Genomic DNA, 72,089 nt, shown 5'->3' on the forward strand with positions numbered 1-72,089 from the left:
CGCTGGAGAGGAGTGAAGTCCCATGGGTAACCGGTTAAACTGGAACAGCCCCCCTGGAGTCCGAAATGCTGTCTTAGGTTTCGACTCTTCGTCGAGCGGCAACTGCCAAAACCCCGATAACAAATCAAGAGTCGAAAAATATCGCGCACCAGACAATGCATCGAGGGACTCATCCATCCTGGGGAGCGGATACGCGTCAGCCACAGAGATCTTATTCAGGCGACGGAAATCAACGCAGAATCGCAGGGACCCGTCCTGCTTCTTAACCAGCACAATAGGCGCTCCCCACGGGCTAGAGGAGGGCGAAATAATATCGGCTTCTAGCATATCGTTAACAGCCGACTGAACATGTTCCTTCTCCGCGGGACTCAGTCGGAAGGGATTTAGCCTGACCGGCGCCGCATCGCCCGTTTCAATGTGATGGTGCAACAAATCCGTGCACCCAATGTCATACTTATGTTTACTGAATACATCAGAGAATTCAATGAGCAACTCGCGCAGCGCACCCAACTGCGCCGCCGACAAATCGTCCGAGGCGGCACATAACGAATGGACCCACTCAAGGTCTTCCCTTGGCTCAACGTTCCGCGCGGGGCTCGAGCCCACCTGCGCAACCAACCCATCATCCCCAGGGACCTGCGCCGCGTGAGCCAGCACGGTGCCCTGCGGAATGACAGCTGGTCGCGACCCCGCGTTCAAAACCATCACAAACGGATCCCTGTCAGCCCGCACCAAAGTGTGAGCCACCGATAAATCAAGACCCCCGACAGCCTTGTTAGAAGGACCCAAAAGCATACTCTGTCCCGAAGCCTCCCTCACCCATGGTTTCCGCAACCGGAGGGGAATCAACATCTGTGAACCCGGGGGCACTTGCACTGTCTGCGTCGCCACCGCTTGTATCGTAGCGCACGCCGTCCGAATGTCAGTAGGGCCCGTCAAAAATGAAATCCGGCGACCCGATGGCAGTTCAATGCATCGTTGATCGATAAGAATTTTAATGGGCATTTTAGCCAAAAAGTCAGTGCCCAAAAGACACGGAACTGCCAAAGAAGACGAAACGAAAACGGGTCCCGACAATTTGATATCTCCAATGCAAATGGACGCCCTAACCTGACCGATAATGCCCAACGATCCCCCATTAGCGGCGTAAAATGGCACATCCACTGGAAGCAGCGGACGACATTGGACCGGAAGAATATTATAAATGAGGTCCGATATAATAGTTGCCGATGCCCCCGTGTCCACTAACACCCTAATCTCAACCCCATCAATAGATCCCGTAACAACGGACGAACCCGCCGAAGCAGCCACAATTCTATGCCCCAATTCCGCCCATTCAATGTCTCCCTGGTCCCGGCCGAACCCCCCTCGCCGAACCGAATCCCCGAACCTTAACCGGCCCTCCTCCGCCGCAACGCGGCGTCCCATGTGTGCCGAATAAACAGGCCGAGCGTGTGAGGTGCCGCGACTTGCCGGGGATTGTAGAGATGACTTGGGCTCTCGGTCGTCGTCCAGCCGAGCTCCCATGGCGCGCTGCCGCGGAGCGCGGCACCCGGACGCCACGTGGCCCCGGAGGCCGCAGTTATAGCACGTGACGAGGGTCGGAGTAGATCTTGGTTGCTCCGACTTTCGGCCCGATCGCAGAGGCGACCGGGCCCCCGGCCTCCAGTCCCCTGGTCGTCCCGTGGCGAACGCCTCCTCTCGTGGGCTGACGACTTGGGGTTCGGCGACCACCAAACCCGGGGCTGCGACGACAGCAGCGTTGCAACCAACGCCTTGCTTCCGTTGTAGGGCCTCGTGCGCTTGAATACTCGTGGCGACTCTCAAAGAAGAAATATCAATCTCGTCAGCTGTGTTGATAGGGACCCCCAGGTCCTGCGCCAACTTGAGCAGCTGCTCCAAAACCATCGCGTCTTGGCCCTCCTCGTCCATCCGAGGGAACGCAGCATCAGCAAGAGCCAGCAACGCCGTGCGATAGGCCAGCGCGGTCTCCGTGGCCGCTTTCCGTCTTGCGTAGAACTGATGGCGGCGCGTAGAGGGAGGCCCGTAGACCCTGGCCAACAACCCCAGCGCATCCTTCAGCGTGGAGCGGTCCGACTTCCGTGCAGCCCTGAAGGCCGCGAGCGCATCGTCGTCCAGCATGGCGGGCAATGCCCGCAGCGCCGTAGCATCGGACCACGCTGACATCTCTTGATGGGCCAAAAACCTTCGCTGAAATTGGCCCCAGTCTCCGCCTTCCGCCTTGAAGGCTGACAACGTGGGCAGGCGCTGCTGAAAAATGAAGTCATCCGCCTCGTGGTTCCTCTCCGCCTGTCCGTCGGTGTCTAAGATGGCGGCTCCAGCAGCAGACGTAAGATGGCGGACCCCCTCGCGCGCTGATGACGTCGATGCGCGCGCTTGGGAACCCACCACCACGTGGCGCTCGCCGTTCCCGCCAAAAGTAGGCCCAGGCGCAATGGCGGGAATCCCCCATTCGTTTTGGCGGGAATCTGCGGGGCGACCTTGTAAAATGTCCCCCACCGTCCCCGCTCTTCCCGACGAGCTGATCTCCGCCAAGATGGACGCGGCGGCGAGCAGCAGTTCCGCCAGTCGGGAGTGCGCCTCACGAAGCCCGGCGTCTGTCCCCGGTCGCTCGGCCGGCGCCGTCGACGGACCCTGCAGCGTGGGCAAGTCCTCTTCCTCACCCCCCGCCACCAGCGGCCCCGAGTCGTCCAGGTCTTCCTCGCGGTCAATCCCGTGGGTCCTACGGGTCTTCCTCGTCTCCATACTTGGAAGCCCGTTTCACTTCTGACGCCAGATGAAGTATTGGAAAATGACGGCAGGAAACTCCTTGACGGGAACACACTTCTTTTATTAAATCTTGACTTGTAACAATACAACGCGTGGCCTCTCTTCTTCACAATGCGCTTCTCTTGACTCTGGATTCTGTGCTGCCGGCTCTCTGTGCCTCGTGTAGACTCCGCGCCTCGGCTACACTCCTCTCTCGCCTCGTGTAGACTCTGCGCCTCTGCTACACTCTCCACTCGCCTCGTGTAGACTTTGCATCTCTCTCTCTGGCTACACCGTATGCATACTCGGCTCGTGTAGACCTTCCTCTCTCGCTGGCTACACCGTATGCATACTCGGCTCGTGCAGACCGTTCTCTCTCGCTGGCTACACACTATACATTACTCAGCTCGTGTAGACCGTTCTCTCTCGCTGTCTACACACTATACATTACTCAGCTCGTGTAGACCGTTCTCTCTCGCTGGCTACACACTATACATTACTCAGCTCGTGTAGACCGTTCTCTCTCGCTGGCTACACACTTATACCTTACTCTCCTCTACTCTCCATTACTCTCCTCTCCGGGCTCTATCTCTGCACCTTCGTCTTCATTCTTAGATGGTTCCACTTCCCCCCTGCTCCTCTGTGCATCACCTTATATACCCCTTCTTCCCGGGAGACGGAGCGGATGCGGACCTCAACGTCGGCACCGCTCCTCAGTTACCCAATCCCCACGCGCTATCCCTACGATCCGGTTCCGCTCAGCGCGTGTTTCCACTCCCCGACCAATCACACCGCGCTGCTACCCGATCACTCCCTCTGGGCGCGTCACCGGCACACAGCCAATCAGCAGCACTACCCCCACCCGCGCACTGACGCCTGCTCCTCCCCGTCAGCGCGCGTCACCACACACACCCGTACATACGCGCTGGCACACGACATATACACCCAGCGCGTATCACCTCTACACAATTACAGACGTCAACACCCGGTCGCAGCGCTACAAACATGAACCTGGTCAGACAAGTACAGGAGCCGTCGAGCGGTACCAAGGCAAGTGACCTGAGGTCGATTCCCGGCCACGGTTAACATCAGTGACGAGCGACATGCCAACTAATCCATGCCACCACACACACTTCCCCTCCCCCCATCACTGATCTACGCTGACCAGCAATGGTCAAGTATGGTCTGGCATGGTCAAGTATGATCAAGCATGGTTAAACATGGTCACGTAGATGAAGCAAACCCCCTGTCTAACAGGGAGCTTATGTCTCCATCTCGCAATGCATTGGCTAAATGTTATAAAGCATCATTACACAATGACGAACTTTAACATTTCACTGAGTGTGCAGTATCACAATATTCAAGTTAATACATAATCACACGAACCAGTGGAAGTGGCACCAGAGACTATAATTGGCACCGTGTATTTTATTAATGTGGAGGTGGCTAAATTGCTTTAAATGTAACACCGACAACATAGAATTGTAATGTTACATATTCAGGAAAGCCTCAATGAGTCTTAAGTTCAAATGTATGTCCATACATTTCAATTAAAGTAAAATGCTGAAATGAAATTGATTTCGAATGTAAATTCATGATAGAGCATGGTGGTTATAGCATTGGGGGCTTTCTTGAGGGGCTTTCCAGACCCCATCGATGGCCAGAGCCCATGCCCCACACTGGGCAATCCTGTTCGTAAAAGAGCCCCCGAGTTATCCTGGGACCCAAAGCTATTTCAACAAACATCCCCCATTCACACTGAACACAATTTTGTGGCAAGTGTTATTTATTTATTAATTAAATGCTTTTACACTTGACTTTTATACAGCAAGAGCACCAGATACACAATAATAATCACAACCAAATATATGCACGTCAATGTTATTGTGACTGGACGTCATCCCACGTAGTCACAGAGCCACGTGACAGCCTCCTCCGGCAGGTGCAGGACAACAAGTCCGCCCGGCACGCCCTGACGGACTTCACGGCGGGAGACGATGTGCGCCATGGTCTCCTGGTCCCCGCATTTACAACGTGGGCTGTCACGTGCGGCACACACCCCCTGTAGCAAGTGCTATTAGCGAGCACCCTATAAAGGCTGGCATGGCACATGAAGGGGATGGGTCGCTAGCACTAATTAATTGCAGACGCTAATGAGGACAGGAAGCCGCGCTCTATCTCGCATCCTCGCATCGTGGCTATGAACCCAGCCACCCTGGTTCGATTCCCATCCATGGCTAACATCACTGGCGAGTAATATTTGAACCAGCGGTCCTGCATGGCCCCTGCTGCTCCCTCCACGCACGAACATCTACCTTTCAATTAACATAAATGGCAGGCACCTTGCAAGCACTATGGTTCTCTTCATATGTGGTGATTGTTAAATTTGATTGTTAATTCATTTGTTTTAAAAGTATAATTTGTACTTCTAAAATAAAAGAAAAAGTTGTTCAAGAATGGAAATGTTTGGGGCTGAAAAGTATATTAGCTTTGAACATGAGAGTCAATGGGAAAACAATGCTTGTTTAATGAATTTTCACTTAACGAGCAATTTTCAAAGAACGAATTTCGCTCGTTGATAGATACGCATGTACAGCAAAAATGTGGACTCCACCCATTCCGCCTGTATGGGATACAATGTATTTCCCTAGCATGCGTTGGCTTACTCCTGGTGCTCCCACATCTGAACAGTTACACAATGCCCGATAACACCTTAATATATCGATGACTGCAGAGCTCGGGCAATTGTTGGTCACACCGGCTTACCGCCTGGCTGCCTTTCACACTCGTCCGTGGTTCCTCCTCGGACCTCAGAGTTATTCTTTCTCTTCGCGAGCAAGTGAATACTGCGCGGCGTCACTACAAGTAGAAATTATGCTTCGAATAAATGTTTGTCGCATGGCAGTATAACTTTTCAGTTCTCAGCGCCGATATTTGGCCAAATTACATCAAACGCCGAGCTTAACAAGGCAGATTATTCTGTGCAGGCATTTGGTTTATCAGGCCGAGATCATCGCCAACCAGGTTATACTCCAGAATCCAGTTTAATCACAGATTTCTGACACTCAGAATCGTACCCAGGATCCCAGCGATACCAGTTGTCCTGAGTACATCAATCACGATATTCTGTAACGGTCTACGTAAATATGATCCACATTTGCCAGGAGTGGCATCAACATTCACGCAGCTGTCGCTACAAAAAATAACAGATCCAAAGATCCCCCGTATATGCAGTAGCAAACTGTTAGGGCAAGTGATGTTCGCGAGCACCTATGAAGGCCGGCACGGCACACGAGGGGGTTGGCTGGCCAACAACACGCCCAGCCGCCTTTGTCTCCCTAGTAGTGATATTTACACACCACTCCAGGTACTTATTTGAGGCTAAATCGACCTAGGGGAGGCCCATGACAGGTTTAGATAATTGTCACTGGTGTTGGCCGTGAGCAGGAATCCAAGTCTGGCCACCAGGTTCCTCGCTCAGCCCGCGAACCGCAAAACTATCGCTCCACGCTCACACACACACAAGCATGCCCTACCCGCTTACCACGCTACAGCCCACGCATGTATATGTGAACGCATGGTCACATACCAAGTGGTTTGTCCATAAAAAATAAATCTATTGTCTGTTGTTGCTGCCGCCACCCGAGAGTCCACAATTGCGCCTTTCAAGAAAACTGCCCACAAAGTGCCTCAGTGTCACGCACTCTGCCGCACAGCCCTCCGACGCCACACTCCGCCGCTCGTTTTGCCAATTCACCCCCCATTGCCGATTCCAGCCACTGGCAGCACGAACACGCGCACAGCCACGTAAAACTGAACTCAGGTGGGAAAACACCTTGCGAAGGAGCCACGTTGGGAGGCTGAAATTTAAGCCAGAGCGAGTGGTACATAGACAAAGTTGTAAGCGGTAACAAAGGATGTGTATGTAATGAGTACATGTACAGCCGTGACATTAATGCCGTGAATCAACTGCATAAACCAGGGCCTCCCAATGCCACGCCAGTCATGAGGATTATTAAACCATACTTCAACAGTCTGGTCAGTGTGGATTTGTATAGGCAGGGAGCATAGACGGTGTAGCATAGTACAATACAACAATTGAAGTGTCTGTACTAATCTCGACTGGTCACGACATAGTCCCCGCAGCTGCCAATTGCAACTTGTTTGTACATGGTGGTGGCTCATGCGAGTGCTGACTAGGCTAACATTCCTGCTGAGCTTCTGAGATATGTTGAGATCAGGCACATTCCCGGTCATTTGGTCATGGGCGCTTATATGTAAAACTGGAGGAAATTTGACAGATGCCCTTTTGGCAACATTGGCGACCTGGCGTGGCACTGCCAGGAGCGAAGTGCTCTTCTTCTTCCGTATGGCTGTGGATGACAGAGCAACGCTGACAACAAACACAACGTGAGTTTAACACGTAGGCTCTCGCGACCAATATCATCCATAATACGGGTTTTTGTTGGGGTTAGATCGCGTAAATATGAATGTGTCATTAAACCTGGCACCACCCGACACAGCCAATTAATTAGGTTTATCACGTAAACAGAACATGCCAATTCATCACTTGTACAGCACACCGGTGTATTGGAGAGCACATTCACAAATCCGGCTGTCGCCTTATGTAGCTAGTTGTAATGACTGGCGAAACGTCGTACTCAGATTGTAAATGTTGTGGCTTTGTTTTTCAACACACCGGTGTGCTGTACTAGTGACGAATTGGCATGTTCTGTTTACGTAACAAATCTTACTAGTTGGCTGTGTCGGGTGGTGGCGGGTTTAACGACACATTATATATTTACGCGATCTAACCCAAAAAACTTATATTATGGATTTCTAATTGCATTTTTAGAATATGTATTAGACAAAAGGCGCTATACATTTTCTCAACGTCGTACACAGCGTTGCTGGTTGAATGCTCCGCCGCTCCAAAGACGCAGATCCCCCGTATAGCCTTCAACAGACCGTTGAAGCAAGTGTTGTTAGCGAAACCTATGAAGGATGGCATGGCACAAGAGGGGGTGAGTCGCCAGCGCCAAGCCCAGCTACCATTGTTTCCCCCGGTACTGATGTTTACACATCGTGCCAGATAATCATTTAAGGCCGAATCGACCTGTTGGAGGCTCAGGACCAGTTCAAATAATTATCCCCGACGTTGGCCGCGAACGGGAATCCAACTGGGGTCGCCGGGGGTCAGCTGCGCTACCACTTCCTGCAATGCACTATCGCTTCCACGCACGCGTAACCACATGTGCACATTCAACGTGAACCTTATGGCGGGAGCCCGGGGTCCCGAATAATAGGAAGTCAAAATCGTAAATAATTAATTTGTTTTTGGCGACTCCGTCCCACCGCGCACCTGGCGCGGATCATTCTGTTGTCATGTCATGTCCAAGCGCAGCAGCGAGGACGAATGCGCAGAAGAGCTGAACAAACGAATGCACTCCATGCTCGGGTATGGGCAACATCATAAGTCTTATTCAAAGCTGCTCAAACTGCCTACACGACTTAAATCCTTTATTTGTCATAACGGTATGCATAATACAGTGAAATTGCTCTCTTATCTTCATTATTATTTGTTACCTACCAATGTCTGGAGTCAGGATCAATCGATGACAATCCTATTACCTGCAGATATTTAACAGATGAGATGCGTTGCACCATTAATTCCTCCTATTTGATAATACTTTTCTTGTCCGTATCCATCTGTGCAGATAGTTTTTTTTGCGATTAAGCCATAATCCCCACATACCGCTCGTATCAATGCGGATAAGAGGAGTGGCGAGCCACTGCCCTGTAGAGTAACATTGGTATAAACTCTTGTTACAATATGAATAGCGCATTGAAAACGCGTACTATTTTATGTACGGTTTACAAAGTGTGTTCACAAATCCACACTGAGAAACACGATGATTGATAGAGGGGTTTAAATTATTTTTTCGATAGTGTATTTAAATAGAGGTACTGCGTGTAATCTAGATTTGAAGTTTTCGTGACTGCATGGATCCATACTCTTTGGATCTTTCGGTAAAGTCACGTAGGTATATAATAAATTAAATCACGACTTTTCGGGCACAACACATGCGTTCGTCATCAGGTGGGACAACCACAGCAAGAAACAATTGTTGAAGTGGGCCAAAGGGCTGCTTGTTTCAAGGTGTTTACGCTGTTCATCAGTTAGCCGAGGGAGTGCATTGTGTCTCTCCGTCACCGACAAACGGCAAACCGACGAGGGGGTGGGGGTTGGAATAAAGAAAGCTGTCTCTGGTGTGGACCAATCAGTTTCAAAGGCAATGCATATGTGAACCTTATGGCGGTACCCCGGGGTACCATAGTACCCCGGCTCTCGCATAATGTCCGTGATGCAGTAATTTTAAGTCTGTTGATGGTCGGCGATCCGGCAATCGACTCATCTTGACGAGCTGTGCACGATGCACTATTCAAAGTGGAATTTTTAGATTACGGATTTTTTTATGCTGTTTGGCGTTTCGACATCGTGGAGTAGCACTGATTTCGGATTGATTGGTTACCCCAGTCGCGGAGTGAAGTACACCCCTGGAAAAAATAGTGTCCCAGAAATAAAATATTTAATTGCCTCGGCCATTTTGTATTATTTGGTACCCCGGGGTACCACCGTAAGGATCAGATTACCAGAGCATGTTTTTTTTGTTTGCATGTGCACCACAAAGTATTTGTGGTTAATGCAGATATGATTCCTTGCAAAAGGATTCTGTTTGGTGTTTTAACATCTTAACACCTGTTTCATTCTCAGAAAGGATAAAACCAATTCTTATATTTTGATCATGGCAAGAAAGGTCCCATGACATTTTTTTTCTCTCTGTCGCTGCTGTCCTCGTGCAGCACCACGGATCTTCCTTGCAATATAGCTGGGCAATTGGATACACGGGATCAGACGTGGAACAAATCGAGTAAACATACACAGAAAGGGGGGGGGGGGGCTAAGCGATAGGAGATAATATATTGTCCTGCACATATGAGCTGTTTTTTTTCAGTTTATTATGTTTGTGTCACTGTGTTATCACCCTTTTTAAAATAAACATTATTGAGGTGTCATTCCACGATTGAGGTACTGTACCTTAATTTCAGTATAAACATTTAGTCAACAGAACCAATGATTTTGGTCCAACGTCTGGCCCCACCCAGTGCCGGATTAAGCTAGTGCGGAACCTATAGCATATGTTATAAAGAGGCCCTAAATAAAAACAAAAACACAAATATTAAAAAACAAAATGTTTTTACTTGCGTAGTAAAGTAATTGTATTTTTAATTTGCTATATAGCCAGATAATACAACTCGCTAACTTTAAACACCCAGTCGTTCATTAAACTTGAAGGCAGTATAGTACTAAAGTAATAGAGCAAGTGCAGAATAACTGAACCGGAATTGATAGCTTGAAAGCATTTAGCGCGGGGTCCTTTGAAAGTGCGGGGACCGAAACATATGTAGCTACTTTTGCTACTCACCTCTGCCTGCCGCCTGCAGTTATTCTGGCTCGGGAAGACTCCCCGTTTCCCACACCGGGCACGGCAGTGGCTGCTCGTTCGAGTGCGACCCCATCTGGACGTCCGCATGTTTACGCATCTGAAACATCACTTGATACTTGATACAGCAAATCTGGATGTTACGGTCCTACCTGATGACGGAGACTTTTGTTGCCTCTGAAACGTCGTGATTTTTTTAAATTAATTTAAATTTCAATTTTTTTTTACCTACATGACTTTACCGAAAAAACTAAGAGTATGAATCCTTGCAGTCACGAAAGCTTCAAATCTAGAATTGTGCCGTCGGTTCGTGAAATTTTTTGATGGAAAGGTCTATTCCACAAGGCGTATGATTCTGGCTGTTTTCATGCGGTTTGGTTCCCTCGCGCTCACTAAAGGCTCGTTATTCTGTCGTGCACCCACTTTTCAGAGACAATAAAGGGCCCCACCTCTTTCGCCCGGCTATCGAGTGACACCGCGCTTGGCCCCGCACCTTAGAGTTAACAGTCGTTCATGTCTGCGAAATAGTGTGCGAATTACAATTGCATTGTTATTGTTGCTTGTTATAACATGTTCGGTCACTTCTGTGTTCTCCAATATATTGTTGTTTGCCTACTGGGATTACTTAGCTCTGTGCATCTCTGTTTTATTTTGTATTTTCATAAGTCTCCTTGATTGGGAGCCTTGGTTCAGCCCATATATTATGGCACGTTGGGTCAACGTTGGTCGAACGTTGGTCCTAATGCTTTAACCACATGCCAACGTTGGCACAACGTTGCACGTTTACTGGGAGGCTTTATGCCCATCAGAGGCGTAGCTAGGATATTTTGCGCCCGGGGACGAACTATAAAATTGGCGCCCCCCGCCCCCCCCCCCCCCCCGTTTAATCACATTTTCCTATTACATCGAATAAGGAATAACGATTAAAATGTTAATGAAACATTGTATTTAAAGAAGCAAATTTATAGAAATTATATTACATGGCTCACTCAGTCACTGTCATAGACTGGTTGACATAGTCTACAAAAGATACATTTTTCTTGATTTCACTGTCGCAAACTGGTCCATTAAGTAATAAAAATCAGCTTTTTCCAATGTTCCTCTTTCAACGCTAAGAAGAGCAAGATCGCCGAGACGATCTTGTCCCACTGAAGCACGCAAACACGACAAAATAAGTTTCAATTTGCTGAACGACCGCTCACAGCTTGCAATTGAAACTGCTATTGTTAATAAAATTTGCAGTGAAATTCGCAAATTCGGAAATATGTCGTCTCCATCTCCATAAAACACAATAAAACCAAGAAGATCCAAAGGATTTTCTGGTAGAACTTCATTCCGGTTACTGAGCAGCATTTTGCAATCTCCAATTTCTGTGAAAAGTTCGTGGCCATTGATGTCGGTGTCATAGAAATTTCCGAAATCTGTGCAATTTCGACGAATTGCATCGACATCTGTGTCGGATAGAAGAGTTTTGACGTCCAGCAGAAAACCGTATTGACATCTCCTGTTGAAGTCGATAAAATATGCTCTTTATAACGCGCACAATGTCTTCTTCTGCTGAAAGTCCTGCATCTCTTGCCAGTTCTCCTGGCATCTTCCGACGTCGCCTAATTCTTCTGTCCACATCGATCCCCCATGCAGGCTGTGCATCTTGTTTTGGCGTTTTCTACAGCAACTTGGCTCAAATCATCACGAAGCTTGACAAATTCATGCTCCAAAGATTCAAGATCAGTTGCTGCTTACTTGAAATTCATAGTAGGATCCTGTAAGCGCTTCTGAACACGATCAATTTTTCCAAGAATGACATTCCAGAAATGTAATAAAACTATGAAGTTAAAATGTAATACGCATGCCTGTAACTGTTCTGCATCACTTCTGGTTTCAGGCGTCATAGTTACGTCCTCCGATAATTTGTCTAGCAGCCCTACTAGTTCATCCAGTCCTTCATAGATAGCTTTAACAGCTTCTGATCGTGCACTCCAGCGTGTTTCAGACTCCCGCTTTACTGTGATGGGCACAGCTTTTTTTAAATCCTTTATATTAAGCTCACTTGCTTGCTTGCTTGCGCGCTTACGACCGTGCAAATCTTTCGGTCGTTTTTTAACCCACTTCCCGTGATCCAATCGAGCTGACATTTTCCACACAGACTCGTTGTGCGAGACAGTTAATGTTCGTGAAAAAAAATTCCCAAAATGTTACACTTTTTAGGCAAAATTTTTTATTTTACATATATTCAAATAGAACGCACAGTGTAAGAGCCCAGAGCGTAACCCCTCCACAGGCTGTGGCGGAGTAGCGCAGTTGGTAGCGCCCTCGCTTCCCATGCCAAAGGTCGCGGGATCGATCCCCGAGTCCTCCACAGGCGAATATATTTTTAAATCCTTTATATTAAGTTCGCTGCCACGCATATAAAGGATTTATAGTGAAAAACTTCGTTTTTACGGGTTATACTTATTATCCAGGTCCTACGGTTTTCCCTCTACATTTAGATACATGCCTTTAGAGTATTTGGCTGCGAGAGATGTCCACACGGTCAGCCAATTTATTGAGCTCTCATTTGCGACCAGGTCGCATCTGAAAAAGAGCTATATAGCTCAGTGGGCCTTACCTGGTAAATTTAAAAGACATGTTTTAGTTTTACGTGGCAGAGGGTGCGACCGTGTGGAGCGATTACTGCAGGAGGCCTGCCCACTCATAGCCCCCTGTGGCGAGTGCTACGCAGGCGACCGTGAACGTGTGGAATGAAGAGTGACATCTTTCTTTGTCGATAAGATCTATGCCTTTAATCTCGGTCTTTTTGTTTTCATTCCTAAAACCATAATTCTATTAATGTTGCTGCCACGTTCTCGAAATCCGCGCGAGTGAATGATGAACGCGAGTGACCGTTTCTGAGCGAGTGTGCGAGCGATGTGTGAATCCGAATGAGTGTGTACATGAACCTTATAGCGGGGCCCTGGGGTCCCATAAGCCCACGGCTCTCGCGTAAACATTATATTATAATGTAACCAAAACCTTTGCTCTTTTTCACCAATGGGTTTTGAAGGATGGTGGCAAGTGTTGCCTTGTTAAACTATGCCTTTAAAACTGAGAACTACTTACACGCAGTACATACTCTTTGGTTATTTCGGTAAAGTCACGTAGGTATAAAATAAAATAAATCACGACGTTTCGGGCGCAACAAAAGCGTCCGTCATCAGGTGGGACAACCACAGCAAGAAACAATTGCTGAAGTGGGCAAAAGGGCTGCTTGTAACAAGAGGCTATATAGTCAAACCTCTCGGATGGGTTATTACGGTTTAGTGTATTGGTTCGGTCATGTCATGTGCACAGTTGATTTTTTCTATGCGTGATCAAACTAACTTGTGGCTTTAAGAACCACAAGCCCATTATCTTGCCACAATATACATTATTCATGAAGATCAAATAGTGCCAGCTAATGGAAAATTTAGAAGCCAAGCAACTATGAGAGTGAGTTAGAGTTAGAAGAGCGTTTTATACCATTGGCAATATACCATCAAACTGATTCTTGTAGAGACAAATAGATATTTTCAGAAAAAATTAGATAGAGACATATAATCCATGAGAACAGACTAAATATCTCACTTTTTAAACCACCTTAGGTGATATAACTTTAGTGGTTCCAATTCCTTTATGTGGCCAATAACTCTGCATTATGTGATAACTTTATAAAAGTGGAATATCAAATAAATATGCGTAACTAAAATAGTATGGCTACTTAAGGTGGTACCAATATCTGTTTGGCCCGTGGACTGATACAGACATGAATATAAATTGAGGTACTGGCAGGTGAATAATCTCAGATTTGATGATGGCGCAGTTATTAGAGCAATGCATGGCGATGAACGACAGGAAATAAATGAAGAACTTGAACACATGACACTGCACACATGGCTAAAGTTACACTTGAGCGAAACTAAACTAAACTTGTCATTTTACCAGGTAAGGCCCACTGAGCTATATATATCTTTTTTAGAAGCGACATGGCCACAAATAATAGCTCAACAAAGTGGCTTATCACGTGGAAATGTATAGCCGCCAAATACTTTAAATGCATGTTTTTAAATTTGGAGGGAAAAATCGGAGAGACCCGGAGCAAAATCCATACGACCACGAGGAGAACATGAAAACTCCAAATATACAGCAGGCGTCAGGATCAGGAGCAGGATCGAACCCAGGAATTCCTGCATACCAGGCGAAGTAGTTAACATCTCGCCACAAAGGCCACGTCCAATCAGCCAGTATAAGCAGCTGTATATTATTTTAGAAAGAAAAAAGAAAATAATATATGTATTCTTTCAAGGCAGTGATGTTGACGTGCATGTTGAGTCTTATTGCAAATTATGCTTGTGCATTACTGCCAATGCAGAAGCAGCATCACCAGATCATGTGTTTACATCATTGTTGGAGAACCAGCCAAAGTGAATATCGAGGGCACTTGTTGAAGGCAGTCCGTTATCAAAAATTATAAACATCTTCTTTCGTACAATTCCTGTACCTCTGTCCCCTGGCGGGTCAACCCTTCCCCACCCGCGGTACAAACAAAATGACAACAATTCAAAAATAAGGGGAGAGCAATGGCTTTTTTTAGTTCCATTGGAAAAAAATGTAATCATGAAAAGCAACATTCCAATGTGCCGGCTACAGAGGGAGGTTTTCAATTGCCGTGGCACACGCAATCGCAATCACTGACAGAATCGCAATCTTTATTTAGACTGGAGGAATCTGATGAGCCAGAAGATCTTTTTCACAGATGTCCAGTATGGGCGGGTCAGAAAGTTACAAGACATCGATTAATAATATGGAAGGGAAGCTTAAAAGTGCACAAAGAAACACAAATAGAATCGTGCTGTGAATCAGGGGAGAAGTGTAAATCAGAGACATCACAGAGGCTGAAACAGGGGCTTGGGCAGCATTAGACTTGATGATGGAGTTGCAGCCAACATTTGGATTGAATCTGGGATTATAACCAACGTGGAGATGGAGCAATGAGATCAGCTCATGTCCAAGAGCAAGATGGATTGTTGCATCGCAGGACCGTGGATAGTGTAATAGCTGATGATGAAGACGTCGGTGGTGGAGCGGTGGCGCAGTAATTTGCGCACTTTACTATGAACCCGATGACTTGAGTTCAATTCTATAGAGCCACATGCCACCACGAGTATAATTACAATCTTTTTCACGAAGCTGCTACGCATTGCAATGTATTCATCTTCCCCATATTACTTACTTTAACTTCATTGGTATTTCGTAGCTACTGGGTAATTGCTCGCTGATGAGCCCTCATAAACATAAACCCATTTGTATCTCCCAGGCTGTAGACTGCTTATGTCTTTCCGATATTTTTTTTTATTAAAGGCTCTGAAAATGTAATTATACGTTAACATAATAGGAATAATGATTTGCAGACCTTTGTTAATCAACTGCTGGATGAAGGCATCCCCATGGCATGTCGATCACGGGGGTTGCTTTAACATACTTCACCTCGCTGGTAAGCACGAGTTGGTAAAAGGGAAGCCTTGGAACTGGCTGACGTGTCACTCACCGCCAACCTCAGCTGTGGCCGGAAATCAAACTCAGGTCACCGGATTCGTAGCGCAGCGCGATAACCACGAAGCCACTGTTCCACTCCCACTTCCCAATTCCAAAGCTCGATTCCTGACAATGGGAACCATCAGTGTGAGGTGATACCTATAGTCCACGAGGCCAGCCCAGATAATCCACTTGTCGCGACCAACTGAGGAGGCATCTCTTTAGTGGTTCCAATTTCATTCTGTGGACAACAACAGTGAATTATGCAACGACCATTGAAATCAGTGGGTTATAAAATAATCCACTCTGATATTATCCACATGAATAAATCGTTACAGCTGAAGATGTAACATCCTAGGTGGTACCAATTTTCTCTCTCACATGGACTACTATGGTCTGGACCTCTTCTATGTCATCGGAGTATGAATCCCATGGACTACTATTATTTGGGCCTCTCCTAGGTTATGCGAGCCTGAAATAAGATACGCGTGTTAACTGTGCACCACTGGATTTATGGGGGTTAGACGAAAGTGTGCGATGGGTGTGCGTGTTTCCGGCCGATCCCTTTATCAAAAGGAAGACACAATCCGAGAGATAAATAGCTCACATCTTCACAGCCGCACACCGAGGCTGCATGACCCCGGGATGTCCCAAAGCGAGTTTGCAGCTTCGTTATTGAGCGAAACTATTCCCTAAAGTGACGGCCACGGTGCACGAGTAATATAACTGCGCTGGCATATTACAATGTACTATTACTATTTTACTTAACAGGTAAAGCCCACTAAGCTGTTTGCGCTTCTTTAGAGGCGACCTTGCCACAAATGATAGCTCATTGGAGTGGCTGATCATCACAAGCGGGAATTTATAGTAGCAGCCAAAGTAATATATATGCATGTTTCTAAATGTGGAGGGCCACCACCATGGGGAGAGAACAGGCGAACTCCAAATATACCCGAGGCATGATCTAACCCACAACCTACTGCGTACCAGGCAAGGGAGATAAGATCTCCTCGCCACAGGAAGTGCATTAAGTGTGTTTATATGACACATCCACAGTAGGGGACACATTATTGGCTGTGTCGTCGTGGGTGAGTGGGCGATTCAATACAAAACTCCCTAACTTTAATCAGCAATTGCTTTTTATGATGAATATTATTTTATGATAATAATGTATAGTTTTATATGACGCGTCATAAGCCATGTAAATTGCATCTCACAATCACTTAGGTACCACGGACAAGCTGGAATGCAGCAGTCAGGTGGTGAGCCCGTGCTACTAATTGCCAAGCTCTGCAGTCCTCCATATATTTATATATTTTCAGCCAATGAATGAGTGTTTATACATGATAGACAGATAGAGACAATGCACTGTTTTGATGATAGCTTGTGACAATTACATTTTTATGCTGGTGATCACTTTCTGTAATAAGATACTATTGTAAGTATTAGTATGACAAGCCTTTTGCCCGTCCAAGGACGGGTGTATTGCAGTAAATCTGAAACTTGCAAGCGAAAAGCAGACCGCGACGTGATATTCAATGCATCAACTCGTGTGCAATTTGTAAGGGCGTGGTGACACAGACCTATATAATTTTAAGGTTATTGTCCCTTGTTCATCATGACGTCATTTTAACCTTGATGTCTCAATAGCGTTACGGAGATCGCGTGACGTGAGGGTTCTGCCTTTGTAGTGAAGGTTGTAAGTTGAAGCCGAGGAGGGGGGAGGAGGCGTCTAGGCCCCCCATGCGGAGTGACGTCAGCTGCTAATTATTATGAATAGGGGGGGGGTGTACATTTTGGAGGACATCACCTTATCATGATTATTAATGAGGGGGGCTGTTCGATGTGGAGTGACGTCACTAGCGTTAATGACAGACATTCCTGGGTGATTATAGTAGGTATGATGATGAAGATTGTGATGATTACTAAACATCTCTAGGAATTTGAGGAACAACTCTAATCTTCGGGGGATTTTTTGAATTTCCAGGCAATCTGAACGTTTACTGCCCTCAATATTCAGGCATTATGTATGTCGTGTTAAGGTAGTTTTGATGCATGTTCAGCTACTTTGTCTGAATTTTTAGCTCTTCGTAAAAACTGCCTGGAGCATTTCATGCAGATTAACAGATATTGTATTTCGATTGGTTGATGCTGATGACGTTTTTCTGACGATGGCGAACTTTATTAATACAGTATTCCAAATATTGCATAAAATTGCTTTGTTATGCATGTCACACACCGGCTGGTTTGCATGTTAACTCTCGAGCTCAGATCGAGCTGGAAGTTGACGCAGCGAGCTTGCGAGCGAACAGATCGGGCTGGTAGACTGTGAGTGCTGCATTTTAGCCGGAGACCTTCTTGTCTCAGAGCCAGGTCGGTTACGAGCTCGTCAATCGTTGCGTTGTTGAACCCCGGCGCCTGGCACTCAGCCGTTGTGGTGAAGTTGTGGGCAATTGGAGACAACCATGGCTTTCGCCAGATGGCCAGTAAAACAATATAGAAAGTCAGTCCATTCATTGAGCTCTCGATTTATTTCCCCCCCCCAATTGTATCCCTATTGTTATTGATAAAGGTTTTTTTGGGTTAGATCGCGTTATTTATAAATGTGTCGTAACCCTCTACCACCCGACACGGCCAACCAGTAAAATAATTGTCACGTTTACAAAAGACAAATAGTTCACTACTTTAGCCCACCGGTGTGTTGAAGAGTGAATCAACATCATTTAAAAAATTTAGAACGAAGTTTCGCTGGTAATTACATCCAGCATCATCGGGAAATTTGCCAGAATGGTGAGGCCCTCCGCTTGCTCCCGGTCTTAAATAGAGCAACAGGGTGACGTCATCTTTTTAATTCAATCTGGTGCAGTGATTCGAGGCGGAGATGGGAGAGGGTATTGTAATTATATAATAGATTGGTAATCATTCAATTGTTGTTCATTGGTATTTGTTTCCCCTATAAGTACTGTAATTGTAATTATATTCTTGGTTCTTTCGGTAAAGTCACGTAGAAGGGAAATAATAAAAATAAAACAATAAAATTCTCACGACGTTTCGATTGCAACACAAGCAATCATCATCAGGTGTGAAAACCACAGCAAGAAATGTTTTGAAACTAGTGGCTTTTTTTTAACAATAGCAATATGCTCGGAACGGAGGAGGGGGGAGAGAAGGAGAATGGAATGCGGTATATTTCCCTTCTACGTGACTTTACCGAAAGAACCAAGAATATGAATCCCTGCAGTCACGAAAGCTTTAAATCGAAAGGAATTCTAATTGTAATATATTTTATTTAATAATACGCTTCCAGGCCGCACGAAGCCTGTAGCTGCGCTGTCATGTGAAGTATTCATCCGAAATCTCTTGCAGAGCAAGTTTAACCCTTCCTATTAGAGAGCGGCTCATGCAAGCAAATATCCGAGAGCCACCTCCAAGTGACCTGGTTCACACAATGACCAGCCTTCAAATTCCCATCTTATATGCCACGTGAGAGTTAACATTCGTTCTATGACGGAATGGTGTCAAGTTAAGTTGCAGAAATACATTTTGTCTATATATGCAGTCATTGGTGACCGGGCTGAGACCGTCAACTCGCCGCACTTGAGACCGTGGTTTAATCACAAGAGGCTACCTGTAATGGGACCCAGAATATCAGCAGTTTTCCAGCTCAGCACCCTGACTTCTGGGTCACCTGGCCACCTCACATTATTTTGAGCTGCAATGGACTGGGTGGGTGGGGGTTGACTCTACGAACAAAAATGTGCAGGGGGAAAAAAATATCGTGCATATACAAACGACGTGCACGCCAGGTGCTGGTACTCAGCGTAAAGATAAGTTTTTTTTTTTTAAATAAAGTGCTTCAACATATTTTGTTCGAGGTTTGAGCAAATATTATACATACGGGTTCAGTATTTGTGTGGATTTTTTGTTTTCGTGAACACATATGCAGTGTCCTCTGTGAGACGGAAGGACTAACAGGGGCGATAAAGGTATGAGTCATGACAAACGTTACAGACAGCAGTTTGATTTGCGTGGTTGAAATGTTGACAATGTGTTCCTTATATATATAAAATATAATTACTTCTCAAAAAGCTCAAGTGATTAACGCAATCAGCTAAGTTGTTCACAAATATTTGATACTCTCTAGATGATTGTAACCATTGCAAATGAGAGATAAAGGATACAATCTTCATACTATCACTTGTGCGTAGTTGTTTTATAGGTCGACCCAGCCTCAAATGTGTACCTGGTGTGGTGCGTAAAGATCGCCACAAGGGAGACAAAGACGGCTGGGGGTGGTGCTCACCTATTGTATGCCGTGTTGGCCTTCATAGGTGTTCACACACAGCACTTATTCTAGTTGATTGTTAATGCTATCCAGAATGTCTTTGTTTGTCTTTGTAGTTTTATCGAGATAATCCAAACTGTTGTTAAACTAATATTCCTTATTAATGAATAATATCTCTATGGACACCCTGTATTGATTGAGCATGGGACTAAATTGGCTCTCGGCTCCCCTGATAAAATAAAACTATGTATTGGACTTGTGCACGAATGATTCGGAGCAAAGTTCATATAAGCTGATTAACTCGAGCCAGGTCTTGGCTTTTCGAGCTTTGTGGCTGAGAAAAGCTCGCTGTGCTAAGATTTACCTCCATACATAATATGCTACTGGAAAACACTGTTCCCGAAAGAACATTGGCTGATAAATTAAAGTGACATTTTAGTTTGTATTCGTGTGATGAGAAAAACTCGCAACACATATATAATTCTCACACAACAAATGCACACAGAGGCATATAGATACAACAGCCAATCACTACTAAATGGCAGCGACGTCACCATAGTGCTTGTGCCAGGCCAGGTGTACCATGAGGCCACGTGAAGGTGGTCTCGATGAAGTGTATTATGGTCCTCCTTGTCTGAGGTCACCATCAAAATAAAATAGAGTGAATGTGACCGTTTGACATGCAGCAGTGATACAGAGATGAGAGAGAACAATGTACCGGTTTCGTCCTTATTAGGACTCATCAGCGCATTTCTGCCGAGTCTACTTCTGGGAATCATTTTCACACTGTGGGGCTCATTAGCAATGGGCTTCTTCAGGAAATGCTTAATGCACGAAGGCTACGTGCTTTTTTTACATGTTTCTGTCTATTCTTTCTCACGGTTTTCTGGCGTTATATTGTTTCAATGGGGGTTTCTCGCCATTTACAGATTTTATTGACAGGAGGCCACAGGACAGACCCAGATGACACAGCCAACTGACTGAGATGACTGGCAGATGTGCTCCCCCACTGTGGTTACAACACAGCGCGTGAAGCTAATCCAGCACTCCCAAACCAACTCCCCATGTCAACGCCTCACCGATCCCTTTCAACTTCTACCCACTCTCGCCTACTTAAGCCCGCCGCAATTGTTGAAATTTCAGACTCAGTGTTAACCACTGTGCCACTGCTCCACCCAACCAAATAAAACGATAGTATATCTCAGGATATACTGTGCAAAAGAAGAGTCGTGTGTGAATTATGATGAATTGCGCAGAGAAAGGGGACTTTATTGAAAACGTTTTTGATGGCAGATGAATGGTAGCGGAAAGGGCAATATGGCTACTTTACTTTCTTCTGACGCACAGCAAGGACGGTTTATTTGGGGTTGGGTTTCCTTGTCGGCTTGTTCCATCTCTTCCCGTCTCTCATGATCCTTTCTCTCGTCACCTCACACTTCACCTCCGGTGCCTTCAGGTCTTCCCGGACACATTTCCACCACGTGCCATCTGGTCTCTGTGCTTAATTTCTCCTTTCAACGATTTTCTTGACACTATCATCTGAGGTCATTCTCACCACGTGCACTCCAGCATCTCAATTTTTATTATTTTATGACAGCATTGAAGTGTTCTGATGGCATGGCGATGGAGAGAACGTCCATAGGCAGAGAAGAAGAGGAAAGCATCAGGCCTGGACTTGAACAGGGAGCAGGGAGTCAGCAGGGTGGACGACTAGAGGATGAAAGTGCCAAACCGTGGGGGCAGCAGAGAAGGAGCAACCCCCCCTTTCTTTAATAAAAGTTGACTGGCTTTGGTTGTTTGCGCAGAGGGAATGGGAGTGGAGTACAGCAATATCTAAATCGACAGGTGGGGGGGGGGGGGGGTAAATATATAGTGGACCGTGAAGATGCCGAGAACAATATTGCAGTTGCTCCGGAATTTAATTTGTAATCAGTGGAGGGGTGACCTGAGGATTGGGACAATAAGACGTCATTCATGGGTGCGGATTGTGCCAGCTGCATTGTGGATCACACCAGTCTGTTTCATGACGGGCAAGGGAAATTCTAGCCTAGGACCTAAAGCAGTGTTATGGTGTTCATGGGTCAATGTCTCTGACTAGTTCATTCACTTTGTCAGTCTACTTGAGTGACATCTATAGCTACTACCAGGAGCAGGTAAAAAAAGGTTTGTATTGCATGCACTGCATGATTGCACTGGCATTCGGACACAAAGGGTGCCTGTCATCCTGTACCATTAATAAACACGTTCCTTCGGAGTGGGCAGGTAGGAACTTGGTTGGACAGCGCATTCGTGCGATCTGTGTCACGCGGCGCAAGCTGCGTGGGGCGGCGCATCATGTGGTGCTGAGCCCGCCCGAAGCGCTCTATTAAATACATATCGAGGGCGTTGCTATGCACGACAGACAGACAAATAATCCCTGGTGGGCAGTGTGGAACTGTTGTTTCTACATGTATCAGAAAACGTTTAAGGGCAGCACAAGTCAAATAACAAGAATGGCAGGCAAGTTGTCATTCAGTACAGACTCTGGGGTTAAGGACAGACCGAGCTTCAATTACATATTTATATCGTTACTAAGACATTCAATCGCAATGGAATTGTCATTCCAGCTAACAGTTGCTTCCTTACATTTATGTACAGTATAATTGACCACTGGTCTGGCCACGAGTGCAACACTATAACATTGAATGGGGTGGGGGTGGGAGTGGACCCTTGTATAAGTGAGTATATCATCCCAAAAGCCATGCCTTTGGCTGCCTCGATGATCCACAGCTGCATTACATTGCCCTTGAAAATATCTTCTGCCTGGATGTATTCTAAACAGAGATCAGCATTCGAACAGAATACCACTTGTATTCACGTTCCCCTTTGTACACACGCGCATGTGGGATGGTAGAGCGCTTACACAGGACTCTTACGTCCACGCTGTGCCAACAGGTCAATGAGGCATAGTTGGACTGGGACTTGCACGTTCCGGGTGTCCTAGCCGCGTATAGGATGGCCCCTCACACCTCAATAGGATTCTCCCCCTTTTACCTCATGTATGGGAGGGAAAGTGACCCCCCCATGGAGGCTCAGATAGGCATAGACCTGGACAAGAGGAAGGCCGTGGTGCCCATGCCCATGCAGCTCACAATCAGGCGGCTGCTGGAGGCGCAGGAGGCATCTCGGGGAAAGTCGGCTAAACTGCAGGCAGCCAATGAAAAGCTTGTGGGGCAACGGGAGTCCGGGACCCATGGACCACTGGGGACAAGGCATGGTTACATTGTACCCAGGTGCCCCTGGGCACGTCCTTCAAATTACACTGGCCGTGGCAGGGCCCTGTTGAGGTGATTGAGGTTAGGAGGCCGCAGTGCGTACGTATCCAAGTCACGATTGAAACTCTATATTCAACCCTGTGGTGACAGTTCATCCCCACTTCCTGAGTGCCGGGTGTCTCATGTGTCTGATGAGCCAGGGCGAGCAAGCACGGAGGTTGCACGTCAACATGATTCCGTTGTATCGCCTGCAGGATTCCAGCACCTGACGTCCGTAGACCCACTGGTAGCGCCTTTGGAGGATTGACCGGGGGTGACGGAATGGTTGCCACCTTCTTCTTCTTCCCGGGAGGGGCCGTGCCCATTAGGCCATTACACATTGTCCCAGGGGTCCCCAGAAAGTCAATTCTCGTCCCACCTGGGGGCCCGGCAATGAGGACCCGCTAGAACATTGTTAGGTTTGGATAACCCGCCCCCTTTTCTGTTGACCAAATTAGTTCCGACGCCGTCTGGCGGGTGGCTGCAGACACGAGCCGGGCTGTGACTACTGGTTGATCTGGGGTCCTTCCCGATGCTTGCGGGCTGCGGCACGCTGGCGGTCGTCAGACATTTTTCAAATCCCTGGGATCCAGGTTCATTACTGTGGGTTCTCGCCTGAATTTTGTTAAATCTCCATCCATCGTCACACACACTTAAGTACCTTATTGACTGACTTGTGAACTTGTATTCATGTTGGAACTATCTAGTGATTTATCAATGACCAAACCATCTGGAATGAGCCCGATTTCATCGGATCTCAGAAGCTAAGCAGGTATGAGCCTTGATAGCACTTTGAATAGGTGGCTAGCTAGCGTTTGAAACTCTTGACTGAAGCTATTCCAAGAGATTAGTTATTATTTTAAATGTCCTTAAAATATCCTATTATTAAAATCACCCGAATTAATTCCAATCGTTACCATGAGATAGATTCCAATTCCAGTAAGCTCGCTGCCAATTCGGGAGAGTTGGGAACCCTCTACGACCACCATATGCACACACAAGTCGCTATAGGCTGCTACGGGGCTACCTGGTGACCAGCAGAACCTTGTTGTACAGTACTGTACTTTAATAGTGCCTACCTCGATGCTGCCCATCTTCACAAACTTGCGCTGAAGAGCGTTCCAGTAAACATGCCGACGTTGACTCAACGTTGACCCTACGTTGGCATTGGGTTGACAGCGTTGGAACAAGGTTGGCCCGACGTTCCACGTTTAGTGGAGTGAAGCATGGCCAGATAACCAGCATAGCCAAATAACCGCAATGGCCCGTAGAGCATTCATAGTCCCACATCTCGCAGTGGATGAGTAAACAGGCTGCACAATTACATATCTGATAAATAAATAATGGTCCTACGTTTTGAATATCGTACTTTAGCCACTTGATGCAGGAGGTGACTTCCTAAATCTTTATCCACTTAGAGCGTGTGTGTACAGACTAAAAGAACCATTTATACTTTTAGTAACGCCCATCCCTACATTAGGTTTGTTCACAGCTAATATATTTCTGAACACAGGTTTAAGGAATGCAGGTGCCCCAGTGCTCTGTCTATAATCTATGTTCAGCACTGGCAACACGAGTGGGCATGGATTAAGAGCCAGCTCGACTGTGACTGTGATTAATGGCAGACGTCGTGGCTTAATTGTTCCTGAGCCATGCCTCGAGGTGTTGGCTGTCTTTTAGTTTGTGATCGTGGCGTGATCCATCATCACCACGTGCGCCAATGGGAGGATGTCTGGGCGGTGATACGCATGGCTCAGCGGTGGCGCGTTGGCCGCTTGTTTTGCAGAGCTTCGCGGTTCGACGTTAATGATCCCTTGACGTTATTCGAAAAAGAGTAGGCCATAAATGCATGTGTCATGGTCCGAATTCAACAATTCACTTAATAGAAAAAGACATGGCAATCGTCGATCGTTGCCCCAAACTGCTAAATATAGCAGGACCCTCTTGTGACTCAGTGAGGCTTTCTTGGGTAATTTAATATAATAATTAATAATTGGTTTCTTTTTGGGTAAGATTGTAAAAATATAGCTATAGCCCTCTACCACCCGACTGGTCAAACAAAGCAAGGTGTCACGTGGGCAAACATACCAATTGATTCTGTTTTGTAGCAAATACATTTATTTAAAAGCAAAAAAAAATTGCTAAACGGAATCAATTTGCCCCACTTGCTCACGAGAAAATTGATTAGTATAGCTCTAACTGAACAAGAAACAAATTATGATTCATTACATTACCCGTGAAAGCCTATATATGACACTAAATGTATTGATAATAATTCAACAGCCCAGTTTTGTTGTGCATAAGATGACATGTTAGTCAACGTGACTACTAATAGCACAGCCAATGCAACAAGTCTGAGTGGGTGTTGCGGACACATTTGGGTGCTTGTCAACAACTTGTTGATATGACTTTTGCAACAATTATAACTTTCCCAGATGGAGTGGTGGCGCAGTGGTTAGTGCGCTTTTTCATTCATGAATTTTAAACGATTGCTTATACTAATGAGATGACGTCATATGTGAACGCGTCATTTTGTTTATACATAGTTTATTAAGTCGGGTATTTACGCAGATAATACGTAGTGCCCCCCACGACCAAACCTGTCTCACCTTGGGTTTACAACAAGTAGAGACCCGGGCAAGGAACACAGTGTGGCGTGTGACATCACGCAGTGGTCGAAGAAGCTGATGCAAATAATCAAATAAAAGTTGGGCAAACGCATGTTTAAACATATTACAGAAATCATATGTGTGCATGATTATTCTTCCGTGTTAACATGCACAGTATACATTTTAATGAAAGCCTCATTGAATTGAACTATTTTACAACCTGCTTCTGAGTTTTATGGTGCCATGTCCCGACACGTGGCCGTACAATGGATATTACAATTCACTTACACAGCCCTCCCAGCAGGATTGTGACATTGTTTCAATGTTGAGTTTTTGGTTGGAAATACGTCATCACGTTGAACAATGAGGAAACATCCGTGCAACGTGTGTTTTTTCCAACAAGAGTTGAAGCGCAGTTGATATTGAACGTTGATACAATGTTGGAAATTGATCATGAGTGCAACATATACAGCATCAGAATGTATAATACATATACGTACTTATAAAGCACGACATTATCAGGATTATACAATTCACCTGTTCGTTAGTGAGTGAAATACTGGGGAAATTAGGTGTTATGACTCAATTAAATTAAACGTTTTTACATTACTAATATTTAAAAATTAGTTGTAGGCTTAACCAACCAATATTATTAATTACTTCTTTATTTTTGGTTAGATCATGTAGGTGTGTGGTTTTCATTTTGATTATAATCCTCCACCATTAGAAACAGCCAAGTTTTCATGTGGGCAAATGTGCCATTTGATTTAGCTTTACAATTTGTTTGGAAACCACAAAAGTTAATATTTTTTTATAGGGAAATATGTAAGAAAAATGTTTCATTCTGTGCCCGCCCAACATTTTTTATTGTGGGTTTGATCCCATCTTCCAAGCATGGCAGTTAAACCAGAGTGGAAGTTTCTTACAATCCCATGCTTCTGTCTTCCCAGCAGTACATTTACTTACATTTAACTTTGGAGGATCAACATAGCCATAAGCATTCTAATAATTGTAAATTTACAATGCACAGTGTTTATTATGCAAATGCTGTCAGTGACTCTTAATCATAATAAATATTCCCTCAAATATTGCGAAAACATTTAACAAATAGCTATAAATACAAAACATGAATGTACTAAATTAACTTATTTACATCTTTCATTAATTGACTTTGGTATTTGGTAACTATTTTGTCAGAAGATAAAATAATTAAGAAAAAAAAGCAATGATCATTGCGGAACGACAATATACTGTACATTATGGTCATGCAAAACGGACTATATATAAAACAATATATATAAAACAATACTTTCGGTAAAATCACGTAAAACAATGTGTTTTATATTTGTATTATTTTATTATTTCCCTTCTACGTGACTTTACCGAAAGTATTGCTTAATATTTGTATTATTTTGTTGTTTCCCTTCTACGTGACTTTACCGAAAGTATTGTTTAATATTTGTATTATTTTATTATTTCCCTTCTACGTGACTTTACCGAAAGAACCAAGAATTAACAAATGACCCTTCTTGTTTGGGTTGCTGACCCCCACACCCCATTGGCTTCCGGTTCCGGCCCGTTGCCACGGAGACGCGGCACGCGCGCCGCTTCTGGTTGCCCCGGGCAACGCGGCCTAACGCAGCAGCGGCGACATCGAGGCGAGCGACTGACGCTCCAAGCTCAACCTCCTTTAACGGTTAACGATAAATTGCAATTTACTTTACAGCGTTCTTAGTTGCTTATTACGATTGTATTCTGTATAATACGCAGTTTTAAAAGGTTTGGCAGACTGTGCGTGCACGCGCCAATATGAGCCAGAGGCAGGTTCTTCAAGGTGAGTTCTACAGATTATTTAAGTTTTTATTTTGTTGTTGTCGTAAACGTATTAAACGTGGAAAAGTGACGTGTGTTTGTGCGGCACCGCGGAAAGTAACAAGCTAACATTCAGCCGTATCAGTGAGGGTCGAAACATTCAATATACCGTACTCTACAATAAATTCATTAATCGGACGCATTCTCCTCGGGTTTGAATAATCACCGTCATATCATCATCATCAGTCAGGGTTAAATCCATCCACTGCTGGCCTTCACTGTTGCCACAATCCAACAATCGCTCCATCTCCGCGGTTGTCGCCCTCTCGAGGTGTTCCCCTGACTGCCGTTCCGTGACCAGTCTCATCCATCAGCCAACATTTCTTCAAGGGGTGGCAGTGCCCTGCTAATCCCACTTACTTTCCTCAATAGGCAATGCAGCATCTCTAAATTTAATCCTCTGATTCATGTGATCCTCTTCCTGTCATTCAATGTAATCATAAAAAATACAGCCCGGCATTATCATCATCCACTTTCGATAATATAATTACAAAAGAATCCCAACAGTGATAATTGGTTTTTTACCCTTCTATCTGGCAACAAAACTGACACCTTTTTACAAGGAGTCATGTTTGCATAGACCGCAATACCTGCAGTCATAAATACAAACAAAAGACATAACTCTGATAATGTGCACTGTCCTTGAAGTTGATTGGTCCACACCCGAGACAGCTTTCCTTAGAGCCTAGTCTCACATGGGTTGGACCAGAAGACGCCAAAAGGCGCACAACTCAAAGACAATACACCATCAGAGTATGAGAGCTCGGGGCAAGCATCTACACTATGGGAACCTCATTTGCCAGTAAAAATATGATAATTGGTTTTTTACCCTTCTATCTGGCAACAAAACTGACACCTTTTTACAAGGAGTCATGTTTGCATAGACCGCAATACCTGCAGTCATAAATACAAACAAAAGACATAACTCTGATAATGTGCACTGTCCTTGAAGTTGATTGGTCCACACCCGAGACAGCTTTCCTTAGAGCCTAGTCTCACATGGGTTGGACCAGAAGACGCCAAAAGCCGCACAACTCAAAGACAATGCACCATCAGAGTATGAGAGCTCGGACAATGGTGCATTGTCTTTGAGTTGTGCGCCTTTTGGCGTCTTCTGGTCCAACCCATGTGAGACTAGGCTCTAAGGAAAGCTGTCTCGGGTGTGGACCAATCAACTTCAAGGACAGTGCACATTATCAGAGTTATGTCTTTTGTTTGTATTTATGACTGCAGGTATTGCGGTCTATGCAAACATGACTCCTTGTAAAAAGGTGTCAGTTTTGTTGCCAGATAGAAGGGTAAAAAACCAATTATCATATTTTTACTGGCAAATGAGGTTCCCATAGTGTAGATGCTTGCCCCGAGCTCTCATACTCTGATGGTGCATTGTCTTTGAGTTGTGCGCCTTTTGGCGTCTTCTGGTCCAACCCATGTGAGACTAGGCTCTAAGGAAAGCTGTCTCGGGTGTGGACCAATCAACTTCAAGGACAGTGCACATTATCAGAGTTATGTCTTTTGTTTGTATTTATGACTGCAGGTATTGCGGTCTATGCAAACATGACTCCTTGTAAAAAGGTGTCAGTTTTGTTGCCAGATAGAAGGGTAAAAAACCAATTATCATATTTTTACTGGCAAATGAGGTTCCCATAGTGTAAATCCCAACAGTGCTTGTCCTTTGATTAAATTTGTCTCGCCATAGGAACGTGAAGTTTCACCAATAATTGACATCAAAGGCTCTGGCAAATGTTGATTCGAGCATGCACTGTATATCACTCGATACGGCTTCATTGGGAAAATATTAAACTTAAAATAATTGCAGGGGAGTGGGTGGCTCATCAATCAGTGTACTGAGCTGGCACACTTGAGCGTCTCGGTTCGAACCTGGGTTTTCTGCCACGTGTGATTACGCGTGGTTCTCACATGTGGGCGTGTCGATGGCTTGAACCCAGTCATCAAGCATACAAAAAAACAATATACAGTACAATTTGGCTTTCCATTTACATTCACAACATTCCAGCTCGGTGAATGAAAATGTCGTTTGAAAGGCGTGTGACCAACACTTGTCAAGGCATTGAAAAGTGGTCATGCTTTAAAGCAAGGTAATGTGCTTTTAGCTACAGTTTTGAACGGCACTTTGTCTCATGATATGATGCCGATAATAACAAACGACGTATAATTTATGAAAAAGTACAAATGTACATTCTCCAAAGTTTCAGAATACTTTTGGTCAGTGGACATTATTTAGTTTAACACACAGGCTTTCGCGACCAATATCCATAATACAGGTTTTTTGGGTTAGATCGCGTAAATATATAAAACCTGGCTGTCGCCTGATGAAGCTCGTAATTACTGGCGAAACGTCGTATTCTAATTGTAAACATTATGGTTTTGCTCTCCAACACACCGATGTGCTGTACTAGTAACGAATGGTCACGTTCTGTTTACGTGACACACCTTACTAATTGGCTGTGTCTGGTTGGTGGTGGCAGGTTTAACGACATATTTACGCGATCTAACCCCAAAAAAACCTGTATTATGTACATTATTTATTAAATCGGCATGTCTTATAATACTTTTTAATTCACATCCTCATTAGCCATGATATATTCACTGCCGGATGGCCTCCCCAAAACGTCACCAAATCTCACGATTTCGTGCTGCAATAATTCATCTTCAAGCTTCGGCACACAAACGTATCGTTACAACTCCATGGTGAACATCGTATACGGATACTGTTATACACTATGTATTTAAACGTTATGCTGCCTTATTTTCTTTTTATAGTTTTGTATAGCCATATATTAATTAGAAACATTACAGAATAGTTTATTTTACGTTGAAAATGTAATCAAGGTTTTTTTCTCCAAGCTTATTAAATAAGGTCTCCATTGTAATAGAACTTGAAAATAATGTTTCATCGTGCTTTGACCTCACATTAAATGCCCTTATCAGTTTATTGTATTTGGTAAAATACCATTGAGAGGCCCCTATTCAGACCTGTTTTGACGTGATAAAGTGTTTACTGTTTATAAAGGGACATTTTTTGCATTGTTCACAATTTATTCAGTTTTAGCTCAGAAGAGTCATCTAAATCCTAATTGCATACTCACTAACTTAAAGTGTAGAAATGGTGTCCTACTAATTACTGCAACGTATTGCAAACTACTGCAAATTTACCCCTAGGCCAACCCTCTAAATTCATGGTAATGTATGATAAAAATGTGGTACTTTGTGCTAAATTAGTGGTAGCTTGTGGTACCTTGCAGTACATCTGCTGTCATTTGCAGTAGTTTACAGTACTCTGGTATCTTTTCAGTAGTTTGCAGTAAATGTGTGGTAGTTTGCAGTCATTTTCTGTACTTTGTGGTAATTTTGTGGGAGTTTATGACACTTTGCGCTAAATCTGCAGTAGTTTGCGGAACTTTGTGTTACTTTGCGGTAAATGATATAACTTTAGGGATGTATTTTCTTTTCCAGCCCCGTATTACCCATAGTCTCCCTTATAAGACACACGTCCCTTTAAGTCGGTATGCTGGACTAGTAACAAATTGGCATGTTCTGTTTACATGACAAACCTTACCAATTGGCTGTGTCGGGTGGTGGCGGGTTTAACGACAGATTTATATATTTACGCGATCTAACCCAAAAAAACCTGTATTATGGATGATATTGGTCGCGAAAGCCTACGTGTTAAAGTACTTGAATGTTATATTGTACATGCACTTTTAAGATTTTAGGTACAACATCTGCAGTAATTTATTGGCATTTCATAATAAATTATTGCCTAATACAAAATCTTGTGGATGATACATGAATTGAATTATGCATGTATACATCTATTACTTTTAATTGATCTGCATAATATGTGATTGTTTCATGGAAATGCTGTACTTGTTCATTAATATTTTGCAGTCATTATAAACCATACATGCACAACAATTACATAAAGTACACCCATTACAGTTCATTGCACCATGCAGAGGGTGCATTGTTACAAGCTTAGAATTTAAAATCTCATCGGCATACATGGCTCTAAACTCTATTGCACATTGATCCATGTCTCCCCTTGTGCACAGTGTTTGAGCAGTACCAAAAAGCACGCACACAGTTCGTGCAGACGGTGGCCGAGTTGGCAACAAGATCCCACAACATAGACACGCTGCAGAATGCCGGTGAGTGTGTGACTTGCTGTGCTACATCTCTGCTATAACCCACTCGATTGCACCCAATCGTTACACTGCCACCATACCCTCCATCAAAACATTAACTGCCATACCTCCCATCACAACCTCTCCTTGTGGAGGACCCACTAGAGGCTGCAGGGTTCATATGAATCCATTAAGTATAAGCTTATGCAAATCAAACAAGATCAGTTCTCACTATTGCGCTTTGATGCATGTACCATGCATTTATTAATTAATATTGATCAAATAATTGATGTCTCGTTATATTTGTACCCCACCATTGTAACCCACCTTGTCCCTTCTGACTTATACTTCACCCAAGTGCAACTCAACACACCCTCGTGCCAAACCATGTCACTTGATGTAACTTGTTACTCTTCACCATTAATTGGTAAACTACACTTCCCCACACCATGCTTCAAAATTTGTAGATCACCATCTTGCACCTTATCACCTTGCACCTTATCACCTTGCACTTTATCCCACAATGTCCATCACAATTCAACATCGTCCAACCTCCCTTCACAGTATCACAATCTACCACCCACAAAATCCAAACATTACAACACAGGACCATCCATCCTGAAAAAGAGTTTTGAGACTCTTGAGGTTTTCCTGAGTAAGCGTTCATAACAACAGTGTGTATGATATCATAAGCACACACTGGGCTCGATGCGAGGGAGCTCTTTTTTTCAAAGTGTCGTCAGGGATTTTCTAGCTGACCTGGAAAGCAGTCGTAACATCACAGCGAGCCTCTGCCTCAATCAGTAACTAAACTGTTTACAAACTAGACAGTAAAACATGTAAAATTGTAAAATGATATTTAAGTCAATAAAACTTGGGTGTCTGGGACCTTTACAGAGATTTTCTTCACTTGGACCCTGTTTCGCAGTTAGCACTTGTGATTCCAGCCTTGGCTGTCCCACCAATGCAAGTGTATTCCTGTGGCACAGGGGTGATGGCTCTGTTGCGGCCGCTGCTGCTGGACGCGGTACCCACGGTGCAGCAGACGGCGGCGCTCGCCCTGGGCCGTCTGGCAAACCACAGTGATGACCTGGCGGAGGCCGTTGTGCGAGGCGACGTTCTGCCCCAGCTCATCTACTCGCTGTCCGAGCAGAATGTGGGTCCTCAATGTGGCCCCTGCCCTACAAACATTCACTAACCTTTTTTTATAGACTGCTGAACAAATATTTGTGATACTGCATTGGCAGTGGAACAGAAGCACAAAAACGAAACACTTTCATTGACACAAGCACAATATATTTGTGGCATTTCAGGCAATGGCCATTCTTCATAGCAGATTTACTATTCACGAATATGGTGAGATTTTCTCTATAGATTGTTGGAGCAAATTATATTATTGAGCATCTGTTAAGGCTTGTACAACACAAGAAACTGTGTTGTGGCCAGCACCATACCCAGTTGCCTTTTTATCCCCAGTGATAATGTTCACATATTGCACCAGGTACTCATTTATAGCTGTGTCGGCCCTGTGAGAATTGTGGTGTCCTCTTATTCAAATTGTATGGTCACATCAACTACTTGCCTTGCTTGGGTGTGGAGTATTAATTGGGCATAGGTGCTAACTGTGTTGTCCCTCCACCAGCAGCAGACAGGAGTGGTAGAGAGAGTATACCGGCGTGTGGCCAGAGCTTCTTTTCACAGCAACTGTTGGTGCACATCAGCCTACCCCAGCCTCTGTTGTGGGAACAAAACTCGTTCGTCAGAATTCCTTGCTCCTACTCCAGGCCCCACAGCTGTCGCGATGACTGCAGATACATCTCATCATCCAGACTACCAGTGTGTAAAATTAATCCCCATCCTTCTGTGCCATTAATCTTACATAATTTCGTTTTCGAAGAAAATTATTCGTGGAACATTTACAGGCTCTTGAGGAGTCTTTAAACACTAAGAATAGGTTTTCCCCTTTTTTCTGGCAACAAAACAAGTGTTAAGTAGTTGTTGCTGTTGTAGACGGAGGTACTCGGAGACGGAGGTGAGTTAGGGGCTTCCGCCAGGGTTTATTAACAGGTATCACTATAAGGGTTCCCTCTTCACCCCTTCCACTATCCCCGTTCCTCCAGTGACCCCGCTTACGTCACGGGGTCTCCCTTAAATACCCTCTGAGGCGAGACGTCACGTGCACTGCCCGGCGCGTGCGACCCCACGTCCCGTGATGTCACAGCACCGGACAGCGCACGCGACGCCACCACTCTCCTCTACTCCTCTACATCACCCCCCCCCGTGAAAAAAAAACAGCCGACCCGGCTGCAAGCACCCCGCAAGCGGGGCCCCACACCGGACCGAAGACCGAATATTCACGAGTTCGTGTGCCTGAAGGTATAACCGGCTGCTAGAAACTAAACCTTAGGGCAGCACGGCCCCTCAAGCAGAACAGCAACAACAAAAAACAAGACAAATAGACCCCGAAGGCCTCATCCGCCGGATAGCGCCGAACGGGCGCCAGGGGCTGGGCCCGCTGAACGGCCATCAGGGCCGTCACCGGAGCCGCATCCCCCTCGAGCGGATATGCGCTGCTGGCCCGCTCCCCCGTATGATGTCCGTCTCCCATGCAGGTGGCCCGTCAGCGGGCAACAGGCCCACCGCCGTGGCCTCCGGTGACCGGGGGGTCTCTGTCGGCCTCACTCGGGAGGGGCCTGGGGGCACACACACAGGTCGGACGTCACCTCCGTCAGCGAGACCCGGCCGGTCAGGCACGCCGGACACATCATCAGCCGGCCGCTCCGGAATTGGGGGTGGATCCCCCAGGGTAGATGGAACATAACGTTTGAGCCGGGACGGGTGCACTATCCACTGCCGGCGACCGAACCGAATCCGGACGCATTGCGGCCGGCGGACCTCCACAACCTCCACAGGGCCCTGCCAAGGGCGATGCAATTTGGCCGATGTGCCAACGGGGACCTGGGGACAATGCAGCCACGCTTTTTGACCCGCTATCCACGGGAGGCCAGCTGCCTGGTGTTTGGGCAGCCGCTCATTAGCCGCCTGCCGGCTTGCGGAATTCTCGGCAGCGGCCTGTCGCGCCTCGCGCAGCCGGTCAAGCGCGACCTTCAAAGGGGTCGGCACCGCCGACCCCTTCTTGGAGGAGCCAACGTCCATCTGGACGTGCACCGGGGGCTCCGGTTCCCTACCGTACATCAAATAAAAAGGCGAAAATCCCGTGGAGGCATGAGGGGCCAACCGATACGCCGCCAAGACCCCCGGGACGAACAGGTCCCAGTCTGACTGGGACGTGTTCACCTGGTGGCACAGCATGGACGTAAGGGTGCGGTTCAAGCGCTCTACCATCCCGTCTGACTGGGGGTGGTAGGGCGAGGTGCGGATTTTCTTGGTGCCAAGGAGGTCACACACCTCCTTGAGCAACCTAGACGAGAAATTCCGCCCCTGGTCAGTCAACAATTGTTCCGGCGCGCCCTTGTCAAACACGTACCCCTGGACGAAGGCCTCGGTGATAGAAGAGGCCAACTGATCGACCAAAGGCCATGCCATGGGCCAACGTGTGAGGTACTCAACGCCCACCAAGAGGTATTTGTGGCCCCGTTGGGATGCAGGGAATGGCCCCAAAATGTCGAGCGCCACGAGCTCATTAACGCGAGAAACCCGGATGGACTGCAGCGGGGCCCGGTCCCGGACAACTGGGGCCTTCCTCCGCGCGCAGTCGTGGCAACCCTTTAAAATCAGTGCCACGTCACCTTCAACACCCGGCCAGTAATAGTCCCGCTTAAGGGTCAATAAGGTCTTGTGGTAGCCAAGGTGCATAAGCTTCTCGTGAATGGCTCGGGTTAATTTACCACGCAGGCTAGTGGGCACAACCACACAATAGCGTTCCAATTGGGCATCCCAACGCATGAGTAGTCCGTCATGCACGGCGATCTCCGGGGCAGCCGACGAAGCTGAGCTCCGGGCCTTATGTCCGACACGGCGCCGTAGCTTCAGCAGAGAGGAATCCTCCATCTGCAAGCCGGACCATACCTCCCGGGGAAGTCCAAGGCCGAAATCCGCGGGCGACGCCGCACCTGGAGGGGTGTCCGCCTCGGCCGACGCGACCAACTGGGCCGCGGCGTCCCCTGGGGCCTTGCAACGGCTAGAGCCCAGGGCGAAAGCACACCCACCGCCTGCCGGCAATCGGGATAAACCGTCCGCATTTCCATGCTGTGTCCCCTTCCTGTGGATTACATCAAAGGGGTAATCCTGGAGCACTTCGAGCCAGCGAGACAGCTGACTCGAGGGCTGACTAATCTTCAGCGAATATTGCAGGGCCGCGTGGTCGGTTCGGACCGTAAACAGCCTACCGTACAAATATGGTCTATACAACTGAACAAAATAAACTATGGCCAAAAGTTCCCTCCGGGTCACACAATATCGCTGTTCCGTCGAGGACAGAACGCGACTGCCATAGGCTACCACCCTCTCAACCCCGTCGACCACCTGGGCCAGGACAGCCCCAATTCCCGTGTCGCTGGCATCGGTATCGAGCAGGAAGGGTTTCGTAAAATCCGGGTACCCCAAGGGCGGCGCATCCGCCAAGGCCGTGCGAAGCGCCGCAAAAGCCGCCTCCTCCTCCGCGCCCCAGTGAAACCTTTGGCCTTTGGCGGAAAGGGCGTGCAGTGGCTTCGCAATGGTCGCAAAATCGCGGACAAACCGGCGATAGTACGATGCGAAGCCAACGAAGCTACGCACCTCCGCGACAGATGTGGGAGTCGGCCACGTCCGGACACAAGCCGTTTTATCCGGGTCCGTGGCGACACCTGACGTGCTAACAATGTGTCCCAAATACCTCACCGATGGTTGTAGCAAGTGGCATTTCTGGGGTTTGAATTTCAAGCCAGCAGCACGCACTTTGACGAACACCGCCTCAAGGCGTTGCAAGTGCTCGCCAAACGTACGGCCAAAAACAATAACGTCATCCAAGTAGATTAGACAAGACTCCCACTGCAGCCCCGCCAAGACCATCTCCATGAGACGCTGGAAGGTGGCCGGGGCCGAATGGAGACCCATAGGAAGCCGATTGAACTCGAACAACCCCTGGGGTGTGCGGAACGCTGTTTTGGGTCTAGAGGCCTCATCCAGTGGCAATTGCCAGAAGCCGGAGAGCAAATCTAAAGTCGAAAAGAACCGCGCGCCCGAGAGGGCGTCCAGGGAATCATCCATGCGAGGCAATGGATATGCATCAGCCACCGAGATCTTGTTCAATCTACGAAAATCGACGCAGAACCGGAGACTCCCGTCCCGTTTCTTGACTAGCACAATGGGGGCACCCCAAGGGCTAGTAGATGGGGAGATGATGTCCGCCGCCAACATTTCCTCGACAGCCGAGCGGACATGATCTTTTTCCGCTGGGCTAAAGCGGTGGGAATTAAGTCGAATAGGGGCCGCGTCGCCCGTGTCTATGTGGTGGTCCAAAAGAGTAGTGCGACCCAGATCAAACTTACTTTGGCTGAATACATCGGTGAACCGCTCGATGAGGTCGCGGAGTTGCCGACGTTCCCCGGAGGACAACGAGGCATTCTCGTCACACAACGTGGCAATCCATGATGCGTCGGGGTCCCCCGTGCGCATCACGCCCGCCACGACCCCTCCATCCGGGGCAGCGCTCTCGGGTGGAGGAGCCGGGGTCGCGTGTGCCAAAACGGCGCCGGCCGGGACTACGACCGGCAAGGGTTCCGAATTGAGGACCTGCAAAAAAAGGTCCTGGCCCCCCGACACGGCTGTCAAGGCGCCCACCAACCCCTTCGTCCTTGAAAAGTAGCTTGACGGGGACAGGAGGATACCCGTCTCCGTGGAGCCCATTTCGAGCGGTTTGCGCAACCTAAGGGGTATCAGGATTTGTGACGCCGGTGGTACGGTCACCGGCACTTTATTCAAGGCCCGTACACCGGCGACCAAGGGAGACAGGACGGTAGGCGATTGTAGGAATTTCAGCCGCCTCCCTGACGGCATTTCCACACAGCCCTGGTCAACGAGAATTCGGATGGGCATCCTAGACAAAAAGTCGGTCCCCAAGAGGCATGGCACTGCCAAGGTCCTGGAGACCAAAATCGGCCCGGCCAACTCAATCTCGTCAACCCGAACCGACGCTACAACGTGGCCCAAGATGCCCAAACTGCCGCCGTTCGCGGCGACACAAGCCCCGCGAACCGGCCTTAACGGACCCACGCTGCGGGGTAGCAGCCCAAAAATGGCCTCCGAAATAATGGTGGCCGATGCCCCCGTATCCACCAGGAGGCGAACGTGCACCCCTTGCACATATCCTGCCACCGCTGAGGAGCCGGCAGCTGCCGCCACCATCCTATGCGCAAGTGCATCCCAGTGGCGGGTCTGTCTGGGCCATTGAGGGGGTGATGACGATGGTGCACCCGACCCTTCGAGGACAACCCCATGACGATGGGTCCTAGCCCCGCTAGATGCATGAGGTGAAGGGAGCGGCCGCGCAGATGATGCGTCGCGACTCGCCTGGGGCCCCGGACCCGATGCCAAGGAGGGTCTAGGAGAAGGTGGAGTCCCTTTTCCAAAGGCCCCCGGAGCATTCCGGCAGCCCCGCTCAATGTGGCCCCGCTGACCACAGCGGAAGCAGGCCACCGTGTCCGCCTCCTGTGGACGGGAAGGTCCCGGCCGCCCCCGCTGCTCCGGACGGCGACCACCCGCCCCCCTTCCTCGACGATCGGGCACCGCCAGGGCCGCGAGGGTGTCCACCCCCTGAGAGGTGACCCCCCCGTCCGGCGCCGGGACCCCCGCACACGCCGCCATCTGAGGCCGTTGGCGGAGGGAGAGGTGCGCCTGAATGTTTTCGGCGACCGCCAAGGATGTGATCTGCCGATCATTGTTGATCGACAGAGCAATTCCTAGCTCCCTTGCCAGGTCAAGCAGCTTCCCCAAGGCCATAGAATCAAGTGCCCTGCCGTACAGGTCAGGGTGTGCAGCCTGTGCCAGGGCCAGGAGCGAGCAGCGGAAGGCCAGCGGCAGTTCCCCCTCCTCCCGCCGCCGCAATGAAAACTTTAGCTGCGCGGTGGACGGCGGCTCAAAAACGTTGGCCATTTGGATATAGGCCGCCGGGAGTGTAGCCCGATTGGCCGGATGGATGGACTTGAAGGCCTGCAGAGCCCTTTCGTCCAAGCAGGTCGGAAGCGCCGGCAAGGCCTCCTCCATGGACCAGCCGACCGACATGTATGCCGCGTCGAACCGGTCCTGGAAGGCCGACCAGTCGCCCCCTTGCGCGACAAACGGCGCAACGTCGGGTAACCGGCGCTGCCATTGGCCGCGCGGCGCTGCGAGGTGTGGAAGCCAAGCGGCACCTGCGGGCCACCCGGCGGACGCGACGTGGTGCGGCGGTGGCAGCATTGCGGCTCCCGCGGGCCACGCCGAAGACGCGGAAAGGTGCGGTGGTGCTGCGGCTCCCATGGGCCACGCCGTAGGCGCAGCGAATTGTGGCTGAGTTGCGGCCCCCATGGGCCACGCCGTAGACGCAGCAAAGTGCGGCTGAGTTGCGGCCCCCATGGGCCACGCCGTAGACGCAGCGAAGTGCGGCTGAGTTGCGGCCCCCATGGGCCACGCCGTAGATGCAGCGAGGTGTGAAGGCACCTGCGCTTTCGCGACCCACCTGTCAGCGGCGGCGTACGAAGCCACGGCGTCGTCCCGCGACGCGGCGAGGGACCACGGCGTTGCCGAAGACGCGGCGGTATAAATCGGGCCTGCAGCGGCCCCCGCGGCCCACCCCGCCGGCGCAGCGAGGTGCGGGACAGCGGCCGTAGCCGCGGCAACCTCTCGCGACGCAGCGAGGCACCACGGAGTTGCGGCCTCCCCGGGCCACGCCGAAGACGCGGCGGTATAACACGGAGCTGCGGCTGCCCCCGCGGCCCACCCCGCCGGCGCAGCGAGGTGCGGGACAGCGGCCGCAGCCGCCACAACCTCTCGCGACGCGGCGAGGCACCACGGCGTTGCAGCCTCCATGGGCCACGCCGAAGACGCAGCGGTATAACACGGAGCCGCGGCGTCATCCATGACAAGGGACGCAGGCACGGCGAGGTGCAGAGCCGCGGCATCGCCGGTGGCCGGCCCCGTGAGCGCAGCGACAGGTGGAGCCGCGGCAGCACCCGCGGCCCATTCCGGCGGCACGGCGATGTACGGGGCAGCGGCAGCTGCCGCTGCCCACCCCGGCGGCCCGGCGAGGACGGCACGCGCGTACTTACCCGGGGCCCCCCCGGCGGGCGCAGCTTGATGTAGAGCCGCGTCGTCGCCGGCGGCTGGTCCCGCAGGAGCGGCGTGCCGAGACACCCCGGCCGCGTCAGTGTAGAGACGCGGCGTCGCGGTCGCCATGGCAGCACCCGCGGCCCATTCCGGCGGCACGGCGATGTACGGGGCAGCGGCAGCCGCCGCTGCCCACCCCGGCGGCCCGGCGAGGACGGCACGCGCGTACTTACCCGGGGCCCCCCCGGCGGGCGCAGCTTGATGTAGAGCCGCGTCGTCGCCGGCGGCTGGTCCCGCAGGAGCGGCGTGCCGAGAAACCCCGGCCGCGTCAGTGTAGAGACGCGGCGTCGCGGTCGCCATGGCAGCACCCGCGGCCCATTCCGGCGGCACGGCGATGTACGGGGCAGCGGCAGCCGCCGCTGCCCACCCCGGCGGCCCGGCGAGGACGGCACGCGCGTACTTACCCGGAAACCCCCCGGCGGGCGCAGCTTGATGTAGGGCTGCGTCGTCGCCGGCGGCTGGTCCCGCAGGAGCGGCGTGCCGAGAAACCCCGGCCGCGTCGGTGGAGAGACGCGGCGTCGCGGTCGCCATGGCAGCCATGTCCGCCGGCCGCCGCGTCGCAGCCGTAGTAGCGGCCGCATACGTCTCCCGAGCCAACATGGCCGCCGCGGATTGCGTCGCAGCCAACATGACGGCCATTTCCGGTGGAGCGGTCGCTGGGAAAACGGCGGCGCTTTCAACGTTGGCAGTTGACAGTTGCTCCCGTCTCAAGTGCGGGGCGGTTGGCTGCGTCCGTGCCTCCACCTCGGCCAACCTGACGGTCAGCTGCCCCACCGCCTGCAGGAGCTGGTGCAGCAGAGCTGCGGGGACGCTTTCCGTCTCTGGCGGCGGCGGTGAGCTGGCACTCCCCGCAGCCGAATCCTCCCGCTCCGGCCCGCTCGTTTCCATGGGGACCGTCACCGGGGTCCCGGGCTCCGGGGTCACTGCTGGAGCCTCCTCTCCGCCTTCGGCACCCTCCAAGTCATGTGCCGGTGGGTTCTTACGCCGTGCGCCCGCTTTTGACATGTTGGCGACGGTGTAAACTTCTGACACCAGTTGTTAAGTAGTTGTTGCTGTTGTAGACGGAGGTACTCGGAGACGGAGGTGAGTTAGGGGCTTCCGCCAGGGTTTATTAACAGGTATCACTATAAGGGTTCCCTCTTCACCCCTTCCACTATCCCCGTTCCTCCAGTGACCCCGCTTACGTCACGGGGTCTCCCTTAAATACCCTCTGAGGCGAGACGTCACGTGCACTGCCCGGCGCGTGCGACCCCACGTCCCGTGATGTCACAGCACCGGACAGCGCACGCGACGCCACCACTCTCCTCTACTCCTCTACACAAGTATTAAGATGTTAAAACACCAAACTGAAACCTTTTACAAGGAATCATGTCTGCATTAACCACAATACTTGTGGTCAGAATGCAAACAAAAAACATACTCTGATTATATATGCATTGTCTTTGAAACTGATTGGTCCACACCAGAGACAGCTTTCTTAGGAGCCTAGTCTCAAAAGGTGTTTAACACTGTTCTGGTGTCTTAATGGTTGGTGTTTCAGAATGGGGGCTAGAGTGACACGGAAAGATATGTTTTAATCATGAGGGTCATGTTCCAAATTAAGTCACTGGATAATTTTATGGCCCCTGGAATATAATGTCACTAATTCTGAAGTAATTTCTTTGGGCCTTTCATCCAACACTAGATGGCACAACCCTGTTATGCCTGCAAAGAATATTTATCATAGTATTAAAGCGAATCAAACGAATATTCATAGTCATCACGTGTAGAATTAACTAAATGAAGTGACACACTCAAGTTTCACATTTTTCATGCAGTCACAGAGGAATGCACTGAGACAATGAAATCACTTTGTCAGTAGCCTCTGGTTCTCTTGAAAACCTTGTTTTAATCATGGGTAGCTTCTCACATTTCATTATAGAATCTCAATGGTGGCAGTTGAGTGCTCTGACACAGAAATTTTCTGTTGGATGCCATTTCAACACTTTTTAGAATCTTATGGTTCAATATAAATATTAATGTCTTCGGCCCACATTGTCAGACCAATGCACATTTTAGAGTCTTAGGGTTTCTTATTGAAACCCAACACTCACAGAAGCAAACTTCGGATCCTTTTAGGATTCATTGTTAATGCCTGAGGCTCAGAGTGCCAGCCTAAGGCACGTTTAGCATTTGTAGGGCTCAGTATTAATATCTAATACTCATAGATTCACGGATTCTTCAGCATCATTAATGATTCTTCAACATCATTAATGATCTGAGCTCGGAGAAGTGGTTTCAAATGTTCGTAGCCATGGGAAAGTATCTAATGACAAAAATATAACAATCACCCTCCTCCCCCATGTTATCACCACTGGTGCCCACTTGACCGTCATTCACTCGGCCAGCGCTTCTACAAGAAGGCGGCCGCGTTTGTCCTGCGTGCCGTGGCGCGCCACTCAGGGGAGCTGGCGGGTGCCGTGGTGGAGTGCGGGGCACTGGACGCCCTCACTGCGTGCCTCGAGGAGTTTGATCCTGGGGTCAAGGAGGCGGCCGCGTGGGCTCTCAGCTACATCGCCAGGCACAATGCTGGTGAGGAACTGCACACCGACACCTCCTTCATCGGAGTCGCTCCATGGGTAGGGCAATGCAGAGATCAGTCGTGTGGAGCCATAGTAGAACACTTGACTGGTAGGCTGAGTAAATAACTGTACTGGGGAAAAAAAGATGACCAGGCATAGCACGGACCGCACCACCAACCCATGCCGACCTTCATAGCAGCTCGCTATTATAATTTTTTGCAACAGTTGATACAGGCTACATGGGGGATATATTTATATATGTATTGTGTACATGCATGTGTATGTGGGCCCCATTCTGTATGTGAATCGCATGGCACGTGAATGGACATGCAAATATATGGTGCTTGCACTTATTTTATGCATGTACAGCACGTGGAGAGTATGCGCCATAGTGGCGAGATGTTTACTACCTCGCCTGGTATACAGGAGGTGGGTTAAATCCCGACACTGACGGCTGTATATCTGGAGTTTGCATATTCTCCCCATGGTCACATGGCTTTTTCTGCAGGTCCTCTGGTTTTTCCCTCCACATTTAGAAACATGCGTTTAGAGTATTTGGCTGCTATAAATTTCTATATAAGTCACTTTGTTGGGCTATAATTTGTGGCCAGGTTGCTTCTGTAAAAGAGCTATATAGTTTAGTGGGCCTTACCTGGTAAAATAAAAATAGTTTAATAGGTTTTTAAAAAGTTGTATCGAGTGGGTTGGTTTACGTATGGGCAGGTGACACATTTGGAGCATGTGTTTATTCCGTGATGTGTGTGAGCGCGTACACGTGTACAGTGTGTATGGGGGGCAGTGGCACATTGGCTAGTGCATTGCGTTACGAAATCCGGAGAGCCAAGTACATTTTCTGTTCAAGACCAATAGATAGCAATGGTGAATATCTGAACCAGTCCTGGGCCTTCCCTAGTTTCAATCAGCCTTAAATGAGTACCTGGTGTGGTGTGTAAACATGAGCATTGAGGAGACAAACGTGGCCGGGTATGTTGTTAGCCATCTAACCCCTTGTGTGCCATGCTGGCCTTCATAAGGTGCTCGCAAACAGCACTTGTCCCAAAAGACTGATAATGAGTTTAACAAGTAGGCTTCCGCGACCAATATCCATATTAGAGGTTTTTTTGGGTTAGATCGCGGAAATACAGGGTGTTTTAAAAAGTTGGACCCAATTTCAAAGCAGTATATTTCACGATGGAAACATGTTACAATTATACAAAAAGTTACAAACAGTTTAATGAGTTATCAAGTTTCACTAACCATTTTATAAATGCTCTATGTGCCCTCCACCTGCTGTACAGACAACATCGAGACGATAGTTGAATTCGTCCCAAACGCCTCTCAAAGTGTCTTTTTCCACTTAAGTCAGCGCTGCCGTGATTCTGTTTTTGAGGTCATCCAGCTTAGTCGCTAATGGTGGTACAAAAACACGGTCTTTGATGTATCCCCACAAGAAAAATTCGCAGGGTGTGATGTCTGGGGATCTTGGGGGCCAAGAGTGTAGCGCCAAGTCTTGGGGTCCCGTGCAACCTATCCAACGTAGAGGCAGTGTGTCATTTAGAAAACGTCGAACCTGCAGGTGCCAATGTGGCGGTGCTCCGTCATTTGAAACTCTATGCCCCGCCCTTTCAAGTGGTAAGAGTTTCATTCATGGGCGGTTCGTGGTTGCAGAAATATAGCGATTTCAAATCGGTTCCATATTTTTGAAACACCCTGTATATAAATGTGTCATTAAAACCCACCACCACCCGACACAGCCAACTAGTAAGGGTTGTTATGTAAACAGAACATGCCAATTCGTCACTAGCCAATTCGTCACTAGTACAGCACACCGGTGTATTGGAGAGCCAAGCCACAACATTTACATGATGAAGCTATTTTACATGATGAAGCTATTTTATACTTACGTGACTTTACCGAAAGAACCAAAGAGTATGATGAAGCTAGTTGCAATTACTGGCGAAACGTCGTACTCAGATTGTAAATGTTCTGGCTTGGCTCTCCAACACACCGATGTGCTGTACTAGTAATGAATTGGCATGTTCTGTTTATGTGACAACCCTTATTAGTTGGCTGTGACAGGTGGTGGCAGGTTTTAATGACACATATATTTACGTGATCTAACCCAACAAAAACTCTATTATGGAGTCTGTTAATGGCTAGATGGGATATCTTTGTCTTTTGCCTTTGGTGTGTACAGAGCTGGCACAGGCGGTGGTGGATGCAGGCGCGGTGCCGCTGCTCGTGCTGTGCTTGCAGGAGCCCGAGCTGGCACTCAAGCGAATCGCTGCATCCGCGCTTAGCGACGTGAGCAAGCACACGGCAGAGCTTGCACAGACTGTGGTGGACACGGGCGCCATAGCTCATCTTGCCCAGATGGTGCTCAACCCAGATGCCAAGCTCAAGGTGTGAACCTATGCCGAGTTACTCCCATGATGTATGCATTTGTTTCATTGGCTTGTTTCCGTAAGGGATCATTCAACATTGTGTCATCAACTGTAAAAGGGTATACAGAGAAAAATTTTCTCATGCCTTCCAATTAACGTAGGGGGTTTGCCTGGGGGAAAAGCTCTAATAAAGCCACTCTGTGTACATTTAAAACATGTTACCAATGTTGAACAATCCCTACTTGTTTGGATTGCAGCTAGGAGGCACTGTCTTGAATGTGAGATTGTCATTTACAGTACTGAATGTTGCAGTTATAAACTCGTACCTGGTTAATTCTGACTGTAGTAAAGTACCATACTTGAGTATTTTTGCTACCCTATTTGTGGCTGTATGGGGAAATCTATTTCTTGACTGTTGAGCTGACTTTTGATTTAATGTGGGTTATTTACGAATTCACATGTTGTTTGCCAACGATGGTCTACTGTGTTTATGAACAGTGGCTCATGTTGCTATCCACCAGTGGGCTGCATTGCATTGTTGAGCAGTAGTTGTGTGGCGTTGGACAACCGATCATCCATGTTGCGTTTCCATGGATGGCCCACGTTTCATTATACAACATTGGGCCGTGTCGTGTTACCAAACATTGCACTCTTTACATTGTCAACCATTTGTGTTAGACTATGAATTGGTGGTCAGTTTCTGAATAGTATGGGAGTAATGTAATTTGTACCCTCCATGATTTGTATAGTTATCATAATCTGGGTTCACAAATCGATTCTCGAATTGAATGTATTCATGTGTTGCCCTTGTGGTGACATTAATCTATCGTGGTATAAAAAAATCAACAAATATATTGAGATAAATTCTAACCTATGACATTATAAGTTCGTATTTTGAGGGTCAGAATCGATTTTCACTGAAACATCATTTGAATTGTTGCAACCCTAATGACGAGGGAACGTGATGATAAATGTTTCAAATCATGCACGTGGAAATTTGTTGTTGATTAATTTGTGGCATTTATGTGCATGTAAAATCCTACATATATATACTTAATAAATACATGTTTTACACAACTCAACCCCACAGCCTTCTTGGAGTGAATAATTAGAGAAGCATTGAGTCAGTATAAGCAAACTCTATTGTGCTTTTTGACATAGTGTCTCATCAGCAGTCAGGCTTAATTAAAGCAATGCTGCTAAACTGCCAGATGTGAAGGACAAGGCCTCTCTCCGACACAAAATTATATAATACAGAACTCATAGTTATTAGCATAATTATGGAGAATATAAATACATGTAACAAAATATATGAGCAGACACAATTTCTACTTTCATTTTTTTATGTGGAGACATGGTCTGCGTTTCCATTATGTGATTTATATACTCCAAAATTATGCTGATAACTATTTTGAGTTACATTTAAGCGAATGGAGAAGGGAAACTTTATCAGACAATAAAAGTTTGATTAAAATAATTGATTCGTTGATAGAATTGCAATCCCCCATATTTTGACAATTCATTAAATAATTTTGTGGATGAATCGTAATGTGCCTCCGAATCACTGGTCGACTGTGTTGTTACTAACAAGTGGTTAATGTGGTTTTGCTAACTGCTGGTTTGTGGCTGTTATGTGGCGGTCGGTTTGGCCGCACAGCGCCAAGTGTTCTCGGCTCTGAGTCAGATCGCCAAGCACTCGGTGGAGCTGGCCGAGCTGGTGGTGGAGGCAGACATCTTCCCAGCGGCGCTCAGTGGCTTGCGCGACCCCGATGAGTACGTGCGCAAGAACGTGGCCACGCTCGTGCGGGAGGTGGCCAAGCACAGCCCCGAGGTACCGGCTCGCTCCATACCTTGCGTGCACGTGTGTAGGTTTGTGTGTGTGTGGAGAGTCATAGCGTAGTGGTTCACATATCGTGCTATGAACACGGCTGCCTGAGTTCAGATCTTATTGTGGCGAATGTATAAGGGTCGGCAGTGGGGAGAACACGGTGGCTGAGCTTGGTGTTGGCCTCACCACTCCCTCATGTACTGTGCTAGCATACAACGACTTCATGGGGAATCTTTGTCTTTGTGGGACTGTGGAAATAGCACGTGTGTTTGTGCTTGTGAGGTACAAAGACAAAGATCCCCCGTGTAGCCTTAACAGACTGTTGAGGCAAGTTCTGTCGGCGAGCACTTATTAAGGCTGGCACAGTACACAAGGGGGTGGGTGGCCAGCACCACACCCGGCTGCCTTTGTCTCCCGCACTGGGTACACATTTTGAGGCTGAGTCGATCTAGGGTAGGCCCAAGACTGCTTCAGATATTCATTACCGATGTTGGCCGTGAGCAGGAATGGAACTCAGATTGCTGGGTTCATAGCGCAGCGCGCTAACCGCTACACTACCGCTACGATCAGTGGTTCACAAACAATCCAGTGTCCCAGGTTCAATTCCAAGGCAAGGATACAATAAGTGACACCTATCACCACTCCGGGCCTCCTTTGCCTCAGAATTTAAAATGTTTTTCACTGCATCAGGATAAGTCGACCTAAGAGAGGCCCAGGCCAGGCTCCGATATAATTTGCCAATAATGTATGGCCAGAATAAAATCTTGGCAGCCAACAATTTGGTGGTGCTGCATTGGCAGTGGTGCACAAGCACGGTTAAAAAAAAACCTCTACACTCTTCAACAACTCTGCCTTAAAATAAAAAATAGATATTTAATTACTGATATTTCGCACACTGGCCCTTCATTATAATATACTATGAAAGAGGGCCATTACCCGAAACATCAGTGATTATATATATTATTTTATGGTAATGTTATTGATGAGTGCGTTGAGTTTATTTTTACATTGTAAGCAGTGTGCACCTACTGTGCCATTGCTCGCCAGAAATAAATAAACACAGACCCATTCACACATAAATAGAAAAGGTCTCCAGTTTAGTGTTTTAATTATTCGGACAAGTGCTGTCAGTGAACAATTATTAGGGTTATCATCACATAAGATAGTGTGGTGTGGCCAACACCATGCCAACTTTTGTCTCCTGAGTACTGATATTTGCACAGCACAAACCACTGTTTGCAACTGGGATATTTGTAACTGGGAATTGACCCAAAGTCACTGAAATAGTTGCACAGTCTGCGTGCGACTGAGATACTGCTTACACACACACACAGGACCTCCCCTAGTCAGACTCAGTTTACAATAAGTACCAGTTACAGTGATCAGGTATTGGAAGACAAGGATGGCCAGAAATATGAGTTACTGTGACATTATTCATAAATCCTATCCACTTCAATCTTTATTTCAACAAGAGATTGAATTAATATGAATATTGTCTTGTTCACAAGGGTGACCTGTGTGCTATGACAGCACCAGCACATGTATACAATATATTGCTAACAAAAACAAACATCCCTTATATACATATGCATGCTCTTTCTTTCCCCGTGTACATCCCAGCTGTCTCAGCTGCTCGTAAACAATGGAGCACTGGCTGCCATCGTGGACTACGTGGGCGACAGCATGGGCAGCGTGCGCCTGCCTGGCATCATGTCGCTTGGCTACATCTCAGCACATGGGGAGACGCTCGCCCTGACCATCATCACTGCCAAGGTACGGTGTGCGATTCGGGGAGGTCACCTGCATTTTAGTTTCTCATTCAACGAGATGCTGCTAATTATTGTAATGATGGCTCAATTTCCGCTTGGTCTGTCCAGGTCAATGACCTGGAATGTATTTTCCTGCAGCCTGCACACCATGTCGAGTATACCTCTTGCTATGGCTGTGGCTACTAATCACGTGCCTACTCCAGTCTACCAGTGACCTGGAAAATATTCATTGATAATTTAAGCCCTGATAGTAATAAGTCAATGGTAAGTGGGCTTTTCTCACGTTATTTAAGTTTCAACATCACACGCTCTTAAAAAAATACCTGACAAAAATTCGTTATTGAAAATATGACGTACTATTTGGTTTTCAGATTTAAACATGTTTTATTATATTTGTTTTAAGCACCGTTGAAAACCCTCAAATGCTGACTGCCATAGTCCTAGATTCAAATATAATGTAAAAGTAACAAAACAATGTTACCCAATTTCTCTTGGGGAAGGAGGGAAAACAGATATTTAGTTGTTGTAGTGTTATGTATAAAAAAAAAACATTGAATATATTTGTACTAAATTTATCCCTAGCTCTTATAGAATTCACATCAGTCACTCGTGACTGACTAATACAGTGAAACCTCAATCTAAAGTTCTTCAATGTTCATGAAGAAAATAGCATTAGGACCAGGAAAACATTTGATCAGCGAACACTACTGCCAAAATCGATCCAGCCATATTGTAATAACACATTCCTGTGGAGGGAGCTGGTAGGAACGTTGGGTTGCTCGGGTCAATGGCCAGGGTCAACGGCGGCGTGGTGTATTCCGCAAATATGCCCGACTGTGAGGGCGGGCACAAGTCGGCGTGAGTAGGTTAAACGTTGAGTTTTATAAGGGCACCACGGGGTGACCAGCCCCTCCCCACCCAGCCCCACCCCTCCCACCCCCCACCGAGCCCCACCCTCCCCACCCAGCCCCTCCCTCCCCACCCAGCCCCTCCCTGCATGACGGACGGACACACTAATCCCCTGTGGGCTGGTGGAACCAGTGGGTTCCTACCAGTATGATCATCACATATTACAATATGTTCATCACATATTGTGCATATTCTGATACAGGGTGTTTCGGCTGTTTCGTCAAGAGGTGAAACCAGCTGCTAGTATCTAGTGTTCACGGCTTATAGCTCGATGCGTGTATAAATAAATTAATTCTGTGGGTTGTGCTGGTGACACGTGCACGCTGTGTGTGTGTGTGTGTAAACACAGGCGGTACCCCAGCTGGCCCTCATCCTGGTGGACGAGAAAGAGGATTACATCCGCGCCACGACGGCGTGGACACTCGGCCAGATCGGACGCCACACGGCCGAGCACGCACGCGCTGTCGCCATGAGCAACGTGCTGCCCCAGCTGCTACAGCTCTACATGTCGGCCGATAGCTCCGAGGACCTGCAAGCTAAGGTCACACCTCACCCAAAGCTTCAGTTAAAGCAGATGAGCACCCATTGAGACTTAGTAGACCTGAAGAAAAACACAGGGAGAAAAACAGTCACGGTGACAGAACAAAAGCAGTATTAAAACTATCCTGCTTAAGTGTAATGTAATACTTGTCCTTTTATACTTAGAGGGTTGACAGTTTGAATATTAGGGTTATTTTCTTGCCAGACAATAGCACTTACTGTGGAAAGATGTTATTTAAAAGAGGCAATGAATTAGGTGTGATTAATATGTCAAGGGCATCTGATCTGAGTCGTATCAATGTCCATAGGGAAATTTTTAAAAAATTACCACATGTGATAATGGAGGAATGTGTGCACACTGATCAACCAGCGCATGGGTTGTGATATTCTGCTTTGAGGGTAATTGTGTAGTGTGTGGTCTATTCAGCTTTAGAAACATCTCTTGGCTAATAAACAGCCCCAGTTATGATTACTATCCGCATCAACATCCTGTCAATACAGGTGACCACAACTGAGCCCCCCCCAGCTATGGCTATCATATCTTTTGCAAGGAAACCCATTGCTCAGAAATCTCGCTCATGCTCATGGAGTTTTGATGTCCTCATGTTAACTTCTTTTGAGGCAGAAAAAGCAAGGTCTGGTGTTTGGAGAGGGGTGGGGGGTAGTGTCATGCTGAGGGATCTTGGTCCCAGGACCAGTTTAGATGTCGCTTCCCAGTGGTGTTGGCCATGGCCATAAGCCAAATATAGGTCGTGGTTCATAACTACTGTGCCATCACTCCACCGCACTGCTGGTTACAAGCATCAACCGAAGAGTCTTATAGGCATGTAACGGTGGTGCAGTGGTTTGCATACTGCACTATGAAACACATCCAGTGGCTTGGATTTGATGTTCTGCCAATGCTGGAATTGATGGTGGGTAAAATCTGCAACGGTCTTGGGGTCCCCATCCTCTCACTAAGCTTCATTGGACAGCATGCTGAAGTATAGTCAAACAATCCTCATGGACGACACAGCAGAGGAAGGCCTTTATCTAGCAGTGGATTGACAAAGGTATTAATGCAGGGTGGCCCAAAAGTCAGGACACATAGGGTTATTATATTCATTTTAACACTGAATAAATTTAAAATGTTTATTCTTTAAGTTAAGATGCTATCTATTATGATTATTAATATAACCTTTTCGTCTTCCTATTCAGATGACATTTAAAAATTAAATTGAGACAAAACACAATTGATTAATGTTCAAAGATTACACCTATACAGATGGTCCCCGAGTTACGATGGTCCGACTTACGATATTTCGATCTTACGATGGCGATAAGCGATACGACAAAACTGTAAAATGTTTTAAATTTCACGCGGCAGGCAAACGCAGCAGCGTACGAGGTACGATACTGTACGTTGGGACGCTGCCGGGATGTACGCATCTCCCGCCTTGTGTGATGCCTCACACAAGGCGGGAGATAGGTAGGCTAAGAATTTACCTTGTTTTTTCACTTTACATTTTACTGTGCAATACAGTATTGTAATTAATAAATACATACAGTATATAGTTTATACAGTACGGTACTGTAAATTGCTCTGTTATGCTAAATTATCACCATTCTTTAAGACTCCTGGGTAGGCTAGGCCATCTTCGACTTACAATATTTTTGACTTACGATGGGGTCGTCGTAACGCATCTCCATCGTAAGTAGAGGACTACCTGTAATATAAAAAAAGTCCTAAAGTTATTTCAAAACAGAATTCATGCATGCATTAATGTTAATGGCAGTCAGTTTGAACATTCGTTAATATAAATGAAATGACCCTGTGTGATTTGTTAAAATAAATATAATAACTCTGTGTCCAGCCTTTTGGGCCACCCTGTATATTTAAATGCCGACTTCAACAATCCGTATGGCTTTGTGTTTGTGTGGACATCTGTGAAAAAGAGCTGCATAGCTAATCAGATTCCTCCAGTCTAAATAAACTTTCTGATTCTGTGTGTTAATGTGTGCAGTCGAAGCGCGCTCTAAAGAACATCCTGCAGCGCTGTGTGCACTTGCCTGCGCTCGAGCCCATGCTCTACACTGCACCCCCCAACATCCTCAAGCACGTGCTGGGCCAATTCAGCAAGGTGTCGCATGCACCAGCAGTACAATACTCATTCACTTCACCACTACATTTGACTGTTGTGTATAACACCGGGGTGGCACGGGAGCACACTGTGGCACGAACCCGGACACCCGAATTCGATTCACGGCCATGGCTAACGTCAATGTCGAATGATATCTGAACCAGGCCTTGGCCTCTCCTTTCACCAACCTGCATTTTACTTGTTTGGAGAAGTAAGGTTAAACAACCTCCATTGCTGACATATCATGGGGAGGCCTTCTTCTTGCATCGGATTTAGAAAGGGCTGTAAATGAATAAAAAATGAACTAACTTGAAAACAAGGTACATTCCAAACACCCAATACCTCTCATAATATAAACATGGCTGTGTGGCCAACACAAGTTAATAAAAATATATATTACAGTCAGGTGGCATATTTATACTTTTCTCGTGATGTCATTACAATTTGAATCCTGTATGTTATAATGCAATGCCAATGCAATGACGTCATTAGAGAGCCATATGACTTTTTCTGACTAACTTTCAAGTATTTTTAAAGGTTTTTGTGTCACATCCTTCTTTAAAATAAATATATGTAACTCTCGGGTATACTGTGGGTATTATCAATTCCACTCCGGTGATGTATTAAAAAGCATGGCAGTCATGCTACAATAACATCTGTAAAGCATACATGACAGCCAGTTTAAAGTTTTTTTTTCTTATCAACAAAGTTTCAAGCTTCTATCAGACAAGCCCAGGACACACAGTTGGCTGTAGCCTGGGCGTGTCACATACGTCTTCGTTTCGGAGATACGCATTGCTCATTAAAATATACATAAACTACTACTCTTCTTATCCATAGTCTTATCTGGGATTTGATATCCACGAGGGTCTGGGAATCTGATTCTTCCTGTAATCGGAATCCTAAAGAAATTATTTGAAATTTTGATTGGATGTTTCACAAAACAGATTCTCACGTGTACTATCATGACTGATGAAGTTACATTTCTGTGTTAAGAGGTTAGAATGCCAAACTGTTTCATCAGCATTCATGAGTACGTTTTTAATGCAGAATGAGGTATCATTCCATCACGTAATATTGTAATAATCACATAACCTCCTGGTGGATATGTTGTTTTCAGCGTTTCCATATAAACATAATTGAGTCTCATTCAAAGCTAATAGGGTTGAAATCAGCTCATGTGCAGTTACTTGATGGATTATTTCTATCATAGGACTGGCTTGGGTAGACATTCATCCAGCACTGGATAGATCATGCTTGATGACGGTGACACATTTTAATGGGTTGGTTGAAATAGTTGTAAAAGGACTTGGGGATTTTCCAGTTTAACATTTCAAATAGTAGCAGCATTCTTTATTGTGCTGGTCAGCGCAATGTTGCTTGCAGTATTTACTTGAGGTTTGATTTAACCTTTTGTGTACACATGCTCTGTGTTCGCTGCCAGGTCCTACCCCATGACAGTAAGGCACGCAGGCTCTTTGTGACGAGTGGGAGTCTCAAGGTCGTGCAGGAGATCAAGGCGGAGCCGGGCTCGGCGCTCTACGAATACATCAACACCATCAATGCCTGCTACCCAGAGGAGGTCGTCAGGTACCTTACCGAGCTGATCATGTGACACGCATACTGCTGCGTGTCTCGCTTTACGCATGCAGTCTTCATTAGACCAAGGCAATGCAAAGTGTCTCCCTGAGACCATGATCATAATAATTTATTATGATCTGGCCACTGTTGGATGAAGGCCTCCTGAAGCCGTCTTCTTCTTTTGCAATCCATTTAGCTCCTGCAATCCATGTAGCTCCTGCACATGCAGTGGATGACTTGTTGGGCACATTCCCTCCTTTAGCTTCCAGTCTGTCATTAGTCTCGACCGTTGGCCATTATCATTCCAGTAATGTGTTTTGCCCAAGCCAGCAAACGATTGTGTTGGCAGCCCTAAGCCAGTGGTGAACAATCCACATTACATTGACAGGTGTCAGTTTATTCAAAGGTGTAAGTAGTTATATTCCTACTTCTCAGTCAATGATTTTTGTTTATCACCACTGACTTAAGACTGTATGTGAAGATTATCACTTTTCAATGCTTATTTGATGCACGTATAAATATGCACGTGAACATGTGCTGCCCTTTGTCAATCCACGCCATGTGGGGCATGGGGGTAATTTGACCATAATGTGAGAGACAAAGCGAACCCCTGCTCCCCAAATATAGACGTTAAACTCCAGCTATGTATAAATAGTTTCTAATTTTACCACGTAAGGCCCACTGAGCTATATAGCTCTTTTTCAGAAGCGACCTGGCCACAACTGATAGCTCAACGAAGTGGCTTATCACGTGGACATTTATCGCAGCCAAATTCTTAAAATGCACGTTGATTCTAAATGTGAAGGGAAAAACTGGAGGACTCGGAGAAAAATCCACGTGACCATGGGGAGAACATGCAAACTACAAATAAATAGATATCAGGTTTGGGATCGAACCCACGATCTCCTGCATACCAGGCAAGGTAGTTAACATCTCGCCACCATGGCACCCTCATGACCCAAGGCAACCCTGCCCTGAAATCACTCCATTGGGGTTGTGCTCCACCGCATTAACCTAACCCCCCTTGTCTGCATGCCTGTCGCCTTGCAGGTACTATTCACCTGGATACACAGAGGCCCTGCTGGAGCGAGTGGAAAGTTACGAGCCACTGCAATAGCTCATGGAGATGGCGTTCCCAGACACAGGCAAGGAGGGTAGGGAAGTGATGGGTAGCCATAGATTGGAATAATTAGTCGCATCTTTTCATTGTGCCGATATCCACTTGGAAAAATATACATGCAGTCGAAGCTTATCTGAGACAGTGGTTATAGTCACCAACAGTCGGCAATAACTTAACAACATGCACATGTCCAGCTCTTTGTCAATCCACTGCTGGATGAGAGCCGCCCCACACAGTACAGGTCATGGGAACTATTTAACTATACTTCATAACGCTGGTCAGTGCGGTTTGGGGAAGGTGGGGTGCATAGATCTTGAAGTGTAGAACAGCAGTAGAGCAATGGATGTTGCTGTATTGGCCTCTGCTACCCACGACGTTACCCTGTAGCCTACATTCATGGTGGTCGCCCATCCAAGCTCAAATCTTGCTTACCTTTCTAAAATCTAATGAGATCAGCACATTCCAGATGATGTTATCATAGGCAACGTAACATGTTATGTAATATATACAATAAAAGATATGACTCACGCAAATTCCTAGAACTGGTTGTATTTTTTAACAGTCATTCAATGGAACTAGTCCAACATTTAATAACAAAAAATATAATGTAGAATGTGCACATTTAGTCTAGCATACCACTGGTAAAGATTTTGAGAACATTTTTAGATTGGCCCTTCGCAGGATTAATAGTGCAAGAGTTGCAGAAACAGGTCTTGCTTGTGTGGTCAGGTGTGACAAAATGTTCCCTTTGGGAAGACTGTTATGTTTTTGTTATTGCTGACCACGTTTTAAAGAAGTGGGTTGATCAGTTCTTACAGTTCATAATTAATGGTTAATGACCGAAGAAAACGATTTAAGGTGTACTTAGGTTTCTTAGAATTCTGGATGTTCTAAATACAGCAAGACTAATGTACAAATAAATAATCGGTGAATAAAAAGATTTGTTGCGATGGCTCACGATGCACATGCACAAATAACTAAAAACTCCCCACATTCGACAATAACACTGTACCCTTAAAAAATATATAAAAGGTGACGTTTTGGGCAAAGGTTTTTCTTAATCGCACATGAAGACGAATGTGTTTAGTTTTTAAATAAAAAATATATTTTAATTGTCACTGAGAGAAATGGGATATGTCAGTGAGTGTAAAAAAACCTGGCATAATTGTTTTTTATCAACCTGTTATTTTATGTATGAGTTTACTCACGCAACTAGTTGATTACACAATGTGCCATTGAAATGTCATCGTGTTAAGTGTTAGTTATAGTCTCAAAGAGCTATACTCAGATATTGTTAGGATTATTAGATGTACATTTCACTGTACGGGGCTTAGAAACCTTAGAAAGCCTAGGGTTGAGTATCAGTGTCTGAAGCTGCCAAGATTCAACTGATACTTTTAGGATGTTTAAGTACTTGGTCAGTGTATCAATCTCAGCAGTGGCACGTCGTGCCTCCAGGTTAAGGAGGCCACAAATTCCGCCTTGGTTTTCCTGTTTCAGGTTACCCGTGCAGGTGGATTAATTGATAATTGTAAATCAACATGTGATAATGCACCGGTGCTGGGCTCCCTCCAAAATATGACTCATAGGAAGCTGCATGGCCTGCATGCACTGTTTGTTGGAGGAAGTACTGTTGATGAAACCACTACCAGCGAATTCTAGTCACTCAATAAATCCACCTGCACGTGTCAACTGTGACTGGAAAACCCAAGGCAACATTGTTGCCTCCTCAACCTGGAACCCAGAACCACCACTGAAGCTTTTCGGATTTTATGGATCATTTTACATTCCTGAGGCTCAGAGAACTAGGCAGATTTTTCGAAGAAACTTAGACTTTTTATCGTCTGAAACTTGGAGAGCTAGATTATGGAAAAGATTATAAGGGTTCAGTAGGAATTAATCATAAGGCTCTGACCACGGTACAGAAAAGTTGAATGTAATTACGTCTGGAATTAAAATACAAAGTATACCCCCATTTAATGGACATGCCCATAAGAGGAAATCAAAAACTATCAGACTCTTTAATAAGTGCACAGATTGATACGAGGTGACTCCCACAAATCATGAATTGTACAAAATCTATACGAACAAAAATCAAAGTGTTGATTGTAACTCAGATGCAAGTTTATGATTAACTCACTACCACATGTGGATGAAAAGCCACTCACCCAGATTTACACAATTGTATCCGTAAATCCACCCAATAATTTATTCTAGGCTACATAAAATGACACTTTGATGTGTTTTTGGCAGTTAAAGATCCATTGACATTATCCCTGTGTTTTAGCCAGGTCTAAGTCAGATCCTCCATCGACTGTCAGTTGACCGTGTGATGTTTAAATATACACATGTATTTTACCACTTTAATGCACATGCTGACTCACCCTCTACCCCCAGGTTAACTTCTGTAGCTACGTCATATCACATTAACATGTGTTGCTAGTGGTGATGTAATTTTCTGAGAATGTAGCAAAAAGAGGCGGACACTTTGAACAGGGTGTGGCTGAGCAATGTGGACTGAAAACTAAGAACGGGAAATCCCCGTGAAACCCGCCCCCCCACCACTCCGGCTTTGCGGATGTCCAAGTGCCAGCTGCTGTTTAGAAGTAACATTTTAAGTATTTTTTTTGTTGAATTACATCCCTAAAATCTGTCCGCAACATAATATATACGATTGGGACACAACACTGGGTGGCCTGTTTTTTTTATTTAAGCTACAAGTGTTACCAAGCTGACATTCAGTTGTAACAACAGCCAAGCAAAATTTGTTTAACAGGTCACACTGCTGATGAGACTCGAAAGTCAAAAGCTGTTCAGAGTTTGCCTGCTGAAATTGCTGGAACACAATTTATTTGAGTGATGGAGGAAATGTTATTTTTACCAGTTAAACAGATCCTTGTGTGTTTTCGATTGTATTTATTTGACAGGGAAATATTGTAATTCCGGTAATGATTTGAGCTGTTCCTTTTAGTATTATTCTTTTCTTCACTGCACCCGGGTGTGTTATTCTACAAACTTGGAGTAAGGGTAGATTGTTTACGTCGATGTGGAGCCGTTATATACGTGGTACACTTTCCAGGGCAGCAAGATGCATATGGCAGGTGGTACAGCAAGTATATTTCCCATCTATCTGTGCTAGCTAAAACTTTTCGTCCTGTATGGGTTGGATTTTTTTTCAGGATCTACCTCACACAATATTACTCAAACAAGGAAACGGCCAACAATCCTCAAAAAGGAATTGGCCATACATCCTAAAAGTAGACTTACGACTGAATGAGGCTTCCTTTTTGAATAAGGAACTGCTCATAATAAAGGATTTTGGGTTAGATCGTGTAAGTATAAATGTGTCGTATGGAGGCCTTCATCACACAGTGGATTGACAGAGGGTTGTAAATTGTTACTGTATTATAATTGATACGTGAACCTTGTGCTTGAACGTTTACATTCAATATTGCTGTGAGCCATGTCACACAACATGTTTACTCAAAGCTTTAAAAGCCTGCATCATATGTTTTATTGCATACTATTGTAGTAGCAGAATCGGTCACATAGCAACATAGCGCTGGTTGCTGGCAGGGAAGGGGATCTGCAGCTTACAGCAGCCCTGACTGACAGCAGGTCAGGTGATAGACCGGAGAGAGGGATCTAGGGGAAGGGTCACAGAAGGGGCACATCGAGAACCCGCTAGTAGGTTCCAGAAGGGGGCGTGGCCGGGGGCGGAGCCAGGCCACGCTGACAGGACTGTAAAAGATGGGCCCCGGAAGGGGACTTCGGGGCTGTCGTTTGGAGCCGGATCCCGTCGTGCTACTGGAGTCTTCACCATCGTCTTCTCTTCATGATCTCGGCGTCGCCAGTCAGGCAGTCTACCAGCTGTTCTGACTGGGAACCGTAGTTACTAAGTGTTACTGTCAGGCCGTGTTAATAAAAAGAGTGCCTCCTACTCTTAGTGTCTCTGAGTCAGTCACTGCACTATGAAGAGATACGCTGTCAACTTTATAAAATGAGACATCAGAGAGCCGTGAATATGAAAACAACTCCACATGTGAAAATATATTTACGTTCTGAAATATTTACAATATCACACACACCCTACTCTGATACACCAGAAATTGTTGTACAGTTCCTTTGTCAATCCACTGCGAAATGAAGGACACCACATACTACATCAGTTGTGGGATGTGTATGACCATACTTAACCATACTGGTGATGACTTGCTTCTGGCCCCAGCACGACAATGGGCCGAGTCGATCCCATTGGGGATTTGTAATTGCGAGTCAGTTGCTTTAAGTAGAGTACCTTGACAAATGAACCACAATTTACAAATGAACCACAATTTATACTAAATAATGCAGCTCACGTGGCACTTGCTTCACTGACACTGGGAAGTTAATGATGAGGGGGCTGTATAAATCTTGGCCAGGATGTGAACGCACGGTCTCACAGCTATGAGCTCTGCTACTCTACACAGCTAATCTGTATTCATAATATACCATCATCAGACTGAAACAAAAATAGTTTTAGAAGAAAACATTATTTTATACATTTAATATTTTTTAAATGTCAATCTCAACTAACGTAAAGATAGTGTTGTTATTTTGCAGACCATTGTAAATTGCAAAGAGCAATAATAATAATGGCAATTTACCCAGGAAAAGCCTCACTTATTTTTCAGGAGAGTTTTTCCTTGGGCTATTTGGCCCATTATATTCATGATTGTTTGGCTTATGAGAGGAAACCAGAGTACCTGGAGAAAACATTGCCTACGAGGGATAATTTAATCTACACATAGATTAAATCTACACATAGATTAAATCTACACATAGATTAAATCCACAGCCATTATATTATTTCTATATACGGACTAAATCCATTGCTGTGCGGCCACTCGTGACCACCTCAATTGGTGGTCACCCATTCAAACACCACTGCTCTTTACCTCACACTGCTCGACTTAATAATGATAACTTTTTTCAATTCAAGAGACATACGAATTCGTATCTATTTCAACAACGTGTTGCTATGCACTGGGCATATTATGCCTTTGGGTCCGTGTTCGGCAACCGTGATAAAGGATTTCCAAGCTCGGCACTCCTTATCTCGTAAAATATGAGATCGGGTGCATTCAGATGATATGGGGTAATTTGTAGGGAGTTGCGATTCAGTTATAATTTAATGCCGGCATGAATCGCATGTATATGGTGGGAACAGTGGAGTATACTTATTTCGTGCCGTGCAATCAGGTCCAAAATTATTTAACATGGGTATGGATACAGAGCTGGAATTGATGAAAGCTCCTGCTTATTTGTATGTGGTGGGTTAGGGTATATATCATGTATGACAGACTTCTATTTAAAATGGTTCAAGAGGACGATACTGTATCAGAGCACTGAGTCAGCACTGCTGTTGAACCTAAGTTTTAATTCGGGTTTCAGCCACCCCTCCGAGTAACACTGCGAAATAAGTTCATCATACATAAATTAAATTAGCATTTTCAAGGATAGTGAGTTGACAGTCTCAGCCCGGTCACCAATAACCACACAATGCCAGTTATACACCTATGGCTTGTTCCAGCTCTGAGAATTAGACAATTCAGTTTGGTATCCATATAAAACAAGGAGGATCCTCCAGCGCATTGGGATCTACGGATGCAATGCACCTTACCAATTAAAATTTTTCTTATTTTTGGGATGTTTGGTCATTTCCATTATATGGAGTGTTTTGGGAGAATGCACGCATATGATGAGATAGCACTCAATGGTCAGTATATATGTTAGGACCCACTTGCTGTACTTTCATCTCCTGGCCAAATTTTGCAGGCCATAATATGTGCTTGGGGAGTTTCACAAATCTATATGATACACCATCCCCTGCCTCCATGGCAATAACATATAGGCAAGTGCCACTGTGCTCAGATATTAACTATTATAGGGCCGAGAGGACTAATCAGGAGCAAGATAGCGGCAGTGTCGCACAAGCTGGCAGCAGCAGCCATCTGTTCAATATCTACTTTCCTTCCTCCATCCCTTACCTCCCAACATCGCTCTCTCTTTTTCTCTTCCCCATCTTCTTCCCGTCCTACACTATTATTTCGTTTTACTTATGTTTTTTTTTTCTATCTACGTGGCTTTACCGAAAGACCCAAATAAAATGAATTCCTGCAGTCACGAAAGCTTTAAGTCAAGATTTAGTTTGACTTGTTTATTTATTATTTTGGCAACGTTCTTTTTTTGTTTTGTTCGGAGGCGCTACTCTCCTCCCGTGTCTCCTGCCTGCCCCCGTGCCCACTGGGCATCCTTTTTTGCAGCCCGACTACCAGCGGTTACTCACTGGGTCATACCATCGCCTGAGCTGCGTGGCTTACTCGTCGCCCCATACGACTGGTCAGCCGCTCCGTCACCCGTGTCAGGTGGCTCCTACGCTGGACCGTGCAATCGCCAGGGCTTCGGCTGCCCGAGGACATCGGGGCTTTGTGCGGTCCCTGAGATGGAAGGGACTTGCGGCTGGGCTCTTGCCGTGGGAGTGTTCACCGTGTTGGTATGCTGAGCGTGGAGGGGAGCTTTGCGTCCACGTCGAGCAAGCCGGGTCGATTCTGCGTGCTGTTTCTCGGCACGAGTCCGGCCGGGACTCTGCTGCTGCACTTCACAGACGCAGATATCGGCGGCGGTGCGGGGCACTCGTTCGCGGAGGCCCCCTTCCCCCGCCCAGTTCTCCCAGCAGCCGAACCCCTTTGTCTTCTCAATGCGATGCCTCATAAATATTCCGCCCTCCAGCTTTCTGTCGCCCTCCAGCTACGACCAGACCTACCTCAACCCCTCCTTAACACTCCCGCCTGTTCTCCTGTCCATTAAATGGCACCACCACTTTTAATAACTCCATTTTTTTTTATCTCAAACTATTAGCATCTTATGTACAATAAAAACAATCGCTGTAAAGTGCCTTGGAAAATAATTTTCGATAAAATAAGATAGAAAAAATAAATATTCACAATCCCATTCATACAAGATCAATGACTGCGGCTTTAATCTGTTCTTCCATGAGAACAGTGGTTTGCATTACCAGGCAAGCCGTTTCATTATTCTTCTTACAAAATTCGGCTCTGTGAGCCCTATGTTTTCTTAAATAAAAATGCTCATAACTCAACCAATGAACTGCAATGGACATGACATCATATTTGCGTCAGAAACACGGGCTGGAAATAGCAGTAGAAATCCCTCCACCTCACCAAGAATCTGGAAATCCCCACTTATTAGAAACCCTTTCATACAATGGCCACCGAAAGCTACATCGATGTGTGTGGTTGTTTATCTACACATTGCGAAAGACCTCAAAGGCACCAATCCAATTGCTTCAAGCCACCGACGCATGCCTGAACCCGGTAACAGTGCCAAAACAATCTGGCCTTCATTGAACTGGTAACACAACGAATGCTTGTCAATAGCAAATATGTAATGGAATTGACAATGCCGAACTCTGAATGTCCACAGTGACTGATTATCAAACATCGCTTTGGGGCATGCTAAGCCCAATGCCTTCTACACCATCACAACTACAGCAATACCCAATTTTCAAGGAATATAAATGATGCTAATTATATACTCAGCAAAGCCTCAGCGATTCTAAACACTCCTTTTCATCAGGGTCCTGCACTCACATGCCCGACCACAGTACCATGAATGAGTATTTGGCTTTAGCCAAGCACTGACATCTCCTGGCCACACTTCACAGCCCCACGTCTACAACACCTGGCAAGCCCAGGTGATCACCCATTTAAGTACTAACCAGGCCCCATAAGAGTACTAGCAAGGTTCCGTAAGAGCGGGAGCGTTTAAGGGTGATTTGTTTGTAGGAAATCTGTACGAGTATTTTTAACCGACTTCAGGGTGTTGTTTATAGTTGCCGGGCAGAGGCATAGCTGTGGGGATTGATGGGAAGATTAAACGCTGTCCTATGCGTGTGTTGTAGAGATCGCACAGATAAGGGAGTGTGGATGTCTAAAGGCGGATGCTGAACATATTTTAGCAATATGCCACAACAAGTGTAAAGATTGTTTTAGAGACACGGGCTACTGAAAACAAGAACGTTTAACGATTATTTTGTAAACGTCCATGTGGATACATGGGCAGTGCTGGTACAGCGGTTAGCAAACTGCCGGGCGACCGCGGCACATTCCCCGTCATCCAGCACTGTGGAGGCGAGGGTTGGTGGGTCACACACATGTGAAGCTCCCTTCTCATGGGCGTCGAGGTACCACAACAGTGTCTTGTGAGAAAAATGGGGTACAGCAAAGTGCGTACAAATATCATCTGGCCCTTCTGTATGGGATAGATTGTGGCCCCCTTACACGTGCAAGCTTCCTCCATGTGTTCCGTTTTCCTCCCACATATAAAACTCATAAATTGGTCAATAACACCTTCATATATATGGGACCGCAGAGCTTGGAGGGGAAGGTCATTTGGCACCGGCTCACCGCGAGGCTGCTCCATTACCGCCCGTTTTTTGGTTCACTCCTCACGCCTTTGAGTCGATCTCTCTCTCTTTGAGCGTGAGCCAATACTGTGCGGCACGTTACAAGTCGAAATTACAATGACATTCGTGGAAACCCGGAGGCCTGAGTTTGATTTTCCGGCCACGGCGAACATCAGTGCCGAGCGATATCCGCCCCAGTCGTCGTCGTCGCCGCCGCCATTCATCCTCCTTCAAGCTGCACAGACCAGCGTGGTGAAATATGGTCAACCTCCAGCCCACTGCTACCCCTCAGGACTGACACAGACAATGTGTATCGACAAAGGGGCTGAATTTCTAAATTGATGTATTCATTTATAATGTTTATATTTGTGTAAAAGTGAGACAGAATGTCTGTGTGTCACACATACGAGATCTATATATGACTGAATGCACCCGATCTTGTCAGGTTTGGGAAGCAAAGTTGGCCTGCGCTTTGATGGAAGACTGCTTGGGAATACCAGGTATTTTAGGCTTGCTGTGCACAGTGACCAGGATATGGCATTACAGCAATGGGTTATTTAATCTATCTGTGCAAAGCTTTGAGCATTATTCCTCCATGTGCATGGGTTTTCTCCAGACATTCCAGTTTTCGGAATTATGAATTTGTAAGCATTGGCTCATATATATATATTTTAGATGACAAATATCAGCTTATATTAGATACACTATAATCAATATATTGTGTTACCTAAGACACCATATAGCAAGTTTAGAAAAATAGCACCTTATAGTTTCAGGCAAGTGTCTGCCCGCAACGTTTTATATGGTGGATAAGTGCACTTTTTTTCAATTCTGTTTCCTGGATACGCTTTAGTGAGTATGCACATCACAAATGTCAAGGCATTTGACAGTGATCTTGTGTACATTACACATCAAGCAACGCCGCTAAAACAACTTACACAGGCATGCGCACGCACACACGTCAGTGAGCAGCTTCTGCCGAAACGAACACTGGGGCAGTTTGAGCCGGCGGTGAAAAAACTCCACATTATCGTGGCGGAAGCCAGTCTCTCCATAGGACAACCACTGTTGATGTTCCATGCAGCGATACCCATTTCACTGAATATGTTTTTAAATGTATAAAAATGTCCCCCCCTCTCTCTCTCCCCTATCCCTCACTCCCCTTCCCCAGGTTTTAGGTTGGTTATATTCACCCTCGCCCAATTATCCTCTCCCCATTTAAATTGTTACCCTCTTCCCGACGTGGTTCGAGCAGCGGGCCCCTCTTCCCCACCTTTTACCACCCCTCCTTTATGTGGTTGAGTTGCGTCGGCAATTAATTATAACGCCTGGTTATGCAAGTCGCCCGGCGTGCTGTAACACGGGCTCGTGTGTTTTGTTTACAATAAACAGAAAAAAAATATAAAACATTAATAATCTGACGAACAGCCATGGATATCAGCAGTCGTGAGTGATATCTGAACCAGTCCCGGACCCCTCCTGGTTGGAAACTCCGCATTCTCATGACAGCGAGCCAACCTATCGATAGAAAACCCACTCTCAATTGCATTACAAGTGATGCCCATCTTAAAAAAAATGTTTTAGTTATTAATTGATAAAAAACTAAATCTCGCATTTTTAAAACTGGATGAGAGCAGTAGCGTAGCGGTTAGCACACTGCACTGTGAACCTGGTGACTTGAGTTCTATTCCTTCACGTGTATAACCGCAGTGGTGAGTGATATCTGAATCGGTTCCTTTACCAACTCTGTGTTGACCAGCTGCCGCTCCAGCCGCTGCACATCCACGCGCGCGCTTGCGGGCGGTTATATTGTTCCCCGCACCCTACCTAACACTCGCACGACACAGTAATATTTAAAATAATTAACTAAAAATGTTCATCATAAATGCACAGCATTTTGTCAATCCACTGCTGGACGAAGGCCTCCCCACGCCGTGTCAGATGTGTGGTTTGTTGTATGGTTCCGAGAACTGATGTGCGCCATGGCTGGGAATGTAAGGTTTGTGTTTTAAATAATAAAAATGCTAAAATTAACCGTCTAGCTATAAGCACATACCCCCACTTCTTGCGAAATTTCAAGTGTTCATTAAGAGTTTGTTGTGACAACCATCCCTTAAACAAAGCACGCATGTTGGCCCCACGTGTGCGTGGTGACGTGCGTGAGTGTGCACTTTTGGGGAGCGGTAGTGTAGTGGTTAGCGCGCTGTGTTATGAACCAAGCGGTCTGATTTCGACTCATCAGTTTATGTCTTAATACCACACATGCGCGCGCCTCCCAGTTAATACTATTGTTGCTGTACGAACACGCGGGAGCGTCGGCGGCCGTTTATGTTTTAATACACGCGCGCCTCACACACACTCAAATCACAAACACCACGCCGAGGTTCTGTACTAAAGTTTATTATCAGCGCGTTAAAGAAAAACCCTGTGCTGCCTGGAGCAAATATTCTGCGAGTAGCGCCTACCCTGCTCCTACCCAATTCCTTAGGTGCTCCCACACTCTATTACTAACTTCACAGACGCACTCACGGCGTCGCTTGGATGCTGTGGGAGTCGGAGGGACGGCGATGAGAATTGGCCTTGCCTAGGCTCATCTCGTAGCAGCACTCGATGGCGTCTCACGAACGCTGCGAGCGGCTGCGAGTTGGTCCGGGTGGCTGGTCGGTTCGAGAAGAAGTCTCCCTGAGCCGTTTTGTCCTGGCCTTTTTATCCCCTTAATTTTTTTAATCCAGGTGACCTCATCTGGTGCAACCTGTGATTTCAAACCGATGCCCCGTCCTTACCTGGAGCGTTACTTTCCGTTTCTCTTCGACCCCTCACCCCTGACTTAGCCGGTTTAATCATTAATTGGAGTGGCCGTCCGCGAATACACACTCACGGCGTCAACAGGAATTTCCCTCCCACCTCCTCGCCTGTGCTGCTCGTGTAATATTTGATCCTGGCCCCTCCCCGGTGCTGTGAGCGTCTTATTGCGGTTAGCCCAGTGAGCTTCTATGCGCCCATACAATTTTAGGCCAATTTAAAAATAATGAAATGAAAATAACTAAATCATCTACGTGACTTTACCGAAAGAACCAAAGAGTATGGATCCTTGCAGTCACGAAAACTTAAAATCTATAATCCTCACTCATTGTTAATTATGTGCACTGTAAGAGCACACACGCACACACTTTGAACATACGCACACACACACACACTCTCATATAAACACACTCACTGTGAACATGTACATGCACGAACAGATATAAACACACACATAAGACGAAGATCAACAATAGCCACATTGAGTTTCTAGGCTATATAAAACAAGTACTGTGAGCCCGCTCATGTTAAGGTCAGCATGGCACATGAAAGGTTGTGTGACCACCACATCAGACGCCAGGCTGCCTTTAAATTCCCAGTGTTGATATTCACACACCACATCATACGGCCACACTTACGACTGAGTCGATCTAGGTGAGGCCCCAGGACACATTCCGCTTGCCAGAACCGCACATCCTAGGGTACCAGTTTAAAATATATTTATTTCACTATGTGAGAACCCAAGAGACCAGCATTGACCCATTTGTAAGAGTGACCTGGGTAACCAAATTGACAACAGCAACCACATACAAACACAGGAAATAGAAATCAGGGCAAAATCAGCCAAATATAAATTAAGCAATTAAGGCTGCGTTGTCAGTTGTGCATAAGCACAATTAACAAAAAACTCCACACATTCGTCAATAACACTTCTTTAAAAGAAACAATATGTAATCGGCGACAAGGTCAGGTGGCCCCCTCTTAAAGCGAGCTTAAGATGAGCTGGTCGGCCCGGGGATCCGGGAGACAGGAACTGGAAAAGAGGGGCATCCCCCCTCAGTGGGTTAAAGGGAGAGGAACTCGGAAAGGCGCAGGGGCAATATAAACGCTCCAACTCCACGTGTTGGTTTTCTGTTTTTAAGGGGTTTTTTCTCCTCCCCCCCGCGACCCTAGATTTCCTGCATTAGGTAGGTTGGTTATACCCCCCCCCACCCGGCGTCTTATCCTGTCTACCCACTTGCACAACTGACTCTACTAATCCTTCCTGTGGTGTGACACGGGCAAAGAGTTTTATACGATTAACAAAAAATGAAACCCTGCACTCATCCCTAAGATAAAAGCTGTTTGAAACTTGTGTTGCATTTTCTCGAAGTATGGCGACACGAGAAGTGCTGCTGGTAGGGGAAAAAATTGGTCCAGATGCGACTAACATTTTACTTAATATTTGTGCATTCGTGTAATTAATTACTGCAGTGTCGGGGTAGAATGATGACTTTTATGTCAACCTCTTTGAAGGAAGTCTCGTTTGCCCCTGGCGTTTTTAGCGCTTAGCACTGGGGTTCCTTTCACTTTGCGACATCTGCTGATGTCTGAAAGGTTCAGGCTTCAGGGTAGGGGTTAGTTTAACACGTAGGCTTTCGCGACCAATATCATCCATAATAGAGTTTTTTGGGTTAAATCGCTTAAATATGTGTCGTTTAAACCCGACACCACCCGACACAGCCAATTAGTAAGGGTTGTCACGTAAACAGAACATGCCAATTCGTCACTAGTACAGCACACCCGTGTGTTGGAGAGCCAAGCCACAACATTTACAAACTGAGTACGACGTTTTGCCAGTTATTACAACTAGCTTGATCAGGCCACAGCCAGATTTGTGGAGAAGTCTTACTGTTTCGTTCCTTATATAGATGCGTAAATATGTTGACCACGTATCTGTGCTCTCGCACAATGTGGGGGAGCGGGGGGGGATTACTAAGGCAACGTACATTATGCATGTGCATTATGCGAGCCTTTGAACTTGAACTTTCATGTTGCCCCACGTACAATCCCTGTCGATGAGATCATTGCTGAAGTGGAATCAGCAGTTAGACATCTCCCCTATAATCAAACTGAGATGACTAGGCACGATGTTGTCAATATGATTGAAAACAGCAAATTGCCAAAAACAAATATTAACTTCAGTGAAGCAAAAGCCTTAAGCGAATTGAGAGCAAATAAATATATCCAAATTATTGCTGCTGATAACGGCCGATCGACTGTTGTGATGAAGGTACCTACCTTAAAATTAAACGAGACCCAACCAGCACCTTGGAACATAAAACAACGGAAATCATTGCCTAGTCATCAATTCCCAAGGAAGAGCAATACCTGATCAAACCAAGGGCATCAAAACCACCAAGACTCTATGGGCTACCAAAAATTCACAAACCTGATGTCCCATTAAGACTTATGTTAGTAAAATCGGCTCTTCCATGTACAAATTAGCACAATACGTAACGAAACAAATACAGCCCTACATCGGTATGACCTCTTCGTTAATCACAAACTCTGAACATCTTGTAAATATAATTAAACATATTAAGTTTTGACGTAACCTCTCTGTTCACGAGGGTTCCGGTCAACGAGTAAATTAAATGACTCGACACTGGTAACGAACAAAGGTTTAGCCAAAGATATCCCAAGACTAGCTGAACACTGTCAAAAGAACACTTACTTATTGTGGCAAGGTGACTTCTATAAACAAAAGTAAGGAACAGCAATGGGCTCTCATTTGTCTCCTGTAATAGTTAATTTGTACATGAATTTTTTTTTAAACAAAAGCAATAGCTTCATACACACTAACACCATCTGCTTGGTTTAGATATGTGGATGACATATTGGTGGTCTGGCCACACGGCAAAGATACACTGAACGCATTTTAAAATCATCTCAACTCGCAAAACCCATCCATCCAGTTCACCATGGAAGTGTAAGCTGACAGAACTCTAACATTTCTGGTTATTCTCCTCGTACGGGGTAGATATGGTAAAAAAGCAAACAGTGTTTACCGAAAAAACGCATACTGACGCCTATCTGAATGCAGAGTCACTCTATTACCCAGCACAGAAATCTGCTCTTATCAAGACGCTCATTCATCGAGCTAAGAAAGTGTCAGATGGTGACAGTCTGAGAAGTGAAATTCAACATGTTAAAGAAGCGCTGCAAATGAACGGTTACAATGATGCACACATCAACAGGGCATTGAATACCAAAACCAAATCAAATAACACGAGCATTGAAACTGCCCAAGTAATTAAAACGATCAAAATACCGTACATTGCGGGAGTAACTGATAAACTAGCCAGATGTTTGGAAAAACAAAACATCCGAGTCAAATTTGGCACGGTACATAAAATACAGAAATTAATATCTGGTACAAAATAGGTATTGCTGAAGCTATCAACAGAAGGTGTGTACAGGATTAACTGCATGCACGTGTGGTAAATGTCATGTTGGGCAAACAGGACGAATGATCAGCACGAGACTAAAAGAACATCAGAGAAACATTAAATTATCCCAAATACAATTGTCAGTAGTAGCAGAACATGCGTGCCAACAAGGACACTCAATTGATTTTGATAATGTTGAAGTTTTGTGCAAAACTAGCTACTACTAATTAGATAATCTATCGAAATTGAAAGAAGTAAAAATAACGTTAACCGTTCGGATAGCTACCGCCTTCGTGCTGCGTGGAAGCGAATAATCAAATAACACATTATTTAAATGCATGCCTGCGAAGGGCCGCGTACTTCAATAGGGATTACCGTTGGTAGGGCTATTTAAATAAACAAAATAGACAAGAAGGACAAGTTCAAAGGGCTCGCATAATGCACATGCATAATGTGCGTTGCCTCAGTAATCCTCACCCCCCTACACATTGTGCAAGAGCGCAGAAGCGTGGTCAACACATCTACGCCTCTATATAAGGAAGTAAACAGTACGACTTCTCTACAAATCTGGCTGTCGCCTGATGAAGCTAGTGTAATTACTGGCAAAACGTCGTACTCAGATTGTAAATGTTGTGGCTTGGCTCTCCAACACACCGGTGTGCTGTACTAGTGACGAATTGGCATGTTATGTTTCTGTGACAACCCCTAGTTGGCTGTGACGGGTGGTGGCGGGTTTTAACGACACATTTATATATTTACACGCTCTAACCCAAAAACCTCTATTTTGGAGGGTAGGGGTTATGCTGGGCATCTCGGCAGTGTGGCAAACAAAAGACTGTTCTCATGAAAAATGATTCTGCAGCCAACTAGACAGATACAGATCTAATGAAAAATACGAAGAGGGGTTTACCCTTTCTGGCAATACAACAGGTGTTAAGATGTTCAAACACCAGATAGATACCGTTTTCAAGGCATCAAATCTGCATTAAACACACATACTTGTGACAAAACATGCAAAAAACATCCTCTGATATATAATGTTCCAAGGACACCTCCTACACCACCACCGCTTCTTCTTCCCCACCACCAATCCTCCTTTACACCCCCCACGGCACCTCCTCCACCTCCATCACCATCACACCACTTGCACCACCACACCTCCATCACCACCGCATCTGTTTCACTACCACACTTCGTCCATCACAATCAGATCTCCACCATCACACCTCCTTCATCACCATACCGCCTCCACCACTCCCACGGAACCTCCACCACCACACCTCCTTCACGACCACCAATTCTCCTCTGACACCACCACAACACCTCCTCCACTACCACACCTCCTCCACTAACACACCTCCTCCACCACCACCACCACCACATTTCCTCAACTACCACTTATTCTCGTTTAGATTCCCTTGCCCAAGGAGGTGCAAGAATCCAAGCAGTGGCACCAGGCTGAAGCAGGCCTAGTTTCACACTAACTAGTACTCAACTGTCTGCATGCTTAATATTACAGACATAATTGGTTATAAATAAGATGACGTCACACATATCACCGTGGAAAGGTCACTGGCCATGGTAGCAGACTTCTGCAGCAAACGGCGAGTTCAGCCAAGCACAAGCCATCCAGTTTACAGTGTGTGTCATTGACATAATACCAAAGCCACCTACGAGCTCAAAGCCGGCTCGACTAGCTGGCTCAATGTGGGGGCGCCTCTGTATCAGAATATTGTGCACCGGGTATGGACTCGCTCAGCCATCGCTCAATTGATGGACACTCAGCTGAATGTCACCATGAGAACCATCTCTAGTGCAAAGAGGACAACACCTCTCGTGGCTACCAGTTATATGTAACATTTCCACCCGCCACCAAATAATTGCCACCAAGCTGCAATGACCAAGATACTGGACAAGCTACATGCGGTAAAGTAGATACCCCTCCACGTCAATATCTTCAAGCCTCCGCCCGTGTTTTTAAGTCTCATGCCCAGTTTGGTTGTTACTACAGCCCCTAGAACTGAGGGTGAGGGATATCTGCCCTGCCTGGGGTGAGGAATGGAGACACGTGGGTGTTCATAACAAGGACCTCATCATGACCCGTTCATTAATTTTCCCGGCTTCATCCTCCCAAGGCATCAGTTGGTCCATTTAAACCGTTTTCGCTGTGACCACGGTGTGTGTGTGTAGCTTCTCAATTGTTATCACACTTCATTTCACTTGTTTTCGCAGGAAAGGCTCACTG

At 46.4% G+C, this 72,089-nt stretch overlaps 1 protein-coding gene across 1 annotated transcript; it reads left to right on the forward strand.

The window, feature by feature from the left end:
- Positions 1–27,632: 27,632 nt before the first annotated feature.
- On the forward strand, positions 27,633–55,677 carry SPAG6 (sperm associated antigen 6). The gene is made up of 11 exons (XM_078619555.1): positions 27,633–27,845; positions 31,960–32,055; positions 33,021–33,187; positions 42,720–42,903; positions 45,091–45,296; positions 46,935–47,108; positions 48,726–48,878; positions 50,133–50,324; positions 52,327–52,443; positions 53,888–54,033; positions 55,075–55,677. Exons 1-11 carry the CDS (start codon positions 27,821–27,823, stop codon positions 55,139–55,141), a joined length of 1,527 nt encoding a protein of 508 aa, XP_078475681.1. The 5' UTR covers positions 27,633–27,820; the 3' UTR covers positions 55,142–55,677.
- Positions 55,678–72,089: the final 16,412 nt, after the last annotated feature.

The sequence above is a fragment of the Lampetra planeri genome, chromosome 3 (assembly GCF_965212315.1).
Source record: "Lampetra planeri chromosome 3, kcLamPlan1.2.h2, whole genome shotgun sequence".
NCBI lineage: Eukaryota > Metazoa > Chordata > Hyperoartia > Petromyzontiformes > Petromyzontidae > Lampetra > Lampetra planeri.

What these genes read in the sequence shown, in the direction of transcription:
- SPAG6 (XM_078619555.1), top strand. Translation starts at nt 27,821, where the DNA reads ATGAGCCAGAGGCAGGTTCTTCAAG. An exon ending in AGACACGCTGCAGAATGCCG is followed by an intron (nt 32,056 to 33,020) that starts GTGAGTGTGTGA and finishes CCTGTGGCACAG; the next exon opens with GGGTGATGGCTCTGTTGCGG. An exon ending in ACTCGCTGTCCGAGCAGAAT is followed by an intron (nt 33,188 to 42,719) that starts GTGGGTCCTCAA and finishes TCACTCGGCCAG; the next exon opens with CGCTTCTACAAGAAGGCGGC.